General features: G+C 42.3%; 4 protein-coding genes across 6 annotated transcripts; 2 read left to right on the top strand and 2 right to left on the bottom strand.

Annotated features, from left to right (window-relative positions):
• The first annotated feature begins 7,464 nt into the window (after window positions 1-7,464).
• On the top strand, window positions 7,465-16,713 carry mmp23bb (matrix metallopeptidase 23bb). 2 transcript variants are annotated; one of them, XM_061719990.1, is made up of 8 exons: window positions 7,465-7,556; window positions 9,799-9,932; window positions 10,273-10,440; window positions 10,819-10,983; window positions 13,276-13,386; window positions 13,828-13,945; window positions 14,030-14,098; window positions 16,490-16,713. In XM_061719990.1, exons 1-8 carry the CDS (start codon window positions 7,495-7,497, stop codon window positions 16,677-16,679), a joined length of 1,017 nt encoding a protein of 338 aa, XP_061575974.1. In that variant the 5' UTR covers window positions 7,465-7,494; the 3' UTR covers window positions 16,680-16,713. The 2 variants fall into 2 exon arrangements, with proteins under 2 accessions (XP_061575974.1, XP_061575973.1); XM_061719989.1 differs by having other exon boundaries at window positions 13,828-14,098.
• A 13,153-nt stretch (window positions 16,714-29,866) lies between these two features.
• On the bottom strand, window positions 29,867-37,511 carry serp1 (stress-associated endoplasmic reticulum protein 1). Its single transcript, XM_061720004.1, has 3 exons — window positions 37,277-37,511; window positions 34,291-34,363; window positions 29,867-30,237 (listed from the first exon to the last, which is right to left on the bottom strand). The coding sequence occupies exons 1-3, from the start codon at window positions 37,358-37,360 to the stop codon at window positions 30,197-30,199; spliced, it is 198 nt and encodes a 65-aa protein (XP_061575988.1). The 5' UTR covers window positions 37,361-37,511; the 3' UTR covers window positions 29,867-30,196.
• A 1,997-nt stretch (window positions 37,512-39,508) lies between these two features.
• On the top strand, window positions 39,509-52,732 carry eif2a (eukaryotic translation initiation factor 2A). The gene is made up of 16 exons (XM_061719971.1): window positions 39,509-39,581; window positions 41,497-41,566; window positions 41,660-41,731; window positions 43,324-43,442; window positions 44,017-44,119; window positions 44,218-44,300; window positions 44,441-44,514; window positions 45,339-45,483; window positions 45,585-45,701; window positions 45,812-45,968; window positions 46,727-46,811; window positions 47,997-48,329; window positions 49,281-49,388; window positions 49,491-49,610; window positions 50,829-50,894; window positions 52,307-52,732. The coding sequence occupies exons 1-16, from the start codon at window positions 39,554-39,556 to the stop codon at window positions 52,370-52,372; spliced, it is 1,746 nt and encodes a 581-aa protein (XP_061575955.1). The 5' UTR covers window positions 39,509-39,553; the 3' UTR covers window positions 52,373-52,732.
• Window positions 52,733-55,747: 3,015 nt separating this feature from the next.
• LOC133442060 (coagulation factor VII) lies at window positions 55,748-68,586 on the bottom strand. 2 transcript variants are annotated; one of them, XM_061719963.1, is made up of 10 exons: window positions 68,501-68,586; window positions 67,803-67,960; window positions 66,982-67,006; window positions 64,736-64,849; window positions 62,931-63,065; window positions 58,900-59,516; window positions 57,408-57,522; window positions 57,058-57,254; window positions 56,596-56,721; window positions 55,748-56,024 (listed from the first exon to the last, which is right to left on the bottom strand). In XM_061719963.1, exons 1-10 carry the CDS (start codon window positions 68,580-68,582, stop codon window positions 55,782-55,784), a joined length of 1,812 nt encoding a protein of 603 aa, XP_061575947.1. In that variant the 5' UTR covers window positions 68,583-68,586; the 3' UTR covers window positions 55,748-55,781. The 2 variants fall into 2 exon arrangements, with proteins under 2 accessions (XP_061575947.1, XP_061575948.1); XM_061719964.1 differs by having other exon boundaries at window positions 68,485-68,584.
• Between the last annotated feature and the right edge of the window lie 2,523 nt (window positions 68,587-71,109).

Raw genomic sequence — 71,109 nt, 5'->3', positions numbered from 1 at the left:
GATCCCCAGCCCTAACGCAAAGGTTGGGTTTAAAAAAGAAAAAACTAACCGAAAAATGTGTGTATCTCTACGCCAACCCTGACCCTCCCGTAGGAACTTACTTAAGATATGGGGAACTGGCGACGCAGACGGTGAGGTGGTGAAATGAAGCCAGATTCATGTCATACTCTTAATGTCATCACCTATCAGACTTATAATAAAATAGCGCTGATCGTGTCCCTCTGTGTTTGAAGCACAGCGACCGTCAGGACTCTGGTGCTGCAGCCGCGGTGCAGGACACGCCGGGTACCTGCTCGTCACCCACCTCGACAACTGGAGAGTGACTGAGGACAGAACAAATGAGTGCCGGGCCACTCTACGGAGCCCCTAAAGGGACTCAGAATTTTTTTATATATATAATGAGTTTTACGCGCCTAAATTATGGTTCTGCGTTACACCAACGCAGAGCCTACGGCGTAGGGTACGCAGCGACGCGCACCTACGCCGTGCACGTAAAACTCATTATATATATATTAAAAAAATCTGTGTCCCTTTAGGGCTCCGTACCTCTCGGCCTCCACCTTCAGATCACACCACTTCTTTTTTTTCTGCACCATCTGTCCGGGGCACTCACCGCGTTTAGCGCAGCAACGACGTGCTGCCACTCACTCGCTTCATTTTATACTATCTATATACTATTTATACTTTTACTGTGACCACCAAATAATGTGGTTTTCCTGCCTCCACCTCATCCACAACATCTCCCTCTCAGTCGCCATGAAATTTAGTGTCACGGTTGCCCGGCACGTCTCATTCATCCTGACGCAGCAGAAACAGACTGCAGGTGGTAGGATCTATGCAAACCGCGTGCACGCACACTTGCACGCAATGTTCGCTTTATAAATCACACTCCAGCTGAAAGGTTGCGCAGCTGAATTCGCCTCATATCCCGCCCTCTACACGCCCACTTAATACCATAAATGGGCAATGCAAAGTAGTATTTGCATATGAATGAGCCTGCTGAGCATGTGCAGCGGCACCTGCAGCCTGTTTGGCGTCAGAATGAATGAGACGCATGATGAGACGTGTTGAGCCACCGTGCCACTACATTTCACGGAGACTGAGATCGAAATTTTGAGGATGAGGAGGAGGACAGGAAAACGAAATTATTTGGTGGTCACAGTAAAAATATAAATACCGGTAGTATAAAATAAAGCGAGTGAAAATAAAACGCCGTGAGGCGCAAGGGCGCAACTTCCAGTGGGAACAGGGGGGACATCCCACTTTTCAAACTCATGCTTTTGTCCCCCCCCCCCCCTTTTTTTTTACAGTTTAAGAACTAGCGGTAGGCTCAGCCTGTAATTGCAAATCATCAAGACACTGTTCGAAGACGGGACGGGAGCCCCGCTACCCCTCCTCCCCTCCCCTCTGTGCTGCTCAAGGCTGATTTATAGTTCTGCGTTAAATCGACGCAGAGCATATGGCTTAGGTTACGCGGCCACGCGCACCGTACAGGGCGCGTCGCTGCGTAACCTACGGCGTAGGCTCTGCGTCAATTTTCACGCGGAACCATTATTTAGGCATAATTAGGCTTAACTAGTGTGTGCGTGTGTGACAGACGTGCATGGGACGATTGTGAAATACGGAATTATCTGTTTTTATATAAATTTTAATTCCCAATTTTGTAACAATTCTGTATTTCAAGGGACGGGTGGCAAGCCCACTCACCGCGGCTGCAGCAGCAGCAGCAGCTGAGCGTCCTGACTGACGCTGAGCTTCAAACACAGAGGGACACGATCAGCGCTATTTTATTATAAGTCTGATATATGTTGTGATATGTGATGACATTATTAAGAGTATGACATGAATCTGGCTTCATTTCACCACCTCACCGCCTGCGTCGCCAGTTCCCAATGTCTTAAGTAAGTTCCTACGGGAGGGTCCGGGTTGCCGTAGGGATATGAGGATTTTTCGGTTAGTTTTTTCTTTTTAGATCCCAACCTTTGCGTAGAAGGTGGCTTGCGCATCTTTCAAGCCCTGTTTTCTGCGCAAGCGAGCTTTATAGATGAGGCCCCAGGACTGGTTGTTATTTGTGTCTCTGGTCCCGTTTCTGTTTGTTTGTTTTCTCTCCTGCAGATTCGAAAGGCATGTGGCCCGTTGTGTGTTTTCCTGTTTCTCTCATTTCAGACTTGCAGCCTGAGGGTGCAATGCATGCTTATGCACCCTCGTAGAACCGGGCCTGCGTGGAGGAAATGCTTTTATTTGCACCCAGACACACGTGAGCCATCACCTTCAGCAGCTCTGTCCTCCCTGTAGAGCCCCTTGCTGGAGCAGCGGCTCTTTAAGGAGCCAGGCAGGGTGGAGAGGTTGATTGGGCACAGGTGTGTCCAATCAGCTGAGTGGCTGCTCCTCCGCAGACCACACCCAATCCTCCACCCTGCCACACTGATCTTCATCATCACTTAGCCCAGGGGTCGGACACCCAAAATGTTGAAAGAGCCATATTGGACCAAAAACACAAAAAACAAATATGTCTGGAGCTGCAAAAAATGAAAAGTCTTGTATCATCCTTAGAATGAAGGCAAATGGGGAAAGGCGAAATGTTGAGAAAAAAGTCAAAATGTCGAGAAAAAAGTCGAAATGTTGAGAAAAAAGTCAAAATGTCGAGGAAATAGTCAAAATTTTGCGAAAAAGTCGAAATGTCGAGAAAAAAAGTCGAAATGTTGAGAAAAAAGTCGAAATGTTGAGATTAATGTTGAAGTACAATTTAGAGAGAAAAAGTCGAAATGTCGAGATTAAAAAGGAAAGGAAAAAGGAAGATCATTAGCAGGTGTGCAGACCTGAGGTGTGTGTTAACAGAATGCCAGCAGGGAAAGACATCAGCACTGGTTCTACAGAAGCATCTGCTGCTGTACATGTATGTGGAAGGTTTATAAACACACTCCAAACTGTCTGGAGTCCAAACTTCAGGACAGAAACCCAGGAGTTCCAGTCTTACAATTTAAGATTAAGATTCCCAGAATATTCTAATTTTTTGAGATAGGATATTTGAGTTTTCTTAAACTGTAAGCCATGATCAGCAATATAAAAGGCTTGCAATATTTCAGTTGATTTGTAATGAATCCAGAATGTATGACATGTTTGTTTTTTTAATTGCATTACAGAAAATAAAGAACTTTATCACAATATTCTAATTTTCTGAGACAGTCCTGTATAAGAATCAAGCATAGCACAGTTACAGACAAATGAATGAGTTAGAAAATAGATAAATAATTAAGTAGATTAAAAAAAAGTAAATAAAAATAAATAAATAAATTAATTAAATTAAAAATAAATAAATAAAAAACTACCGTTGTGAGTTTCTCCAAAATGCCAAGAAGGGGCGCCACAATCTGTAAAATTTCTTCTCTGATCCTCGGATAGTATGTCTAATCTTCTCCAGATTCATGCATAACATTATTTCTCTAAACCAATGAGAGACAGAAGGAGGTGCAGACTCCTTCCCTTTCAGTGTGTTATTTCATTGTTTTTTCATTTTTTGTTCAATTTGTCTTATATTGCTAAATAAATAAATAAACTAAACTAAACTAATCACTTTTTGGCAGGACACCGGGTGTGAAACAGTTAAATCGTTGGTAAACGGACCCGCTTGTCTCACCTGACCCGCCCCTGCGGGCCGCCCCGCTGCAGCAGCGAGCGGACACCCCGTCCCGAACTTTGTGAGAGGAACCGAACCAGCCTCGGTTCTGGTTCTGGTCCTGGTTCTGGTTCCGAACCTCGGTCTCAGATTCGGTTTCGGCGTCTCGGAGTCTCGTGCGTAAAAACCCGCGCGCCTGGAGACGCCTGGCCCCGCGGGCGCGCGCGCGGAGCGGATCTTTGATCCCACGTGACTCGGATCCCGGACCCGGGTCTGGTTCTGGTTCTGGTTCTGGTTCTGGTGATGATGGAGCCCTCCCGGGTCCTGATGCTGATGCTGATGATGATGGTGATGGTGAAGGAAGGGGGCGGAGCCTCCGCCAGGCTGCAGGTGAGTGGATTAAAGTGGGGAGAAGTGACGTCAGCACAGGTGAGAGTTTCCCGCCAGGAGGACGCGCGTCAAAAACTGGTTCTTCCATGGGATCTGGTAAAGCAGCTCCTCAATTCAAACGGCACTTTTTTTTTTTCCTTGTCTGCACACACATTAATGGTTGATACCATGCTGGTAAAAACCTAAGGCATATATATGTGCATTGTTAATATATTTAATATATATACATATATATATATGCATATATACGCATACACATACATAAATAACACATACAAACCCAGTGAGTTTTTCTTTTTTTTGGGGGGGGGGGGGGGGTGACATCTACTGCCAATCCAGGAAGCAGGAACACATGGAGGCCTCACGTCAATCACTGGAAATCTGCAACAAAAACCACAAACAAAGCCTAAAACCGACACGGAGTCGACCAAAACACGAGCAGCGGAGCTAAGCTACCACTAACTAACCCCAAAAACTACAGAGCAGCATGCAGGTGAACAAGCCAGTGTGTATGATCATATGTGTGTGTATGTGTGTGTGTGGCTATGTGTGTGTATGTGTGTGTGTATATGTATATGACTGAGTGGCTGTATTTGTGTGGCTATGTGTGTGTTTGTGTGTGTATGTGTGTGTATGTATATGTTTGTGTGGCTGTGTATGTGTGGGTGTGGCTATGTGTGTGTATGTGTGTGTATGTATATGTTTGTGTGGCTGTGTGTGTGGCTATGTGTGTGTATGTGTGTGTTTGTGTGTGTATGTGTGTGTATGTATATGTTTGTGTGGCTGTGTGTGTGTGGCTATGTGTGTGTATGTGTGTGTTTGTGTGTGTGTGTATGTGTGTGTGTGGCTATGTGTGTGTATGTGTGTGTATGTATATGTTTGTGTGGCTGTGTATGTGTACGTGTGTGTATGTGTGTGTATGTGTGTGTATGTATATGATCATGTGTGTGTGTATGTGTGTGTATGTGTGTGTATGTATATGATCATGCGTGTGTGTATGTGTGTGTGTGTGTGTGTGGCTATGTGTGTGTATGTGTGTGTTTGTGTGTGTGTGTATGTGTGTGTATGTATATGATCATGTGTGTGTGTGTGTGTGTGTGTGTGTGTGTGTGTGTGTGTGTGTGTATGTGTGTGTATGTATATGATCATGTGTGTGCGTGTGTGTATGTGTGTGTGTGGCTATGTGTGTGTGTGTGTATGTGTGTGTGTATGTTTGTGTGGCTGTGTGTGTGTGGCTATGTGTGTACTGTGTATGTGTGTGTTTGTGTGTGTATGTATGTGTATGTATATGTTTGTATTGGCATAAAGCAGCATATTTGCCCTTTCTCATGTTGTTAACATGAGAAAAAAAAATACCTTGAGGTAATTTAGAACAGCACAAAATGTGTGAATAAATTTGCAATTAATATGCGATTAATCGTAGGGTTAATTACAGAAATCATGGATTAAATAAAATTACAAATTTTAATCGTTGGCCAGCACTAGTAAAAATACTTATCTATTAACTAGTAAAAATAGTCCATTATTAACTAGTAAAAATACTTAACTATTAACTAGTAAAAATAGTCCATTATTAACTAGTAAAACTACTTAACTATTAACTAGTAAAAATAGTCTATTATTAACTAGTAAAAATACTTAACTATTAACTAGTAAAAATAGTCCATTATTAACTAGTAAAAATACTTAACTATTAACTAGTAAAAATACTTAACTATTAACTAGTAAAAATAGAGCCCCGCCTCCTGAGTCCAGGTCGATCTGGACGGATGAAGAGGATCAGAGGAGGATCTCACATGTGGATGACAGATGTGTGTGTGTGTGTGTGTGTGTGTGTGTGTGTGTGTGTGTGTGTGTGTGTGTGTGTGTGTGTGTGTGTGTGTGTGTGTGTGTGTGTGTGTGTGTGTGTGTGTGTGTGTGTGTTTCCCATCTGAGTGTGATCAGCTGCCACATCCACGAGTGAGGAAACGTTCCAACTGTTCAGTGAAGCTCCAGGATCAATTATACACAAGTATATACTAGTATATACTAATTATACACTATGTATACTAATTATATACTAGTATATACTTGTGTATACTAGTGTATACTAATTATATACTAGCATTAATTATACACTAGTGTATACTAATTATATACTAATTATATACTAGTGTATACTAATTATACACAAGTATATACTAGTGTATAATTAGTATACAATAGTATAGGTCAGGGGTCTGCAACCCGCGGCTCCAGAGCCGCACGCTGCTCTTTAGCGCTGCCCTAGTGGCTCCTGGAGCTTTTTCAGAAATGTTTGACCTTTTTTTTTTCCTTTTTTTCTTCTTTTTTTCTATTTTTCTTATTTTTTTCTTCCTTTTTCCTTTCCTTTTTAATCTCGACATTTCGACTTTTTTATTGAAATTTTGACTTTTTTCTCAACATCTTGAGTTTTTTCTCGACATTTTGACTATTTTCTTGAGATTGTACTTCAACATTAATCTCCACATTTCGTCTTTTTTATCAAAATTTTGACTTTTTTCTCGCCATTTCGACTTTTTTCTTGAAATTTTGATTTTTTTCACATTTTGACTTTTTTCTCAAATTTTTGACTTTTTTCTCGACATTTCGACTTTTTTTCTCAACATTTCGACTTTTTTCTCGAAATTTTGACTTTTTTCTTGACATTTCGACGTCTTCCTCAACATTTAGACTTTTTTCTCGACATTTTGCCTTTCGCCATTTGTCTTCATTCTAAGGCTTATACAAGACTTTATTTTTTGCGGCTCCAGACATATTTGTTTTTTGTGTTTTTGGTCCAATATGGCTCTTTCAACATTTTGGGTTGCCGACCGCTGGTATAGGTAGCTATATTTATGTATGAATGTTTACACGGCGGCAGTAGCTCAGGTGGTAGAGCGGGTCGTCCAATGATCGGAAGGTCGGCGGTTGGAATCCCGCTCCGTCCCAGTTGCTGTCGTAGTGTCCTTGGGCAAGACACCTTACCCACCTTGCCCCGTGTGAACGTATGAATGTTTGGTGGTCGGAGGGGCCGTTTGGTCAATATGGCAGCCACGCCATGTGGCTACAAACGCAGCAGCCGTGGCTACAAACGTAGCAGCCGTGGCTACAAACGTAGCAACGTAGCAGCTGTGGCTACAAACCTAGCAGCTGTGGCTACAAACGTAGCAACGTAGCAGCTGTGGCTACAAACCTAGCAGCTGTGGCTACAAACGTAGCAGCCGTGGCTACAAACGTAGCAGCTGTGGCTACAAACGTAGCAGCTGTGGCTACAAACGTAGCAGCCGTGGCTACAAACATCAGTTAGTGATCTTCTGATCAGTTATTGATCCTCTGATCAGTTATTGATCCTCTGATCAGTTATTGATCCTCTGATTAGTTATTGATCATCTGATCAGTTATTGATCCTCTGATCAGTTATTGATCCTCTGATCAGTTATTGATCCTCTGTCCTCCAGGCTGGCGGCAGCACAGAAACGGAGACCAGAATGAAGCGCTACGCCGTCAACCCTCTAGGACACAAGTGGATGCACCACAACCTGACCTACAGGTGAGTACTAGTACTACAACCTGACCTACAACCTGACCTACAGGTGAGTACTAGTACTACAACCTGACCTACAGGTGAGTACTAGTACTACAACCTGTACTACAACCTGACCTACAGGTGAGTACTAGTACTACAACCTGACCTACAGGTGAGTACTAGTACTACAACCTGTACTACAACCTGACCTACAGGTGAGTACTAGTACTACAACCTGTACCACAACCTGACCTACAGGTGAGTACTAGTACTACAACCTGTACCACAACCTGACCTACAGGTGAGTACTAGTACTACAACCTGACCTACAGGTGAGTACTAGTACTACAACCTGACCTACAGGTGAGTACTAGTACTACAACCTGACCTACAGGTGAGCTAACGGGTAGAGCTAACGGGTGGATGCTAACGGGTAGATGCTAACAGGTGGATGCTAATGGGTGGATGCTAACGGGTGGAGCTAATGGGTAGAGGCTAACAGGTGGATGCTAACGGGTGGAGCAGGTGACCAGGTTTACCGGGGAAGAGGCTAACCACTGGTAGTCCAGGTACACCAGTGTAACCACTGGTAGTCCAGGTACACTAGTGTAACCACTGGTAGTCCAGGTACACTAGTGTAACCACTGGTAGTCCAGGTACACCAGTGTAACCACTGGTAGTCCAGGTACACTAGTGTAACCACTGGTAGTCCAGGTACACCAGTGTAACCACTGGTAGTCCAGGTACACCAGTGTAACCACTGGTAGTCCAGGTACACCAGTGTAACCACTGGTAGTCCAGGTACACTAGTGTAACCACTGGTAGTCCAGGTACACCAGTGTAACCACTGGTAGTCCAGGTACACCAGTGTAACCACTGGTAGTCCAGGTACACTGGTGTAACCACTGGTAGCTTTGCTACAGATGAGGAAGTGATGACGGCCAGCCATTGGCTGAGCCAGCTGTCAATCAATCATATTAGAATTGAATTGGTCTCAAAAGATTGAGACTGTGGCTCAGAGCCACGATTGGTTACTGTGTTCCTGCAAAGAGCCACATCAACTACCCATGATCCCTCACTCCATCAACTACCCATGATCCTTCACTCCATCAACTACCCATGATCCCTCACTCCCTGGTCTCTCTGAGACATAAAAATACCATCAGAAAAAGGTGAAATCCTGCACTCTGATTGCTGATTGATATGATTGGTTGTTAACTGTGGTATAATGATCTGATTGGTTGTTAACTGTGGTATAATGATCTGATTGGTTGTTAACTGCTATAATGATCTGATTGGTTGTTAACTGTGGTATAATGATCTGATTGGTTGTTAACTGTGGTATAATGATCTGATTGGTTGTTAACTGTGGTATAATGATCTGATTGGTTGTTAACTGTGGTATAATGATCTGATTGGTTGTTAACTGTGGTATAATGATCTGATTGGTTGTTAACTGTGGTATAATGATCTGATTGGTTGTTAACTGTGGTATAATGATCTGATTGGTTGTTAACTGTGGTATAATGATCTGATTGGTTGTTAACTGTGGTATAATGATCTGATTGGTTGTTAACTGTGGTATAATGAGCTTATACCACGGCTTCTATTCTAAAGCCTCATCACAGCAGATCATTCCACGTCAGGGAAGCAACAATGTTTCCATGACAACAACCAACTGGTACAGATTTATGATGGTTACAGCAGGTAGCGAAAAGTAGCTGGTGTTAAAGTTTAGTTTTTATTTTCATTAACAATTAATGAGTCATGTTGACGGTAAACGTTGATCTCCGGGGAGGAGCTAACGTTAGCGGGGAGGAGCTAACGATGGATGGATGGATGGAGGAGTTCCTGTCTCCGACATGCGGAGCTACATCTGGAGAGATGGACTATTGTTTTCCACAGTAGGGCTATTTTTACTGGATAATATGTATTTCTGATTCATTAAAAACTACATAAATAGATTGATATTTACATTATTGGTAACTGTTTTACAAAAGCAACATATCACTTCAGGCCGGGGTATACGCTCATTATATCACTCAGTGGTATAATGAGCGTATGTAGTCGCGGTGTATTTGTCCTCCACTACCTACGTGACTGTCTTTCACTGCACCATCAGATAAATTCTCAAGAGCCGCAGGTTGGACACCCCTGAACTAGTCGGTATCGGACTTCTTCCTCTCCTCCCATTCTTCCTCCTCTTCCTCCAGGATAATCCGGTTTCCCTCCACCCTGAACCTTCTTCCTCCTCCTCTTCCTCCAGGATAATCCAGTTTCCCTCCACGCTGAACCGGGTCGACACCAGGAAGGCCATCAGCGTAGCTTTCACCAAGTGGAGCGACGTGTCTCCGCTGAGCTTCAGGGAGGTAACCGACGGCAACGTTGACATCACCATCGGTAAGTTCATCTATCTATCCATCCATCCAACATACAAAGTGGAACACAGCGATGCTCGGAGTAGGTCTTCTCTTGTTTTTGAAAGTGTACCGTCTTGAACACTTTCCTGCGTACGCTCATGGTGAAACAGCACAAGCATTAGTTATTAGCTATTAATAGCTCTCTAGCCGGCTGGAAGCACACGGACGTAGAACGGAAACGGACCAACGCTTGTATTTGGAATCAGTACGTCACAAATCCTAGTGTAAGTAGTCTATTCTTTCAGGTTTGGTTTGTCTGGTTTCCTGTGTAACGTCATCCCAACACACAGATAAATGAGTGTATATGTGTGTGTATCCAGGTTTCTACACCTTCAACCACTCTGACTGCTGGTTCTCAGCCCTCCATCCCTGCTTCGACGGTCTGAACGGAGAACTGGCTCACGCCTTCCTGCCCCCCCGGGGGGAAATCCACTTTGACAACCACGAGTTCTGGATCCTGGGGAAGTCCCGCTTCAGCTGGAAACAAGGTACCGAACCGCAGACCCAACCTACGGTGCTACATCCTGGTATTACATCCTGGTAGGTCCTGCTAGGTAACACCTATGTTACCTAGGTAACACCTGTGAGGTAACACCTGTGTTACCTAGGTAACACCTGTGAGGTAACACCTGTGTTACCTAGGTAACAACAATAAGGTAACACCTATGTTACCTAGGTAACAACAATGAGGTAACACCTATGTTGCTGACGGGTTTTAAACTCAGAACCAGCAAGAACTTTCCTCAACAGGAACCTGGACTTCCCTTTGGTTCCTGGAGAAGTTTCAGCTTCCATCCTGGACCCGTTCCTTCCTAACCTGTCTGGTCCTGGTCCTGGTTCTAACCTGGTTCTGGTTCTGGTTCTAGGGGTCTGGCTCAACGACCTGGTCCAGGTTGCGGCCCACGAGATCGGTCACGCTCTGGGACTCTGGCACTCCCGCGACCCGCGGGCCCTGATGCATCCCAACGCCACCTTCACGGGCCAGAGGGACCCGGGCCAGGACGACGTGTGGGGGATCCAGCGGCTGTACGGTGGGTCGGAACCACACAGAACCTCCTAGAGCCCTCCTAGAACGCACACACGAAAGAACGCATGATAGAACGCACGCACGAAAGAACGCATGATAGAACGCACGAAAGAACGCATGATAGAACGCACGAAAGAACGCATGATAGAACGCACGGAAAAACGCACGCACGAACAAACGCTCGAAAGAACGCACAAATGAACGCACGAAAGAACGCACGAAAAAACGCACGCACGCACAAAAGAATGCACAAAAGAACGCACAAATGAACGCACGAAAGAACGCACCAAAAAACGCACGCACGAAAGAACGCATGATAGAACGCACGAAAGAACGCATGCACGCACGGAAAAACGCTCGAAAGGACGCACAAATGAACGCACGAAAAAACGCAGGCACGCACAAAAGAACGCACGAAAGAACGCATGCACGCACGGAAAAACGCACGCACGAACAAATGCTCAAAAGAACGCACAAATGAACGCACCGAAAAAACGCACGAAAAAACGCACGCACGCACAAAAGAATGCACGAAAGAACGCACGCACGCACGGAAAAACGCACGCACGAACAAACGCTCGAAAGAACGCACAAATGAACGCACGAAAGAACGCACGCACGCACAAAAGAACGCACGAAAAAACGCACGCACAAAAGAACGCATGAAAGAACGCACGCACTCACGAAAAAACGCACACACGAAAGAACGCACGCTCGCATGAACAAACACACACGAAAGAACGAACGCACACACGAAAGAACGCACGAAAAAACGCACACACTCACGAAAAAACGCACACACGAAAGAACGCACGCTCGCATGAAAAAACGCACGAAAAAACGAACGCACACACGAAAGAACGCACGAAAAACGCACGCACGAAAGCACGCACGAAAGAACGCATGCACGCACGAAAAAACGCACGCACGAACAAACGCACAAATGAAGGCACGAAAGAACGCACGAAAAAACGCACGCACGGAAGAATGCATGATAGAACGCACGAAAGAACGCACAAATGAACGCAAGAAAGAACGCACGAAAGAACGCACGCTCGCATGAAAAAACGCACGCACAAAAAAACGCACGCCCAGGGTGTGTCAGGATAAGAAGAGAGTGTGTGTGTGTGTGTTAATGTCCCCAGGATGTCAGGATAAGAAGAGAGTGTGTGTGTGTGTGTTAATGTCCCCAGGATGTCAGGATAAGAAGAGAGTGTGTGTGTTAATGTCCCCAGGATGTCAGGATAAGAAGAGAGTGTGTGTGTTAATGTCCCCAGGATGTCAGGATAAGAAGAGAGAGTGTGTGTGTTAATGTCCCCAGGATGTCAGGATAAGAAGAGAGTGTGTGTGTTAATGTCCCCAGGATGTCAGGATAAGAAGAGAGTGTGTGTGTGTTAATGTCCCCAGGATGTCAGGATAAGAAGAGTGTGTGTGTGTGTGTGTGTGTGTGTGTGTGTGTTAATGTCCCCAGGATGTCAGGATAAGAAGAGAGTGTGTGTTAATGTCCCCAGGATGTCAGGATAAGAGAGTGTGTGTGTTAATGTCCCCAGGATGTCAGGATAAGAAGAGAGAGTGTGTATTAATGTCCCCAGGATGTCAGGATAAGAAGAGAGTGTGTATTAATGTCCCCAGGATGTCAGGATAAGAAGAGAGTGTGTGTATTAATGTCCCCAGGATGTCAGGATAAGAAGAGAGTGTGTTTTAATGTCCCCAGGATGTCAGGATAAGAAGAGAGTGTGTGTATTAATGTCCCCAGGATGTCAGGATAAGAAGAGAGTGTGTATTAATGTCCCCAGGATGTCAGGATAAGAAGAGAGTGTGTGTGTTAATGTCCCCAGGATGTCAGGATAAGAAGAGAGTGTGTGTGTTAATGTCCCCAGGATGTCAGGATAAGAAGAGAGTGTGTGTGTGTGTTAATGTCCCCAGGATGTCAGGATAAGAAGAGAGTGTGTGTGTGTGTGTTAATGTCCCCAGGATGTCAGGATAAGAAGAGAGTGTGTGTGTGTGTGTGTGTGTGTTAATGTCCCCAGGATGTCAGGATAAGAAGAGAGTGTGTGTGTTAATGTCCCCAGGATGTCAGGATAAGAAGAGAGTGTGTGTATTAATGTCCCCAGGATGTCAGGATAAGAAGAGAGTGTGTGTGTGTGTGTGTGTGTGTTAATGTCCCCAGGATGTCAGGATAAGAAGAGAGTGTGTGTGTTAATGTCCCCAGGATGTCAGGATAAGAAGAGAGTGTGTGTATTAATGTCCCCAGGATGTCAGGATAAGAAGAGAGTGTGTGTGTTAATGTCCCCAGGATGTCAGGATAAGAAGAGAGTGTGTGTTTCTTGGTCCAAGCTCGGATTCTGTCATCGCAGGAAGAACTTCATGAGGAAAAACTGCCCTCAACGCTGCGACTTCTGCTACGGTGAGTAGTACTGTAGTACTCTGTAGTACTCTGTAGTACTGTGTAGTACTGTGTACTCTGTAGTACTGTGTAGTACTCTGAAAGACTCTGTAGTACTGTAGTATTGTGTACTCTGTAGTACTGTTAAGTACTGTGTACTACTGTGTAGTACTGTATTACTGTAGTACTCTGTTGTACTGTAGTACTGTAGTACTCTGTTGTACTGTAGTACTGTAGTACTGTGTACTCTGTAGTACTGTAGCACTGTAGTACTCTGTGCAGTACTGTTTAGTACTCTGTATTACTTTGTAGTACTGTGTAGTACTCTGTAGTACTGTTTAGTACTCTGTAGTACTCTGAAGTACTCTGTAGTACTCTGTAATACTGTGTAGTACTCTGTATTACTAACCCTCCGTCTCCATAATAACCATGGTAACCCCACCTCCCCCCCTCCTCCCTCAGAGCCCCTGGAGACGGTTGCCACGGCGACGCCCCCTCCCCACCTGAAGGTGAAGATGGTTCCCAGAGGGAGAGTGGTGGGTTTCCGGTGCGGGACCCGGACCCCGCGGGCCCCGCCCACCGACCCGCGGGCCCCGCCCACCGACCCGCGGGCCCCGCCCACTTCCAGCCGGGCCCCGCCCACCGACCCGCGGGCCCCGCCCACTTCCAGCCGGGCCCCGCCCACCGACCCGCGGGCCCCGCCCACTTCCAGCCGGGCCCCGCCCACCGTCAGGTGATCAATAATAACCCTATAATCATAATAATTAATATATATTAATATAATATTAATATAATATAATAAATATATATAAATAAAAAATATATATAACACATTATAGTTATTGGTCAGAGTTATTGATCCCCAGTTATTGATCCTCAGTTATTGATCAGAGTTATTGATCCCCAGTTATTGATCAGAGTTATTGATCCCCAGTTATTGATCAGAGTTATTGATCCTCAGTTATTGATCCCCAGTTATTGATCAGAGTTATTGATCCCCAGTTATTGATCAGAGTTATTGATCCTCAGTTATTGATCCCCAGTTATTGATCAGAGTTATTGATCCCCAGTTATTGGTCAGAGTTATTGATCCTCAGTTATTGATCCCCAGTTATTGATCAGAGTTATTGATCCTCAGTTATTGATCCCCAGTTATTGATCAGAGTTATTGATCCCCAGTTATTGGTCAGAGTTATTGATCCCCAGTTATTGATCCCCAGTTATTGATCTTCAGTTATTGATCAGAGTTATTGATCCTCAGTTATTGATCCTCAGTTATTGATCCTCAGTTATTGATCAGAGTTATTGATCCCCAGTTATTGATCAGAGTTATTGATCCCCAGTTATTGATCAGAGTTATTGATCAAAATGATTGATCCTCAGTTATTGGTCAGAGTTATTGATCCCCAGTTATTGATCCTCAGTTATTGATCAGAGTTATTGATCCCCAGTTATTGATCCTCAGTTATTGATCCCCAGTTATTGATCCCCAGTTATTGATCCCCAGTTATTGATCTCAGTTATTGATCAGAGTTATTGATCCTCAGTTATTGATCAGAGTTATTGATCAAAATTATTGATCCTCAGTTATTGATCATAGTTATTGATCCCCAGTTATTGATCCCCAGTTAATGATCCCCAGTTATTGATCAGAGTTATTGATCCTCAGTTATTGATCAGAGTTATTGATCAAAATTATTGATCCTCAGTTATTGATCATAGTTATTGATCCCCAGTTATTGATCCCCAGTTAATGATCCCCAGTTATTGATCAGAGTTATTGATCCCCAGCTATTGATCCCCAGTTAATGATCCCCAGTTATTGATCAGAGTTATTGATCCCCAGCTATTGATCCTCAGTTATTGATCCCCAGTTATTGATCAGAGTTATTGATCTCAGTTATTGATCAGTTATTGATCCCCAGTTATTGATCAGTTATTGATCCTCAGTTATTGATCCCCAGTTATTGATCAGAGTTATTGATCAAAATTATTGATCCTCAGTTATTGATCATAGTTATTGATCAGAGTTATTGATCTCTGTTATTGATCAGTTATTGATCCTCAGTTATTGATCAGAGTTATTGATCTCAGTTATTGATCAAAATTATTGATCCTCAGTTATTGATCAGAGTTATTGATCAGAGTTATTTATCAGAGTTATTGATCCCCAGTTATTGATCAGAGTTATTGATCTCAGTTATTGATCAGTTATTGATCCCCAGTTATTGATCAGAGTTATTGATCAGAGTTATTGATCTCAGTTATTGATCAGTTATTGATCCTCAGTTATTGATCAGAGTTATTGATCAGAGTTATTGATCCTCAGTTATTGATCTTCAGGTATTGATCGGAGTTATTGATCCTCAGAGACTGATCAGAGTTATTGATCCCCAGTTATTGATCTTCAGGTATTGATCAGAGTTATTGATCCTCAGAGACTGATCAGAGTTATTGATCCCCAGTTATTGATCCTCAGTTATTGATCAGAGTTATTGATCTCAGTTATTGATCAGAGTTATTGATCTCAGTTTTTGATCCGCTATTGATCAGAGTTATTGATCTCAGTTATTGATCAGAGTCATTGATGAGCGTTATTGATCAGAGTTATTGATCTCAGTTATTGATCTCAGTTATTGATCAGAGTTATTGATCTCAGTTATTGATCAGAGTTATTGATCAGAGTTATTGATCTCAGTTATTGATCAGAGTTATTGATCCTCCGGTATTGATCCTCCGTTATTGATCAGAGTTATTGATCAGAGTTATTGATCCTCCGGTATTGATCCTCCGTTATTGATCAGAGTTATTGATCAGAGTTATTGATCCTCCGGTATTGATCCTCCGTTATTGATCAGAGTTATTGATCAGAGTCATTGATCCTCCGGTATTGATCCTCAGTTATTGATCAGTTATTGATCTCAGTTATTGATCAGAGTTATTGATCTCAGTTATTGATCAGAGTTATTGATCAGAGTTATTGATCTCAGTTATTGATCCTCAGTTATTGATCAGAGTTATTGATCTCAGTTATTGATCTCAGTTATTGATCAGAGTCATTGATCCTCCGGTATTGATCCTCAGTTATTGATCAGAGTTATTGATCTCGGTTATTGATCCCCAGCTGGTTCAAGGACGGAGAGCAGATCCTGAACTCGGTTCCCGGCTACATCGTGATGAAGGACCGGGATCTTCGCATCGTCGCTAACGAGTTCAACGAGGGCGTTTACACCTGCCGGGTCAGTCGCCACGGCGACGTGGTGTCGGCCAACGCCTGGGACATCCGGCTGAAACCGGACCCGTCCAACAGCTGAGAGAAACATCTGGAGGGAGGGACAGAAACATCTGGAGAGACAGAAACATCTGGAGGGAGGGACAGAAACATCTGGGAGAGACAGAAACATCTGGACAGAGAGAAACATCTGGGACAGAAACATCTGGGACAGAAACATCTGGGAGAGACAGAAACATCTGGGACAGAAACATCTGGGACAGAAACATCTGGGAGAGACAGAAACATCTGGACAGAAACATCTGGGAGAGACAGAAACATCTGGGAGAGACAGAAACATCTGGGAGAGACAGAAACATCTGGACAGAAACATCTGGGAGAGACAGAAACATCTGGAGAGACAGAAACATCTGGAGAGAAACATCTGGGAGAGACAGAAACATCTGGGACAGAAACATCTGGGAGAGAAACATCTGGGAGAGACAGAAACATCTGGGACAGAAACATCTGGGAGAGAAACATCTGGGAGAGACAGAAACATCTGGACAGAGAGAAACATCTGGGACAGAAACATCTGGGACAGAAACATCTGGGAGAGACAGAAACATCTGGGACAGAAACATCTGGGAGAGACAGAAACATCTGGAGAGACAGAAACATCTGGAGAGAAACATCTGGGAGAGACAGAAACATCTGGGACAGAAACATCTGGGAGAGAAACATCTGGGAGAGACAGAAACATCTGGGACAGAAACATCTGGGAGAGAAACATCTGGGAGAGACAGAAACATCTGGACAGAAACATCTGGGAGAGACAGAAACATCTGGGAGAGACAGAAACATCTGGAGAGACAGAAACATCTGGACAGAAACATCTGGGAGAGACAGAAACATCTGGGAGAGACAGAAACATCTGGACAGAAACATCTGGGAGAGACAGAAACATCTGGAGAGACAGAAACATCTGGAGAGAAACATCTGGGAGAGACAGAAACATCTGGGACAGAAACATCTGGGAGAGAAACATCTGGGAGAGACAGAAACATCTGGGACAGAAACATCTGGGAGAGAAACATCTGGGAGAGACAGAAACATCTGGGACAGAAACATCTGGAGAGACAGAAACATCTGGGACAGAAACATCTGGGAGAGACAGGGACATCTGGACAGAGAAACATCTGGAGAGACAGAAACATCTGGACAGACAGAAACATCTGGAGAGACAGAAACATCTGGGAGAGACAGAAACATCTGGAGGGACAGAAACATCTGGAGAGACAGAAACATCTGGGAGAGACAGAAACATCTGGGAGAGACAGAAACATCTGGAGAGACAGAAACATCTGGGAGAGAAACATCTGGGACAGAAACATCTGGAGAGACAGAAACATCTGGGAGAGACAGAAACATCTGGGACAGAAACATCTGGGAGAGACAGAAACATCTGGGAGAGACAGAAACATCTGGAGAGACAGAAACATCTGGAAGAGAAACATCTGGAGAGACAGAAACATCTGGGAGAGACAGAAACATCTGGAGAGACAGAAACATCTGGGAGAGACAGAAACATCTGGATAGACAGAAACATCTGGAGAGACAGAAACATCTGGGAGAGACAGAAACATCTGGAGAGACAGAAACATCTGGAGAGACAGAAACATCTGGGAGAGACAGAAACATCTGGAGAGACAGAAACATCTGGAGAGAAACATCTGGGAGAGACAGAAACATCTGGGACAGAAACATCTGGGAGAGAAACATCTGGGAGAGACAGAAACATCTGGGACAGAAACATCTGGGAGAGAAACATCTGGGAGAGACAGAAACATCTGGACAGAAACATCTGGGAGAGACAGAAACATCTGGGAGAGACAGAAACATCTGGGAGAGACAGAAACATCTGGACAGAAACATCTGGGAGAGACAGAAACATCTGGAGAGACAGAAACATCTGGAGAGAAACATCTGGGAGAGACAGAAACATCTGGGACAGAAACATCTGGGAGAGAAACATCTGGGAGAGACAGAAACATCTGGGACAGAAACATCTGGGAGAGAAACATCTGGGAGAGACAGAAACATCTGGGACAGAAACATCTGGAGAGACAGAAATATCTGGGACAGAAACATCTGGGAGAGACAGGGACATCTGGACAGAGAAACATCTGGAGAGACAGAAACATCTGGACAGACAGAAACATCTGGAGAGACAGAAACATCTGGGAGAGACAGAAACATCTGGAGGGACAGAAACATCTGGAGAGACAGAAACATCTGGGAGAGACAGAAACATCTGGGAGAGACAGAAACATCTGGAGAGACAGAAACATCTGGGAGAGAAACATCTGGGACAGAAACATCTGGAGAGACAGAAACATCTGGGAGAGACAGAAACATCTGGGACAGAAACATCTGGGAGAGACAGAAACATCTGGGAGAGACAGAAACATCTGGAGAGACAGAAACATCTGGAAGAGAAACATCTGGAGAGACAGAAACATCTGGGAGAGACAGAAACATCTGGAGAGACAGAAACATCTGGGAGAGACAGAAACATCTGGATAGACAGAAACATCTGGAGAGACAGAAACATCTGGGAGAGACAGAAACATCTGGAGAGACAGAAACATCTGGAGAGACAGAAACATCTGGGAGAGACAGAAACATCTGGATAAAGAAGAAAAACTTATAAAGAAAATAATAAAATATGTTTTTACAACAAAGTTATAAACCTTTTTCTCGTGACGTTTTATTTGTTCATTGTTCCAGAAAATATCACGTCCTCCAGAAAAGATACTTATTATTATTATTATTATTAGTAGTAGTAGTAGTAGTAGTATTATTACTACTACTATCATTATTCTTATGACTAGTATTGTTATTATTTTTTGTTAATAATAATTATTAATTATTATTATTATTGTTAACATTCATATTTTATTTTATTATTATATTATATGATGCTAATGCTAAAAGCTATCTTGCCCTGGCAACTGTTGGGTGTTCTAGCGAGTTATTAATTATTGTTTTATGATAGTTATTAATAATGAATAAAGAAGATGACTTATCAATCCAAACGGGGCTCCACCTGAATTATCAGGAAATAATAACTAATTAAGGTTTAATTAAAGTTATTCTTCAGAGCTTTAAACCAGCAGATAAATAAACACAAACAACTTCTGTGATTCAAGTTAATCAGGATTATTTATTTACACAAGTGGTAAAAGATGATGAAACACTTAGGATAAATTCTGATGCTAAAGTAAATACTACACAAACAACAACTAACTAAATATTAGAATAGAATAAACTTTATTGATCCACTTTGATTCACTTGTGCAGCAGCAAATATACAAATATACACATGCTCAACAATGTTTACTAAATATACACCAAAGTACGAAAAGGTATAAAAAAGTATATCCTAAAAAAAAGGTGCATATGTGTGTGTGTGTGTGTGTGTGTGTGTGTGTGAGAGAGAGAGAGAGAGAGAGTGTGTGTGTGTGTGTGTGTGTGTGTGTGTGTGTGTGTGTGTGTGTGTGTGTGTGTGTGTGTGTGTGTGTGTGTGTGTGTGTGAGAGAGAGAGTGTGTGTAGCGGACCCTCGGTTCCAATAAAAAGGAGGAGAGATTCGTACAGGTGCTCAAATTTTATTTCGTAACTGGCACCGTGAAAACTGACGGGAAAACACAGAAAAAAGGATTAATGTAAATTAACAAACATTCCACAATTAAACATCACACACTAAAATTCCATGATTCCATCCGTAAACATAGAAATATAAAAAGATACATTTATTAGAGCGCAGTCAGTGACCACTATTAAAATTCTAAATTTATTACTATTAAAAATAGCAAAAGCAGCATCATTTAACGAAATAGAACATCCCAAAGATTTAAAATAATACAAATTAAATACCTCGTTCTACTACATAGGGAGCTTGTTTGGAAAGTGTCAGTGATTGATGCCTTCAGTACGGTGGCCGAGACCCGCCATTGCTGAAAATGATAGAAACGCTGCAAATAAAAAGAAACGCCGCTGCAAATAAAAGAAACGCTGCAGATAAAAAGAAACGCCGCTGCAAATAAAAAGAAACGCCGCAGCAAATAAAAGAAACGCTGCAAATAAAAAGAAACGCCGCAGCAAATAAAAGAAACGCTGCAAATATAAAGAAACGCTGCTGCAAATAAAATAAACGCTGCTGCAAATTTTAAAAAAAACAACGCAAAAAAAAAGCCACAACGGAAGTGAATTACCGGGGACTATTTTTGCTGATGCACCGGTGTTTTTTACGTGAGAGGAGAAGAAGAAGACGAAGAGGACGTAAGTGAAAAGGAAGAAATAAGAAGAGCGAGGAATAAGAAGAACAACGAATGAGAAAATAAGTGAAAAGGTTAGTGTTCAACGTCGCTACGTGTAATTTTTGATGTGCAACACCGGTGCATCGGCAAAAATAGTCCCCGGTAATTCACTTCCGTTGTGGCTTTTTTATTTGCGTAATTTTTTATTTTATTTGCAGTGGGATTTATTTTATTTGCAGCGGGGTTTCTTTATATTTGAAGCGTTTCTTTTTGTTTGAAGCCTTTATTTTATTTGCAGCGCCGTTTGTTTCTGTTCGCAGCGTTACTTTTATTTTCAGCAATGGCGGGTCTCGGCCACCGTACTTCAGGGAACCGTCCCGACAATTAATCAAACTTGAAAATAAAACAACAACAACAACCCAAATTAATGTCAAAGGAAGAAAACACATTAAATAAGTACCATTATAAGGAAGACCCGTTGTCAGATTGAAATGTACTTAAATGCAGGTAATCAGGGGCGTCAATTGGGTATGAAGCTACGGCAGCCGCCACACCTCGGCTTCAAGGGTTAAATGTAAATGTTTGTTTTTTAAATACATTTATGGAATAACTACAAATGCAAATTAGAACAACATGATCGATTTCACTAGTTATTTTACACTGCAAAAACTCAAAATCTTAACAAGAATATTTGTCTTATTTCTAATTAAAATGTCTCATTTTTAGTTAAAAAAATCTCATTACACTTAAAACAAGACTCATCACTGGAAAAAACAACAATTTTCACCTGTTTCAAGTAGATTTTCACTTAAAATAAGTAGAAAAATCTGCCAGTGGAACAAGATTTCTTTGCTTGTAATGAGAAGATAAATCTTGTTCCACTGGCAGATTTTTCTACTTATTTCAAGTGAAAATGTACTTGAAACAGGTGAAAATGGTCAAATAACAAGTTATTTTTCTGGTAATGACTCTTATAATGACTTGTAATGACATTTTAACTAGAAATAAGACAAATATTCCTGGTAAGATTTTGAGTTTTTCAGTGAGCGAGACTGCATTTGAAAAAGTTCCAATTTTCTTGACCACACAGATCAGCTACATAAACTTGTGTGATGAGTATTTGCTGGACGTGTTGATTGATACTCTAAGTTCTGTGACTCGTAACCTTGCCGTACCTTAGTAAGACTGAATTGACGCCACTGCAGGTAATGAACAAACAAAAGAAACGGAGCACAACGCCGAGCCGACCCACGGGAGAAACAGCTGATGCAACAGAAGGAGATTAAACAGCAGAATCATCACCAACTTTCTACCTTTGCATCTCCGCTAAACCACACTGGGGAAAACTGACCACCAGGTGGCAGTAAAGACAATTTACTGTTATTTACAGTGTGTGAGTGAGTGTGGCAGGACAACGCCACGTCACATAAAACCTCAAAGAGTAAGGGGGGTTCCTCCCATGGATCTATTATATAATATTCCTCCTCCACCAGGGGTAACTGGAGTTACCGTCACCAACCAGAACCGGGGGCCGGATTCACAAAACGCTCTTAAGAAAAAAAAATCTTCTTGAGTGTCATTTTTTTCTTAAGTTCAGTCTTATGAAGAAAAAAAGAGAAGAATTCATATTCTCCAAAATAGTTCTTAAGTATTTTCTCAACTTTTTTTTTCTCAAGTTTCTTCTTAAGAAAAAATTCTTGAAATAAAAGTTCTCAAATTTGTTCTTGACTTTTTTCTTAACTTTAAGACAACCTTGACCTGTCTTAAAATGTCTTCTGTGAAAAGGTAATAATAATAATAATAATAATAATAATAATAATAATAATAAGCCTCTAATTTCACCTTTTTCAACACATTTTAGACAAGTTTAGACTAGTAGGTCATAGTTTGAGGATATACTTTGTAATTAATTACACAAAGCCTGTTAACTGTTTGTTAACATGTTAGTTAGCATGGTAGTTCATTATTATTAATTTTAGTATTTTTTTCACACATTAATCTCATCCACCAGAACCTTGAAAAGTTCCTGCATCTCTTTTTCTCCTTCTCCATGTTTAGTGAGTGACTGACGGTTAAACCAGGGGTTCTTAACCTTTCTGACCCAGAGCGGCCCAGGGCCCAAGCAAAAACCTTGTCAAATAAAATGATCATCACAGACTTTTATGAAACATGTCAATGTTAACATGCACACGTCAAGCTTGATTTATACTAGGACAAATCAATCAGTTCAGGCTTATTAATAAAAAAGATCAATAATTTGATTTTACTTAAATAAAAAAGGAAGGACTCAGAATAAAAAATATATAAATCAATCAATGGATGGCAGTAGAGCGGGTCGTCCAATGATCGGAAGGTCAGCAGTTCAAATCCCGCTCCGTCCCAGTGGCTGTCGTAGTGTCCTTGGGCAAGACACCTTACCCACCTGCCCCGTGTGAATGTGTTTGAATGTTTGGTGGTTGGAGGGGCCGACTGACGCTTCTGTCAGTCTGCAGGGCAGCTGTGGCTACAAACGTAGCAGCTGTGGCTACTAACGTAGCAGCTGTGGCTACAAACGTAGCAGCTGTGGCTACTAACGTAGCAGCTGTGGCTACAAACGTAGCAGCTGTGGCTACTAACGTAGCAGCTGTGGCTACAAACGTAGCAGCTGTGGCTACTAACGTAGCAGCTGTGGCTACAAACGTAGCAGCTGTGGCTACAAACGTAGCAGCTGTGGCTACAAACGTAGAAGCTGTGGCTACAAACGTAGCAGCTGTGGCTACAAACGTAGCAGCTGTGGCTACAAACGTAGCAGCTGTGGCTACAAACGTAGAAGCTGTGGCTACTAACGTAGCAGCTGTGGCTACAAACGTAGCAGCTGTGGCTACTAACGTAGCAGCTGTGGCTACAAACGTAGCAGCTGTGGCTACAAACGTAGCAGCTGTGGCTACTAACGTAGCAGCTGTGGCTACTAACGTAGCAGCTGTGGCTACTAACGTAGCAGCTGTGGCTACAAACGTAGCTACCACCACCGGTGAGGATGTGTATGAATGAATAATGATCTCTGTAAAAAGCGCTCTGGGTGCCTTGAAGGAGCTATATAAAACCAAGCCATTATTATTAATAAAAAGTAAAATAAATACATTCAAAATAATGTTTTTAAATTAAATAAACTGTAAATAAAATTGAAATAAAGTGCAAATGAAACTATATTTGTGCATAGCAGAACCAGAATAATCTTTATTTTCTTTCATATACATATTAACGAAAAAAATACAACTTCCTTTTTATCTTCACCTCTTAATGAGACACTTGGGCCTCTGAGTCACAATCAGTCCAGTCTGGGTGGAATGGGGGAAAGGCTCACTCTCAGAGTCGCCTCCAGCTTTGCTCTGAGTCTGTTTCCTCCAGCGTTGCTCTGAGTCTGTTTCCTCCAGCGTTGCTCTGAGTCTGTTTCCTCCAGCGTTGCTCTGAGTCTGTTTCCTCCAGCGTTGCTCTGAGTCTGTTTCCTCCAGCGTTGCTCTGAGTCTGTTTCCTCCAGCGTTGCTCTGAGTCTGTTTCCTCCAGCGTTGCTCTGAGTCTGTTTCGGGCTTTGGGCTTAGTTGTGGCCACGATGGAGAATCCTGACTCACACGGGTACGTAGTTGTAAACGGGAGTTGTTTCACAGCCCTCAGTGCAAGACATGGGTACTCCTTGGAGACAGCAATTTCCCCGGACTCCTAACGCCGGTTACCAGCAACGAACCAGAAACCGTATTTAAATACCAGCTCTCCCAACTACGGTTCGGAGATAGGACTGGACTGTCGCAGAACCCTGGGGTGTCGTCTGACTGCTTCAGAAAATTACCTATTCTGACATTTCATATATAGCCTAAATACGCGACCATACGGGCGCCGTGTGGAAAGGCACCCTCGGGTTTTGTGTCATTTCTGTATTTAAAACACGGCGCACCGACCGTAAAGGCGCCGTCTACACACACACACACACACACACACACACGTGTGTGTGTATGTGAGGCGTAGCCTCTGCGTCGATTTAACGCAGAACCATAAATCAGGCTTCACTTTTCCAGCCGGCGTGAAGCCGGCTGGAAAAGTCTCTTTAGGCAGTCTTTCTTTTAAAAATCACCATAGTTTCTGTCCATCAGCGTGGCAACCAAGCACAGCAGTGAACGATGACTTCTACTCTGGTGCAGTTATCGTGTTCAAGTTATTGATACAAAATAAACAGGATTTATGCATTTACAGTCAGAGCGATGCAGTGCGGTTTTTAATTATATTTTACTCTGGGGTGTCGTGAGATTTTATTCACTTTTGAAAGGTGTCAGGACTGAAAAAAAGGTTGAGAAATGCTGTTTTAGACAGATTATTAATAGGAAAGCAGTGAGAATGCACTTTTTTCCTTAAAATGCTCTCCTACACGGCTGATTTTGTGCCCGCCCTTAAGCCTCGTGCCCCCTCTGAATATTTGCTCTGGCGCCGACCCTGGGACTGGAAATTAAGAAAGGTAACAGTAGTCTTTCGAAAGTGACCTCTTTCTTTGGTCCAGCATCTGCACCGACTACAGCAGCGGCTGCCGCCCACTCTAATAACACCAACGCAGTAAACGCATCCATGCGTCACGTATGCGTTTACTGCGTTCTTTCAGCTTATAATGCGTCACGGACGCAGGACACATAGCTGGCAAATATAGTAATAAATAGGGCCCCATATTAAATATTGAAACGGGCCCCCTGATGCCAAAGGCCGCCACTGCTCAGGAAAGTAGTCTTCAAACTTCTCTGCCAGTTACAGTGAGAGGTGCTGAGAGACTGAGTCACTGATGTTCACATGGGGGAAGTCTTGTAAAATGACCGACAAAAGTGGAAACATGTCCATTCTCTTTTCCTGGGCCATCTTGGTCCACCTAGCAAGTTTCCTCTTGAACGCTTGAACTTGATGAAGTCCGGATTGTACTTGCGCATGAATTTACTTTTGGTGGGGTTGTCGTCTTCATTTTTCCGTTTTAGCTATTTCTCCATCGTGTTGGCGTATGTTGCACTGGAAAATAAAGGATAAATGATCAGGCCAGTGATACAGTGTTTCCTCAAACCAGAGCTTTTAGTTATCTTTTTAAAATCACATTTTACATCAACACTTCTTTGCAAACTGTTAAGTTTAAACCATATTTTAAATCATATTTGTAAACTGCACACTTAAGTTACTTTAGGTTTAACCTGCAGTACACAAATGGTAAAATACATTCAAACCAAAATCTTAATAAAGCTACACAATAATATAGCCTACAAGCAACAAACAATTTCTTATTAGCTCATTACCTTCAATAAGTCTTGTGGAAATTAACTTTATCTCAGGGAAATTCACCTTTTTAATACAAAAACTGCTACATACATAGTAACTTAACAATTAACATGAACAAATATGGTCTTTGCCTTAACGAAATGTAATAAAATACATTCACTCATGCACAACGCATGTCAGTATTGAGTAATTCCACAAGATGGCGGCAAAACGCACGTGTTTACTCTTGAACACAAAGAAAATATACTTTTTAACTTAATAAAACATCACAAAAATATTCTCCTCAAAGCTAAAACATATTAAGAAATTATTGAGCACCGTTCCACAGTTAAACTAATTTAAAACATACCTGGAAAATAAAGGATCACACTGCGCTCGCTCTCCCCCGTTGCTGCTGGGCGCAGACCAAGTAAACGATCCCTTACCCTGGCGGATTTAAAACTATTTTGTGCAAAATAAAGGATCTTAAAATAATAAAGGATAAAGCAGCTAGATGCGTGTCCGAGGTAAATAGAACGTGCTGCAGCATTTCTCCTGTTTTATAGAGCTCCCCCGTCTTCTTCCTCTGGGTTCCCTCCTCCACCGGCTGGCAGTCAGTAACAACTGACTAATGCATTAGCGCCACCACATGGTCGGGATGCAGTCCCGCGGCCCCCGCGGCCCAAACGTAGAAAACAGATTTTTTTTGGCGGCCCACTAGGGGGCGCTCGCGGCCCAAGTGTGGGCCGCGGCCCTATGGTTAAGAATCAAGGGGTTAAACTACCTGTATAAATGTTGTTTGTTGCCGCGTGCAATGCAAAGACATATTTTAAGAAGTTCTTAAGTAGGAAAAATAAGTATAAAATTAAGAAATTCGTTAGAAATGACAGTTCTTAAGACGGTTCTTAAGAAAATATTGAGGAATTGCACTTAAGAACTTTCTTATGAACTTCTTAATTTTAGATCTTAAGACATTTCTTAAGTTCGTTCTTAAGAACATATTGGTGAATCCGGCCCCAGGTCTGGACCAGAACCAGGTCTGGACCAGAACCAGGTCTGGACCAGAACCAGGTCTGGACCAGAACCAGGTCTGGACCAGAACCAGGTCTGGACCACAGGGGGCAGCAGATTCCAGAGAAACCCATATCCACGTCTCCTCCTCCTCCCATGGAGCTGCTGATACGTCACCGTCGTCGCCATATTGGATGTTCAAGACTGATGTAAACTAATACAAGTAAATGGACTTATTTTCATAAAGCGTCTTTCTACAAAGAAATGTACGTTTTACGTCTCATTTATTCATTCACACACGCACTAATATACTTGGGAAACAGTTACCACCAAATATAATATATTTAATTTTCTCAGATGGCAAAAATAAGAACTTTATTGATCCCACATAGGAGTAATTCATGTTATATCAGCTATAGAGAACAAGGTAGTGCCGAAAAACAATATATATCCCCCTCACAAAAATAAGAAAAATACAGAAACATATTTTCTCATCAACAAAACATATTTTAAATTTTTCAAGTAACAAAATAACATATTTGAACCATTTTTCCAGTTATTTTATTGTCTGAAAAATGGTTCAAATATGTTATTTTGTTATTTGAAAAATGTTTAATTTGTTTTGGGGGGACAGTTGGCCCAGGGCGCTACAGTAGCCAGGACCGGCCCTGCTGCTCTGGGGAAAGTCAATATTTGACCTGACTGGAGATCAGGTCGGACCTGGACCCGGTCCAGGGTCGGACCTGGATCTGGTCCAGGGTCGGACCTGGACCAGATCCAGGTCTGACCTGGACCTGATCCAGCCGGTTCTGCTGTTTAATCTTTAACCGGTTGCTAGGCAACAGAACCGTCAGCAGAATTCTGTGGGATCAGAACCAGCTGGACGGAGACGCTGCTGTCACTGACTGCGTTTCCAGCATCAATAACCCTTTTAAACCTGAATATTGGCAATAACCCCAATTTGCTCATATTCGGGTTTTTAAAAACCCCAATATTCCCCTGGGTTACTCCTTTTAAAACCTGAATATTCAGTCATGTAAACGGCAAACGGAATATCCCCATCAAACGGAACAGGAAGTTTTCTGCACATGCTCTGTTCACAAGGAATCCTGGTCTTTTGAGTCCAGGAAGTTCTTCTAAACACAGAGGTTTTTTTTCTCTTTTTTCATCTTTTTTTTCCTCTTTTTTCATATTTTCTCCAATTTTTTTCCTCTTTTTCTTCTCTTTTTTTCATTTTTTAAATCTTTTTTTCATTTTTTTCCCTTTTCTTCCTCTTTTTTCATCTCTTTTCTTTTTTCCCTTTTTTGTCTCTTTTTTCATCTTTCTTTTTTCTTCTCTTTTTTTCATTTTTTAAATCTTTTTTTCATTTTTTTCCCTTTTCTTCCTCTTTTTTCATCTCTTTTCTTTTTTATCTCTTCTCTTTTTTCATGTTTTTTCCTATTTTTTCCCTTTTTTTTGTCTCTTTTTTCATCTTTCTTTTTTCATCTCTTTTTTCCCTCTTTTTTTCCCTTTTTTCCAGGAAGTTCTTCTAAACACGGAGAAACCAAGACCAGGAGGAGACTAATCACTTCATAAATGTAATGAAGGATATGAACATTTCTGCATTTGTAGACGGTAGAAAGTACCGGGATAGAAGATTTACAAGAAGGTGAGAGAAAAGTTGAAGCAGCATTTGTTTTGGATTTGGATACAGGAAGAAGAAGCAGAAATGACGGGAATTGCATCATGATGTTCTCCGTGCGTCGCTGGTTTGATCCAGATATCCCGAATGATTAATTACCATGTAAACGGAATATTCCCAATGTTTCAGTAACCAGAATATTAGCAATAACCTGAATTTTGACTGCATGGAAACGTAGTCAGTGAGTCCCAAACACAGAACCAGGACTACAGTTATACTGTAATATTCTCTCATCCATTCATGTGCAATATTGGCCTAATCTCATTATATCATCATAATGACAATAAAGGCTTTCTATTCTATTCTTAGTTGCTGTGGAATTATGGAAGTAGATTTGTTTCTTAATTATTTAATCAAAAAAATATTGCTTCAATCAACAAATATATTTTCAATTAAAAAATGTTTTCACTTCAATAAAAAAAAAAAATGATTTCAATCAAAGAAAAAAAGTGTTTGAATGCAAAAAAATGCATTTGAACACGGTTTTTCTTTAATTGAAAATGTTTTCTTTGATAGAAGTTTTTTATGGTTTGAAGCAACTTTTTTGATTGAATTAGTGTTGTTTTGTGTTTGGGCCATATTATTATGGGATGGACATTTGTGTCTTTATCATTTAATCAAAAAAGAAGTTGCTTCAAAAAGAAAAACAATATTTTCAATTAAAAAAAAAAAAATCAAAAAAAAAAAAAATCACTTCAATAAAACAAACTTGCATTTGAACACTTTCTTTTGGATCGAAAATATACATTTTTTTTTCGATTTGAAAAAAGTTTTGAAATCTTTCTTTCTTTGATTGGAACAATCAAAGAAAAACTGTCATTTTTTTGATCGAAGTGATTTTTTTTTTTTAAATAAAAAATAAAAAATGTTATTGAATAATTAAGAAACAAAATCTACCTCCATATGGAACCTGATAGGAGCTTATTGATCCGGACAGCTGATCCGAACATAGAAGCCCCGCCCCTCCCCAGGAAGCCCCGCCCCTCCCCGGAAGCCCCGCCCCCACACAGACAGACACGTGGTTCTGCTGGAATCAAAGCTTTTATTGGTCAGGAATGTTCCGGCTGCACACGGTGCAGACAACCAACGAAGCCACGCCCCCTCCTGGCAGAGTCACTTCCTGTCAGGGAGGCCCCGCCCCCCGGAAGTGGGCGGGGCCTCGGCTCCGGCCAACAGAAAGGCACAGGTGAGATGATGGTGGTGGGCGGGGCCTGTGAGGGGGCGGAGTCCGTCAGGGCAGGATTGACAGCTGTCAGAGTTCAGGAATGTTATAGCAGGTGGGGGCGGAGCCTCCGTGGCCACGCCCCCTTGGCCCCGCCTCCTCCGAGACCCCGCCCCCTGGTGGGCGGGGCTTACATGCCCATCCGGATGGACTGGATGATCTGGAAGATCGCTGCAGGAGAGAGAGAGACGGGAGTCAGATACACACATATATATTTATGTAGCATCTATTAGAACAGAAGTTATCTCTAGGATCTTTCGTTTCGTGTTTACCGGGTCAACTGAGCGCGCTCAGTGTGAACATTGATCAGGAGAACAGATCAATCACACCGATCGGCAGCTGATTAATTGATTCTGTCCAACTTAATTTAGGAAAAATCTCAAATTTTTTTTACTGGAAATTTATTCAGTTTCAGTTCAGCCTTAAAGTTACTTTGCAAGAAAAAAAACTGAATTTAGATCCAAAAATTGAGGTTTTATATAGTATTTATATTTCTTCAAATTCATAAGTGGAACTATGGAGGTAGATTTGTTTCTTAATTAAAAAATGTTTTCACTTCAAAAAGATTTCAATCAAAGAAAAAAAAGTGTTTGAATGCAAAAAAATATTTGAGACTCAAAAAATGCATTTGAACACGTTTTTCTTTGATTGGAAATGTTTTCTTTGATAGACGTGAAGTTTTTTTGTTTGAAGCAACTTTTTTGATTGAAGTCGTGTTTTTTTGTGTTTGGACCGTATTATTATGGGATGGACATTTGTGTCTTTATTATTTAATCAAGAAGTTGCTTCAAAAATGAAAAACAATATTTTCAATAAAAAAAAAAAAAAAAATTATATATAACTCCCATGTACTTGTTTTTACGTGCTCACGTAAAACAACTTTTAGGCCGTCACTTATAAGTTTTGCAAGAGTGCGTGAAACTTTTTAGTGAGTGCATAAACGGTTTGAGTATGTGCATAAAACTCATTATATATATATTTTTTTAAAATCCGTGTCCCTTTAGGGGCTCCGTAAAAAAAAAATTTCAAAGAAAAAAAGTATTTGAATGCAAAAAATATTTGAGATCCCAAAAAAATTGAATTTGAACACTTTTTTCTGGATTGAAAATATTTTTTTTCGATTTGAAGTGATTTTTTATTTTTTTTTAATTGAATCATTTTGACACAAACATCCCGCAGTGGGCGGAGCTTCCCCATTGGTCAGACCAGAGTCAGACATGTTTGAGTGACAAAGTATTATGTTCCTGCTTTGGGTGACGTCATTGTGTCTTAATTAACCCGTTATATCTTCAAAACTAAAGTAGCACAAACGATTTTGTTTTTGCACAAAGTCAAAGTCAGGGGGCTGTAGACGTTAGTGTAGACACTTGTTTTACTTATTTATTTTCATTTTATTTATTTATTTTTTTATTAAAAAAAAATATTTTACATTTTTTAAATGTATTTATTTTTTGAATTAATTAATTTATTTTATACCATTTTTTTATTTTTTTCTGTGAGTGTATACATGATCGCGGAATTATTCTATTGGCTACTGTTTTTTTTCCTGTGAAATCTGTTTCGGTTTCTGTAAATCAGTGTCCTGCAATGACGAGTCCAACAGCGCCCTCTGCTGGTGGTCATGGGTAAGTTCAGGTCTCTGCTTTTATTACCGTTAATCAGAATCAGAATCATCTTCATTGGCCAAGTTTGAACATTATCCGACAAGGAATTTGACTCCGGTTATTTCGCTCTCTGTACCCAGATTTAAAAATCACCGATGACGGTAAACACCATCTTTTGGCTCTCCGCAAAAAGTTTATTAACGGCATTAAAACAAATGTAATAATTCTTGTAACACACAGTCATGTAACGGAAGTTGCTAGGCTATTTCAGTGTTTTTTTGTTTTGTTTTGTTTTATTTTATGATATTAAGTTACGTTTTCAGGCTAAATCACTGCCATTATCCATGTAGTCTGTTTTATCGGCTGGTTTAAGGCAATCTGGTTATTTATTGTGGTCGCAATTTTTTTGTAATTGTATTTTTCTATTTTCATAAATATGTAAAAAGGACTACCGGTATGTTGGTTAAATGAAGCTTAAAAATATGTCAAATTGAATTCATTGTAAAAGTTAAAACCACTATACGATCCCCTGTTAAAATGTTAAAATGATTGTAATGGTTGATCTTTAGAAATGCGCTTTATGTCAAATGTTTTAAAAAAAAAAAAGACTATTTGATTAGCAGTTTCCAACGTACTGTTAACGAAATGAATATTTGTAAACTTATGAATTTGAGGAAATATAAATATATAAAACCTCAATTCTTGGATCTAAATTCAGTTTTTTTCTTGTTTAAACTGAATAAATTTACAGTGAAAAATGTTGAGATTTTTCCTAAATTAAGTTGGACAGAATTAATCAATCAGATTAATCAGCTGCTGATCGGCCTGATTGATCAGCTGCTGATCGGCCTGATTGATCAGTTGCTGATCGGTGTGATTGATCAGCAGCCTGATTGATCAGTTGCTGATCGGTCTGATTGATCTGTTCTCCTGATCAATGTTCACACTGAGCGCGCTCAGTTGACCCGGTAAACACCTAAGCAGGTCGTAGTGACCAGAGCAGCCTGACCTGTACAAGGACAAGCCCCGCCCCCTGAACAAGCCCCGCCCCCACCGTGACGTCAGCAGGGGGCGGGGCTTGTCAACATTATTATTATTTTGATTTGACGATCAAAAACAGGAATAAAAACCACAAAATTATTTGTGAAAAACATTCAAACTGATCAAAGTTGATCAATGATCCAACAGGAAGTGATGGGGTGGGGTCTTTTACTGTGAAAGGAACAGGAAGTACGTCTTTTACTGTGAAAGGGACAGGAAGTGGGTCTTTTACTGTGAAATGAACAGGAAATGTGTCTTTTACTGTGAAATGAACAGGAAGAGGGTCTTTTACTGTGAAAGGAACAGGAAGTGGGTCTTTTACTGTGAAAGGAACAGGAAGTGGGTCTTTTACTGTGAAAGGAACAGGAAGTAGGTCTTTTACTGTGAAAGGGACAGGAAGTGGGTCTTTTACCGTGAAAGGGACAGGAAGTGGGTCTTTTACCGTGAAAGGGACAGGAAGTGGGTCTTTTACCGTGAAAGGGACAGGAAGTGGGTCTTTTACTGTGAAAGGAACAGGAAGTGGGTATTTTACTGTGAAAAGGACAGGAAGTAGGTCTTTTACTTTGAAAGGAACAGGATGTAGGTCTTTTACTGTGAAAGGAACAGGATGTATGTATTTTACTGTGAAAGGAAGAGGAAGTGGGTGTTTTACTGTGAAAGGAACAGGAAGTGGGTGTTTTACTGTGAAAGGGACAGGAAGTGGGTCTTTTACTGTGAAAGGGACAGGAAGTGGGTCTTTTACTGTGAAAGGGACAGGAAGTGGGTCTTTTACTGTGAAAGGGACAGGAAGTGGGTCTTTTACTGTGAAAGGGACAGGAAGTGGGTCTTTTACTGTGAAAGGAACAGGAAGTGGGTCTTTTACTGTGAAAGGAACAGGAAGTGGGTCTTTTACTGTGAAAGGGACAGGAAGTGGGTCTTTTACTGTGAAAGGGACAGGAAGTGGGTCTTTTACTGTGAAATGAACAGGAAGTGGGTCTTTTACTGTGAAAGGAACAGGAAGTGGGTATTTTACTGTGAAAGGGACAGGAAGTGGGTCTTTTACTGTGAAAGGGACAGGAAGTGGGTCTTTTACTGTGAAAGGAACAGGAAGTAGGTATTTTACTGTGAAAGGAACAGGAAGTAGGTATTTTACTGTGAAAGGAACAGGAAGTGGGTCTTTTACTGTGAAAGGGACAGGAAGTGGGTCTTTTACTGTGAAAGGGACAGGAAGTGGGTCTTTTACTGTGAAAGGAACGGGAAGTGGGTCTTTTACTGTGAAAGGGACAGGAAGTGGGTCTTTTACTGTGAAAGGAACAGGAAGTGGGTCTTTTACTGTGAAAGGGACAGGAAGTAGGTCTTTTACTGTGAAAGGAACAGGAAGTGGGTCTTTTACTGTGAAAGGGACAGGAAGTGGGTCTTTTACTGTGAAAGGAACAGGAAGTAAGTCTTTTACTGTGAAAGGAACAGGAAGTGGGTCTTTTACTGTGAAAGGAACAGGAAGTGGGTCTTTTACTGTGAAAGGAACAGGAAGTGGGTATTTTACTGTGAAATGAACAGGAAGTGGGTCTTTTACTGTGAAAGGAACAGGAAGTGGACTCACCGGATCCACACACGACGAAGATGAAGAGCGCCAGCAGCCAAGGCCCCACCCCCTTCTCCTCCACCAGGTTCCTCTGAAACATATTGATCATTGATCGATCAGATTCTGTTCACTCCTTCAGTGCGTTTACATGGGAAGTTTAATTCAGAATAAAAATTAAATCCGATTTAAAATGAGTAAAAATTACCATGTAAACATCTAATTCCAAATGAAAATGGCCATTCTGAATTAAACTTAATTCTGAAGTGGCTGGTTTATTCCCATTTTAAATCCGAATAGAATAATTCCTCGATCATGTTTACACTCATTTAAAAAAAAGAAAATTCATTAATATAAATTTTTAAAATACATTTAAAAAATAAATTTAAAAAGTTTTAATTTAAAAAAAGAAAAGAAAACTAAACAAAAAACAAACAAAAATAAAAAATAAAATGAATTAAATTAAAAAAATAAAATAAAACAATCAGAACCTTCCCAACCCCCAGACCTGTAGAGGAACGTGTTTTCCATGTAAACCTCAATTCAGAATTAATATTTCCATGTAAACTCCAAGGAAAGTAGTTTAATTCTGAATTATCAATTTCAATTCAGAGTCTGACTCTGTTTGCTCTGATTGATCCGCTTTTAATTTGAAAATCTTTGTGATGGGGATCAAAACCACACCGATGATCAATCAGATCGATCAGTTTCTGTCTCTAACCAGACCTGGACCCGCAGAAACCTGGACCTGCAGAAACCTGGACCTGCAGAACCGGGACCTGCAGAACCGGGACCTGCAGAACCGGGACCTGCAGAACCGGGACCTGCAGAACCGGGACCTGCAGAAACCTGGACCTGCAGAAACCTGGACCTGCAGAACCGGGACCCCCAGAACCCGACCTGGGACGGAATTATTTAATCCAGAATTAAAAAACAATCATGTAACCGTGGCCACTATTGATCAGTCTGATTCTGTTCACTCTCATTGATCTGCTTTTAATTTGACAATATTTTTTCTATCAATTAGAAACCTGTCAATGTTATTGATCAGCGATCGAACCCCGATCAGGACCAGGTCTGGACCAGACCTGGACCAGGAGCCGGATTCACCAAAATGTTCTTAAGAACGATCTTAAGAAATGTCTTAAGATCTAAAATTAAGAAGTTCATAAGAAAGTTCTTAAGTGCAATTCCTCAATATTTTCTTAAGAACCGTCTTAAGAAGTAATTTCTTACGCATTTCTTATTTTTCCTACTTAAGAACTTCTTAATATGTCATTGCACGCGCCAACAAACAACATTTATAGGTAGTTTGGTCTGAACCGTCAGTCACTCACTAAACATGGAGAAGGAGAAAAAGAGATGCAGGAACTTTTCAAGGTTATGGTGGATGAGATTAATGTGAGAAAAAAAATACTATTGGGGAAAATTAATAATAATTAACTACCACGCTAACTAACATGCTAACTAACAGTTAACAGGCTCTTTGTGTAATTAATTACAAAGTATATCCTCAAACTATGACCTACTAGTCTAAACTTGTCTAAAATGTGTTGAAAAAGGTGATTTTAAAGGCTTATTATTATTATTATTATTATTATTATTACATTTTCACAGAAGAAATGTTAAGACAGGTCAAGGTTGTCTCAAAGTTAAGAAAAAAGTCAAGAACAAATTTGAGAACTTTTATTTCAAGAATAACATTTATTCTTACGTTTTTTTCTTAAGAAGAAACTTAAGTTGAGAAAATACTTAAGAACTTTTTTGAAGAATATAACTTCTTCTCTTTTTTCTTCATAAGACTGAACCAAAGAAAAAAATGACACTTAAGAAGATTTTTTTTCTTAAGAATGTTTTGTGAATCCGGCCCCAGCACTGAGAAAATTCAAAATCTTAACAAGAATATTTGTCTTATTTCTAGTTAAAATGTCTCATTTTTAGTAAAAAAAAAAAAAAATCTCATTACACTTAAAACAAGACTCATCACTGGAAAAAACAACAATTTTCACCTGTTTCAAGTAGATTTTCACTTGAAATAAGTAGAAAAATCTGCCAGTGGAACAAGATTTTTTTGCTTGTAATGAGAAGATAAATCTTGTTCCACTGGCAGATTTTTCTACTTATTTCAAGTGAAAATTTACTTGAAACAGGTGAAAATTGTCAAATAACAAGTTATGTTTCTGGTAATGACCTTTCTTTTAAGTGTAATGAGATTTTTTGACTAAAAATGAGACATTTTAACGTTTTTTCTTAAGAAGAAAGTTGAGAAACTACTTAGAACTTTTTTGGAGAATATGACTTCTTCTCTTTTTTCTTCTTAAGAAAAAAATGACACTTAAGAAGATTTTTTTCTTAAGAATGTTTTGTGAATCCGGCCCCTGGTCTTTGCTGGTCTGGACCAAGACCAGGTCTGGACCAGGACCAGGACCAGTTCTAGTCTAGAACTGGTCCTGGTTAATTCCGATTTTAAATTTGAATCGAATAATTCCGCGATCATGTATACACTCATTCAAAAAATTAAATAAATAAGAAAAATGTAATAAATAAAAATAAATAAGAACAAAAAAAGACAAAAAAGAACAAAAAAAAAAGTTAAAAAAATGCATTAATTAATTAATATAAATTAAAAAAATATTAAAAAAAAGGAAAAGAAAATAACTAAACAAAAACCAAACAAAAAATAAGAAAAAAAAATAAGAAAAATTTAATAAATTACAAGAATAAATAAATTAAAAAATTAAATAAAAGAAACCTGGACCTGCAGAACCGGGACCCCCAAAACAGGATAGTTTAATTCGGAGTTATTTAATTCAGAATTAAAAAACAATCACGTAACCGTGGCCACTATTGATCAGTCTGATTCCGTTCACTCTCATTGATCCGCTTTTAATTTGAAAATCTTTTTTCTATCAATTTTCTATCAGGACCAGGTCTGGTCCAGGTCTGGTCCAGGTCTGGTCCCGGGTCCAGGACCAGGACCAGGACCAGGACCAGTTCTTGGACTCACCGTGGACTTGGCCACGTTCCCCCTCTGCGTGATGTTCTTGCTGTGTTTCTCGTTGGCCATGCGGATCCTCTGTTTGGCCACCATGGTTCTGGTTCTGGTTCCTGCTGGTCCTGGTTCTGGTTCAGGTTCTAGTCCTGGTTCGGGTCTACTTGGTCCTGGACGGGGTCCTGGTTCCTGCTGGTTCTGGACTGGGAAGACTCCTGTTTGTCTACGTCCTCAAAAAGCCGAGGCCCCGCCCCCTTCCCGCTGGCCACGCCCCCCGGAGCCAACAAAGGGATCCGTCAAGACGCCGCGTCACGCTCACGCACTTCCGGTAGACTCCTACAAAATAAAATCATTGTATTTTGATGTGTCGGACACAGACACGAGGTGTTGTGTTTTTCTTTTTAAACAATATTTTTTGTTATTTTTTCAATTTTACAAGTAAAGAATCGATACAAAGTCAATAGCAATCCTGTATAAGTCCAGAAATATATTCAATCATAAAGCACTACATTTAATGTATATAATAATAATAATAATAATAATAATAATAATAATAATAATAATAATAATAATAATAATAATAGTAATATTAATAATAATAATACAAAATAATATATAATAATAATAGATATTAATAATAATAATTATAATAATTATAATAATAATTATTATAATAACAATAATAATAATAATTTGCGTGCAACGGTTTTTCTCAATACATGAGTCAAAATATAATTTGCGTGATGTTTGTAAATATCTGTTGTGGGAGTTAAACTATGGATTGACGCTAACCTAGATCTACGAATGTGCAGCTCATTTTCAGTTTACAAAAAAAAGATGCCCTGGGGGGGCGCCAGAGATCTCTGGGGGGGGACGCGAAACTTTGTCTGCTTGGAAATTATGCAGTTGTAAAAATTATATTTGCGAATGAGTCATTCATAAGACATTGTTAGGAATAATTTATGATTGTCTTTGAATATTTTTTGTGTTTTTTATACACTGGTGACAAACACAGGTTGATTTCATTGCTTATTATTATATCATGACTCAATATTTAATCTACCCCAACAGGTTGTTAAAGAAAAATGTTAAAAGATTTTGCTCTCATATTAAAAGAAACATTTTTCAGAAATATTTTTATGTCCTTTTATGTTCTTTTGTGCGTATTTTATACATTGGTGACACAAAATGAAGGTGAGAAAAACAAAGTACAGGGTAAACCAAAGAGAAATGTATCGAAAAAAACATAATTAATGTTCATTTTTTCAATTAAGGACTCTTTTGGTGCTAGTACGTTTGGGTCGGGGGGGGCCTGGCTGGTCATAGACACAAGTAGGAGGAAACAAGGAAAAAAGGTTGGGAACCACTGATCTAATGGCACCAGATCAAACACCAGCCTTTAACAGTTGGTACTTTTTCATTGATCCACTGTAGTAAAATATTCTTCCTCGCTGCATAAGTCAGAATATTATGTTTTGGTGTCAGATATTAGACCAATACATTTGCAGTTTACAACATGTCTACGGTTGGGGGAGAGGTGCATAGGATGTCCCTATCCATCCTTCCATTCTTCATCAATTATGATGTTTAGCTCCTTCTCCCATGAGCCTTTAAGCTTGTCCAACCCAACCGGGGGGTGAAACACAGAGCTTTATAAAATAGGATTACAGATCCTATCCTATTATCTCTTTTCAAGTTAAGTAGAGCTGGTATTGACGTCCCGGATTGGGAATAAATATCAAAACGTCATTTGCATATAGACTTATCTTGTGTTCATAAGAGGCAGCCTTTCCTCGTTCCTCTATACAATGGAAAACTGTCTGATTTAAAGTAAATTAATGTCATTCACCATTCATATATATGCATTTTTAATATAAAATATGTATCATATATATTTATTTTATTAATATATATTTAGATATACATACATATATATATATTTTTTTTTTTCCTCAGTCAATCATTAAACATGTTGTACAAAGAAAAGAAAAAATAACTGTTTTATTTTGAAAGCGGAAATGACCTAACTTTTCCTCCTGTAGACTCAGCTTGACCGGCTCTTCCGCTCTAACGTAATTTAAGGTTCCAGAAAAGGGTCTTTTTTTCTTATATACCGTAAGTATTTCGTGTTAAACGTGTCCAGGTTTACGTTATAAACTTTATCTATCGGCTCCGTTTCGTTTAGTTTGATCATAACTGTCGTTTGACGCTGACGTGGCACTCACTCCCCCCCGCCTCCCTGCGGAGTGACGTATTTCCGGCGGGGATCTTCCTACTTCCGCCTCCTCCAACATGGCGCCGCCCGTTCCGCTGCTGGCAGGTGGGAGCTTTTACTTCATAAACGTGTTTTATCTCTTTATTCTCCACGTTGTTGTTCACAGCGAGACTTTAATACTTACTAATACTTACATACTTTAACGACCCGACCGGGAAAACCCACGACTCTTTCGAGGGGAGAAGTTTAAACCGAACTCCGGTCACAATCTGCTTCATTCTGCATTCAGCACGTTGAACTTTTATTGAATTTTTCTTTAAATATTTTGAAAATAAATTTTAGAATGACGGCGGGCGTGCGTCTGTCTGTCTGTCTGTCTGTCTGTCTGTATCTGCATGCATTTATCTATTTAAATAAAATATAAATAAATATAATGATACAGTAAATAATAAATATAAATAATATAATAAAAAATAATAATATAAATAATAAAATAAATAAAAAATAAAACGAAACAAAAAATAAATATACTAATATAATTATAATCTACACAATATAATCTATATATAATATAAATATACTTTACAATATATATTATATTTATACAATACAATAGAAAACAAGACATAGCTTGACCTGACTTACAAACAACGAATTTGTATCTTTTATGAGAATAATTGACATTTATTTAGATATTATGCAAACTAGTAAACTTTTTGTTAAATCTATCTATCTGCATGCATTTATCTATCTAAATAAGATATAAATAATATAATATGATACAGTAAAGAATAAATATAAATAATATAATAAAAAATAATATAAATAAAAAAATAAAACAAAAAATAAATATACTAATATATATAATTTATAATCTACAGAATATAATCTATATATATATATATATATATATATATATATATATATATATATATATATATATATATATATATATATATAGATTATATTGTGTAGATTATAAATTATATATATTGTATTAGTATATTTATTTTATTATATATATATATATATATATATATATATATATATATATATATAATATAAATATATATATATATAATATAAATATACTCTACAATATATATTATATTTGTACAATACAATAGAAAACAAGACAGATGACTTGATTACAAACAACCAATTTGTTTCTTTTATGAGAATAATTGACCTTTATTTAGATATTATGCAAACTAGTAAACTGTTTGTTAATGTTTGTAGCGACGAATTCTGACTAAATGAAGGTCTTTTTCCCCCCTAAACGTGTCCCAAAAGTCACCAAATTTTGCACCAAGCCAGGCCTGGTGAAAAATTTGATATTTAATGGTTTGCATTAATGGGCGTGGCCTAACGGCTCAACAGCTTGTGCCTCAAGCCCCACAATACGGTTTGACGTACATGCACGAAAATCGGTACACACCAGTATCATGTCGCAACTTAAAGAAAAGTCTCTTGGAGCCATGGCCGAAACCAAACAGGAAGTCGGCCATTTTGAATTAATCGTGTCATTTTGGCGAAATTTATGCCATTTCTTCGGCCGTTTCTCTGCCCGAACCGTAACGTGCACCCAGGTGTGTTATACATCAAAATGTGCGTCTCCATCCTGCGACGACGCACATTACTTTTCTCAGTCAAAAGTGTTACCGTGACGACGCTAGATGCCAAAAAGTGCACACCCCCTTCATCTGATTGGTCCATATTTGATAGTTCCTACTTTCTGCCATAACTTTTGAATGGTTTGACATAAAGAGTCATGGGTGGTGTCATCGGACTTAGTTTTGAGTACTTGACCTTTATTTTTGAAAATTGCACGTGCGAGGGCCCGTTCATCGCTGCTTGCAGCTTTAATTATTATTATTATTATTGCACAGTGATTTAGTTCCAGGCTGGTTCTGGTTCTGGGCCAACTCTTTGCTGGGCCACAAGAACCGGTTCCAAGGTAGCACCAACTCTTTAACTGACGTTAGCATGCTGACGTGTCCCCGTGTCCCTGCGTCTCCAGTCCGAGGGTCCGACGGGACGTCCCTGCTCCGCGGCCCCCCCCACTGTGAGCAGCATGAGGCCTTCCAGAGGTGAGGAAGCTCCCTTTTATTTTGAAAATCCCCCAGATTCTGTGATATTTTGGTTGTAGCAGGAAGTCCAGACCGAGACGTTGTGTGTTTCAGGGACGGCCGGTCCAGCCGCTGCGTCACCTTCAGCAGAGACGGGTCGCTGTTCGGCTGGTGCAACGGACACAGGTAGGTCCCCCCTAAAACTAAATTATATAATCCAGTAGGTTCATGGCTGTGCATTTAAAAACCCTGAACTTACACCAGTCGACCAAATTCACTGCCTTCACTCAAAAAACTAAGGATCTTACCAAGAAATGTTCTTATTTCTAACCTAAAAATGCCATTACACCTGATATCAGACATAACTTAAAATGTTAGGTGTTTTCCCACGGGTTTCAATCGAAGAAAAAAGTTGAAATGTTGAGGAAAAAAGTCGCAAAGTCGAGAAAAAAGTTGAAATTTCGCGAAAAAAAGTTGAAATATCGAGAATAAAGTTGAAATACATTTCGACTTTTTTCTCGACATTTCCACTCTTGAAAAAGAAGGGGTCGTAAGCAGATTTTTAAGTTGTAGTTGAGTTTTAAGTTAGTCTTGATAAGATTTTGAGTTTAGGCAGTGTTCAAAATAAAATTCTGAGACCTGCTGTATTGGAGCACATTAGCCACCAGCGCTACTTGATGTTGCTAAAACTGACAACTACCCAGTTAGCTTTATTACGTTTTTATTTTTCACCCTCATCTCTCTCCAGCTCTGTGTTTTTACAGATTAGATGCGTTAGCCGCATCAACAGTCGTCATAATTAACAGAAACCCAGCCCTCCACAGGGCTAACGTTATGTTAGCAAGGTACCGTAACGTTAATCTCATTAATTAGCGCTACGCTGCAGCATTGAGGACGTGCTGTTGTGTCTCAGCTCTGTCTTACAGTGAAACAGCTAACAGTGTTGCCTTGCTGTCCAGCTGGAAATGCTGCCACACTTTTGACATTTTCTGCCTTTTGTTTTTAGTTAAAACCAAACATATCCGCCTCTTTCTTCTTCCTTTACGTGCGTGGCGTCAGTGCATTGTGGCGCATTAAACGTAGTCCGGGAGAAATATTTCATTTCATTTCATTTATTCCATTCATGGTATATCTTCTTAATAATGTTGTACAAAATTCCATGAAGTACACATTATCACCATGAAAGAAAAGGAGCAGGAAAAAGAAAACTTATGATACCTGCCCCTCTCTGTTAATACAATTACGTTGACTTACTGTTACTGAACACCAATCTATCTATACACATATTTATAACAAGAAAACAAACAAAAATACCACTCTTCTATCTATTTTTTTATCTTTCTCCTTTTTTGTAGACACTTATCTTTTCTTTTTTAAACATCTTCTTAAGCTGCTACAAACTTGTGCAACTTTTCAGTTCCTTGCTTTGTCCATGCCATAATTTTACACCTGTAACAGAAATACACCTTTGTTTTATGTTTAGCCTTGCAAAAGTATGTTTGAAATCAAATTTAAGTCTGTTGTCCTCATCCTCCAATCTGAACAAATTTTGTAACTGTTCTGGTAACGATCTATTTTTTGCTTTAAACATTATTTTTAAAGTTTGAAGTTCAACTATATCCGCCATTTTCAACAAACCTGCCGATACCTGCTTTGAGCTGCAAAATTAAACGATTCCTGGAGGCAGAGAAAATTCCTTCATCATTTTTTTTATGGCATTATTGGAGGAATCGTTTGAGCCCTAGACCACACCTCTAACTCCACCTGGTGTCCCTCAGCGTCTCCGTGGTCCGATCCTCCGACGGGTCCCTGGTCTCCTCCCTGGAACTCCCCAAGACCAGCCTGATAGAGTTCTCCCCCCTCAACAAGGTCCTGGTCACCTGGCAGCCGTACTCTAGTAAGAACCAGAACCAGACACTAGGAATGGGCGATATTTTACCGTTCACGATAAACCGTCCAAAGAATTTGTATCTCACGGTAAAAATGATAAATTCCTGTTGATGATGTTTTTGTGGAAGGAAGGAAGGAAGGAAGGAAGGAAGGAAGGAAGGAAGGAAGGAAGGAAGGAAGGAAGGAAGGAAGGAAGGAAGGAAGGAAGGAAGGAAGGAAGGAAGGAAGGAAGGAAGGAAGGAAGGAAGGAAGGAAGGGAAAAAGGAAGGAAGGAAGGAAGGAAGGAAGGAAGGGAAAAAGGAAGGAAGGAAGGAAGGAAGGGAAAAAGGAAGGAAATGAGCGAGCGAGCAAGAAAGAGAAATTCCCGTTGATGACGTTTTTGTATTGGTATTTGTATTTTTTTTATTGTTATCGGGATAAATGACAGAAATTATCGTGATACATTTTTTAGTCCATACCGCCCATCCCTACCAGACACACACCTGGCAGCTCTACTCCAGTAAGAACCTGAGACCAGAACTATGGACTCTGAGACACCTGGACCCTGACCCCAGTTCTGACCCTGGTTCTGGATCTTGCAGAGACCCAGGACGATGCCCAGGGGGACGCCAACCTGCAGCTGTGGGACTTAACCGGAGGAGGAGTGCTGATGAAGGCCCTGTTCCAGAAGAAGGTCCAGTCCTGGTGGGTCCCCCATCGCCCCACTAGCAGGACCAGGACCTGGTCCAGGACCTGGTCCTGGTCCTGACCCGGTCCTGACCCGGGTCTCCTCTGGTCCACAGGTGCCCCGTCTGGTCCGATGACGAGGAACTCTGCGTGAGGAGCGTCAACAACGAGCTGCACTTCTACGAGAAGAACGACTTTAGTACGTGAGGGGGTCCAGGTCCAGCATAGACCTGGACCTGGTCCTGGACCTGGTCCTGGACCTGGACCTGGACCTGGTCCTGGACCTGGTCCTGGACCTGGTCCTGGACCAGGTCCTGGACTAACGTTTCTGTCTTTCAGGTTCAATCGCCAACAAGCTGCACCTGCAGAAAGTCTCGGACTTCGCCTTGAGCCCCGGAAACGCACCTAGCAAGGTGAGACTAGCCTAGCTTAGCTTAGCCTAGCCTAGCAAGGTGAGACCAGCCCCCAGTCTCGCACTCAGAAGGCACGCTGGTTTCCCCCAGTGTCCAGCCGCGGTACTGCAACAAAAAATCCCATGTGGCCCAGAACGCTTTTTTCCCATAGACCGCAATAGTAAAAGAGAAGCCTCTAAAACTGTTCACAGGAACCTCCAGCTGTAATCACCGGCAATTACTAATCTTTGTATTCTATATTTTTAAGTCATGGACTTTATATCCGTCAAAAATGTTTTATAACGGCCAGAAAAGTCAAAGAAAAGTCTCTTTCTGTGCGTGACGTCACGGCTGACGTCACAGCCGTGTCCGTGCATTCCACGGATGTTTATATTAATATATATTATGTAATTATATTATATTAATACATTAATCATATATGTGATGCTATACATGTAATAATATACATGAATTAATATATTATATTAATACATATTATATTAATACTCGCGTCATTGCCCCGGGGCATGATGGGAGGCCCCAGAGCATCATGGGAGGTGACTCAACTGCGCATGCTCTATGGGCCCGTGTACGCGGAAGTAAACCCGGAAGTCAGGAACTTTTTCAGCGCATGCGCTGGCTGAGCAGAATGCATTGAAATGAACGGGCGGCCATTTTCGATGTCCCATCCAGTTTTTATTAATAGATCCATGGGTGAGTCTATTCTAGCAAGGTGAGACGTAGCCTAGCAGGGTGAGACGTAGCCTAGCTTTTTAGCTGTTAATATTTTCCCTAGTCTATTAGCTAGTTGTGATTAGCCTAGCTTGTTATCCCTGTCCCCCCAGGTCTGCGTCTACGTCCCCGGGACTAAAGGGGCCCCGTCCTTCGTGCGGTTGTACCAGTACCCAGTCCTGGGCGGCCCCGCGGCGGCGCGAGCTAACAAGAGCTTCTTCAAGGCCGACAGAGTCGTCATGCAGTGGAACCAGAAAGGTGGGTCTGCTAACTACTGTTATATTTGCTTACCGCTGCTAAATGTTGCTAAACAGATGCTAACGTCTACCCCCTGCTAACGTCTACCCCCTCCCCCCTAGCGACGGCGGTGCTGGTAACAGCTAGCACGGAGGTGGATAAGAGCGGGGCGTCGTACTACGGAGAGCAGACGCTGCACTACCTGGCAGTGAACGGGGAGACGGCGCAGGTGCAGCTGGGTGAGTTCTGGTTCCTCCGGACCTCGTTACACCCCCAGACCTGGTCCTGGACCCGGACCTGGTTCTGGATCAGGACCCGGGTCTAACGCTGGTCTCTGGCCCCCCCCCAGCTAAGAACGGTCCGATCTACGACGTGTCCTGGAGTCCCAACTCGTCAGAGTTCTGCGTGGTCTACGGCTTCATGCCGGCCAAGGCCACGGTTTACAACCAGCGCTGTGACCCGGTGTTCGACTTCGGGACGGGCCCGCGCAACGCCGCCTTCTACAGGTGAGAGGTCAAAGATCCTCTATACAGAAGATAGCGCATCACCGTTACTGCCAATGGTATGAAATGGTATCCACTTCCTGTCTCCTAAGTGGGCGTGGCCGCCCCTCTCCCCACATCGTTTTGGAACATACAACACTAGATACAGTACAACTTTCTTCCAAAAAGACTTAAATAATAAAAATAACAGTATTATTAAGCAAAGAAGCAAGTTTTATTTTAGTTTTAAACTTCATTTTATCCGATGGGAAAACGATGAGATCCAAATCTCACGAGAGTGTGTTGCTCAGACAGAGACAGGTCTCAAACAAAGTTCATTTTCTCCTAATTTGTTGGTCTGAAAATTGCCATTTTGGTGTCAGAATGTTCAGAAGGTTTGTGGCTTTTGAAAAATGGGTCCCATATTTACTTAGGTTACTATGGGGCGAAGGAATTGGTAATAATCTGTGCTCACGTTCACTTTTCCCATAGGACTCAATAGACTCAGGACCTACTTCCGGTCTCCTAAAGGGGCGTGGCAGTCACGTGACACAGAAACAGGAAACACAACCGTAGTGGGCTGTAGAGTTTATTGAACGTCTCTGTCAGGGGTCAACGCCGCCTTCTACAGGTCAGGGGTCACCTATAGGCGCTTTCTACTGCTAGCAGCAGCTTAGTTAGCAGCTGCTAGCAGCACTTTAGCTAGCACCTGCTCTGATTTATAAACACATGAAAGCTTGACTTGACTGCAGCTTGTTCTAACCGGTTCCTGCTGGTTTCAGTCCTCAGGGCCACATCCTGGTTCTGGCCGGGTTCGGGAACCTGCGGGGCCAGATGGAGGTTTGGGACGTGAAGAAGTACAAGCAGGTGAGCAACATCTGCTAACTCTGCTAACTAGCAGGTGAGGAGGAACATCTGCTGGTTCCAGATATCTGGGTCTTAATCCAGGCCTGGAACCACTTACTAGCAGTAACTAGTAGTTACCAAGAGTTAAGGCTGAATTATGCTTCTGCGTCAAAACGACGCCGTGTCTACGGCGTGTGGTTTTTGTACACGCAGAGGACACGCCGTCAGTGACGTGCACCTCCCGAAAATTGTAACTACGCGTCGAGGAGACGCAGACCACACGCAGACCGAGAGGGCTGTGATTGGTTCGTTTGAAAGCGAAGCATTTCCGGTTTCCAGTTTGAATCAGTAGTGAACTTCCAGGGCTTTTTTCTTCGTTTATGTGTGATTTTTTTTGTTTTTGTTTTTTGCACAATAGTTGTCCTTATTTCTTTGATTTACTGTGACCGGAAAAAGTCGGATAAACCATTCAGAAAAAGATCGCTAACTAGTGGCCGCGGGGGGTACTGCACCGCAACCAAATGGAGAGACGGAGAAGTCTGAACGGTTCGTGACGGCGTCACGACTGCGCCGTGTGCTCTGCGTGTGTGTGACGCAGAAGCATATTTCAGCCTTTAGCACATGTTAGCACCACTTACTAGCAGTTACCATGGGTTATAATTTTATTTTATTTTTTTATTTTATTTTAGTTTTTTTATTCACTTAGTTGTTGTTTTTTATTATTAGTATTTTTAATTTGTTATTTGTGAAGTTATTTCTTGGAAAAAGGGGCAGATTAGATAAGATTCTTTTTCTTTCTGCTCCCTTTTCATTCACAATTTAAGAACATTTGTATTTGTATTTGTATTGAATTATTTTTTTTAATGTAATAAAGAATAAAATTAAATAACATGTTAGCACCACTTACTAGCAGTTACCACGGGTTAGCATGTTAGCACCACTTAATAGCAGTTAGAACGTGTTAGCACGACTTATATTAGCACACTGAGTTATATATTGAAAGCAGTGAACTCATCAGCCGTTTTTCAGGAATGTTAGCACATCTTAGCTCATATTAGAAACATTTTAGCTCAAACACTTGTAAGAATATTTTAGCACCAGTGAGCACCTTTTTAGCACTTGTTATCTTAGCACACGTTAGCACCAGCAGCTACCACGGGTTAGCTCATTAGCACCAGCAGCTACCACCTGTCTCCTCTTCTTCAGGTTTCCAAACCTCAGGCTCCGGACACGACGTGTTTCTTCTGGTGTCCGGACGGTGAGCACGTCGTCACGGCGACCTGCTCTCCTCGTCTCCGCGTCTGCAACGGCTACAAGATCTGGCACTACACGGGTTCGGTCCTGCACAAGCAGGACGCGGCTCCGGGGACGGAGCTGTGGCAGGTTCTGTGGCAGCCATTCCCCGCCGCTACCTTCCCCGAGCGGCCCGTCCGCTACCAGGCCGTGGCTAGCGAGCTAGGAACCACGCAGGCCCCGCCCGCCCAGGCCTACCGGCCGCCGGCGCTGAGACACCTGCCAGCGACGGCCGGGTCCAAACTGGTGAGCAGCTAGCTGGAGCTAGAGGACTAGCTAGAGGACTAGCTAGAGTCGGACATCGGCTAACTATATAATTATTTTAAACTTAACTACTTTTAACCCCAATGAGACGGAGCTAGTAATCATATTTAGAATATAGTAGCATGTTAGCACATGTTGGCTTTGTGAAAATGCTGAAAGCCTGTGATAAACAGCTAGCACACATTAGCATCTGTGGCGGGCACACGTTAGCATCTGTTTTAGCAACATTTAGCAGTGTTAAGTAAATGCTAACAGTAGTTAGCAGACTTTGGCATCTGTTAGCAGCAGCTAGCACACTTTAGCATGTGTTAGCAACTGTTAGCAACATTTAGCAGCGGTAAGAAAATGTTAACAGTAGTTAGCAAATACTAGCATCTATTAGCAGTAGCTATGTTCAGAGGTAGGAACCTAGCTTTCAGAGGTAGGAACCTAGCTTTCAGAGGTAGGAACCTAGCTTTCAGAGGTAGGAACCTAGCTTTCAGAGGTAGGAACCTTGCGTCCAGAGGCAGGAACCTTGCGTCCAGAGGTAGGAACCTTGCGTCCAGAGGTAGGAACCTTGCGTCCAGAGGTAGGAACCTTGCGTCCAGAGGTAGGAACCTTGCGTCCAGAGGTAGGAACCTTGCGTCCAGAGGTAGGAACCTTGTTTTCAGAGGTAGGAACCTTGTTTTCAGAGGTAGGAACCTTGAGTCCGGAGGTAGGAACCTTGCGTCCGGAGGTAGGAACCTTGCGTCCGGAGGTAGGAACCTTGCGTCCGGAGGTAGGAACCTTGCGTCCGGAGGTAGGAACCTTGCGTCCGGAGGTAGGAACCTTGCGTCCGGAGGTAGGAACCTTTTGTCCAGAGGTAGGAACCTTGTTTTCAGAGGTAGGAACCTTGAGTCCAGAGGTAGGAACCTTGCGTCCAGAGGTTCCTGCTCACCTGTGTCTCTCCTGCAGCACGAGGAAGAAGCTCCTCAGGATCTTCGGGCTCCGGCTGATAAAAGCGTCTCCAAGGCGGCGCTGAAGAACCAGAAGAAGCGGGAAGCTAAGAAGGCGGCCAGACAGGTGAGTCCCCGACCTTTGACCTCTGATCTCTAACCCCTGATCCCCGACCTGCCGGGTCACCAGGACGTTCCCGGGATAAACAGCTTCTCTGTTTGTGAGCAGGAAGCCAAACCGGAGGCGGAGCCTGAAGCTCCGTCTGGCCCCGCCCCCAACGCCAACAGCCAATCAGAGCCCAGCAGCGGAGACCCGGAGACGGACAAGAAGGTGAAGAACCTGAAGAAGGTAAATGTTCAGACTCAATTCAATTCAATTTTATTTATATAGCGTCTAATACAACAAAAGTTGTCTCTAGACGCTTTCCAGAGACCCAGAACATGAACATAAACATAAACATAAACATAAACCCCCTGAGCAATTATTATATAAACAATGGCAGGTAAAAACTCCCCTAGTGGGAGAAAAGCCTTAAGCCAAACAGTGGCAAGGAAAAACTCCTTTAAGAGGGAAGAAACCTTGACCAGGACCAGGCTCATAAGGGGGGACCCTCCTGCCGAGGGCCAGACTGGTGGGTCAGGGACGGCAACAGCACAGCAGGCAGGTGGAAGCAGCAACGGGATGACCGGGGGTGGGGACAGCAGGCCAGCATGCAGCTCCCGAAGCTCCGGCCCAATCAGCAAGTCCCAGGTTAGGTGCAGGGTCGGGGAAAGGTTGAGAAGGGGCAGGGCCAGGGAGAGGAGTCTTGACGGACAAACCTCTCCCCCGCCTGACCGGGCCGTTACCCTGCCCCTCTCACTCCCACACTGCGGGTTCCGGTGTTTTGCATTCAGAGACGCTCTTCCCCACCGGCAGAGGATGCTGCAACATGTACAAAAGAGAAAAAAGAGAAGAAAAGGGGGGGCCAGCACAAGAAACTACAGGAGCGACTCTAACACACTAGAGTTTACATTACCTAGAGATTTACCAACACCAGCTAGAGGTTTACTAAACACTAACTATAGGCTTTACTAAACAGAAAGGTTTTAAGTTTAGTTTTAAAGGTGGAGGTGGTGTCAGCCTCCTTAACCCAGATTGGAAGTTGGTTCCATAGTAATGGTGCCTGATAGCAGAACGCCCGCTCTCCAAATCTACATTTGGATACTCTAGGAACTACGAGTAAACCTGCACTCTGAGAGCGGAGAGCTCTGCCAGGAACATAAGGCACTATCAGGTCTTGCAAATAATGCAGAGCTAAGCCGTTTTGGGCTTTATATGCAAGTAATAAAATTTTAAATTGGATTCTGAATTTTACTGGTAACCAATGGAGCGACGCTAACACTGGAGAGACGTGGTCTCTCCTGCTAATTTCTCCCGTATTAGCGTTTAGAGCAGTAAACCCGACCCGGGCCTGTCTAGGGGATCCAGACCCGGGTCTAGCTGGGCTGTGATTGGTCCGTTCTGGTCATGTGGTTGTTAACTGGGCTGTGATTGGTCCGTTCTGGTCTTGTGGTTCTTGTGTTTCAGAAACTGAAAGCCATCGAGGAACTGAAGGAGCAGCAGGCGTCGGGGAAGGTTCTGCAGAAAAACCAGGTACCAGGTGGATTAGTTTGGTCCTGGATTAGTTTAATCCCGGATTATCGTAGTCCTGGATTAGTTTAGTCCTGGATTATCTCAGTCCTGGATTATTTTAGTCCTGGATTATCTCAGTCCTGGATTCTTTCAGTCCTGGATTATCGTAGTCCCGGATTATCGTAGTCCTGGATTATCGTAGTCCTGGATTATTTTAGTCCTGGATTATTTTAGTCCTGGATTATTTTAGTCCTGGATTATCTCAGTCCTGGATTATCGTAGTCCCGGATTATCGTAGTCCCGGATTATCGTAGTCCTGGATTAGTTTAGTCCTGGATTAGTTTAGTCCTGGATTAGTTTAGTCCTGGATTAGTTTAGTCCTGGATTAGTTTAGTCCTGGATTATCTTAATCCTGCATTAGCTTTATCCTGGATTAGCTTAATCCTGGATTAGTTTAGTCCTGGATTATCTCAGTCCTGTATTAGTTTAGTCCTGGATTATCTTAATCCTGCATTAGCTTTATCCTGGATTAGCTTAATCCTGGATTAGTTTAGTCCTGGATTATCTCAGTCCTGGATTAGCTTAATCCTGGATTATCTCAGTCCTGGATTAGCTTAATCCTGGATTAGTTTAGTCCTGGATTATCTCAGTCCCGGATTATCGTAGTCCCGGATTATCGTAGTCCCGGATTATCGTAGTCCTGGATTAGTTTAGTCCTGGATTATTTTAGTCCTGGATTATTTTAGTCCTGGATTATCTCAGTCCTGGATTAGTTTAATCCTGGATTATTTTAGTCCTGGATTAGTTTAGTCCTGGATTATCTTAATCCTGCATTAGCTTTATCCTGGATTAGCTTAATCTTGGATTAGTTTAGTCCTGGATTATCTCAGTCCTGTATTAGTTTAGTCCTGGATTATCTTAATCCTGCATTAGCTTTATCCTGGATTAGCTTAATCCTGGATTAGTTTAGTCCTGGATTATCTCAGTCCTGGATTAGTTTAATCCTGGATTATCTCAGTCCTGGATTAGTTTAGTCCTGGATTATTTTAGTCCTGGATTATTTTAGTCCTGGATTATCTCAGTCCTGGATTATCTCAGTCCTGGAAGTTCTGACGTTTCAAGCCAGAGTTCTGACGCGTCAGACCCGGGTGCTAACGGCTAACCGTGTGCTAACAGCTAACCGGGTGCTAACGGCTAACCGGGTGCTAACGGCTAACCGTGTGCTAACAGCTAACCGGGTGCTAACGGCTAACCGGGTGCTAACGGCTAACCTTTTCGTTGAACCCGGGTGCTAACGGCTAACCATCTCGTCAGTCCCGGGTGCTAACGGCTAACCGTCTCGTCAGACCCGGGTGCTAACAGCTAACCTTGTGCTAACGGCTAACCGGGTGCTAACGGCTAACCGGTGCTAACGGCTAACCTCTCATCTCCAGATGGACAAAGTCCTGAAGGAGCAGCAGCTGCTGCAGGAGCTGGAGCAGCTGCTGATCAGCCAATAGGAGCCGCCGCTGGACCCACAATGCAACACTCCGGCGCAGGACCCACAATGCACTGCTCCTACCGGAGGAAGGGCGGAGAGACTTGAGGGGGCGGGGCTTGTTGGTGCCGCAGGATTGGCTGTTTACCTTTTACTTCTCTGAAGCCGTTTCCCTGAGTTCACCCAAAGGCATCATGGGAAACAGGAAGCAGCTGTTCCAGGAAGTGTTTTTTTTCAAAGACCACAGAGGAAGAAAAAGGGCCGTCTTTAGGTTACTGTCCCTTTAAGACTGAGAAGATAATGGAGGGATTATGTTCAGCATGTGTTGTTGTTGCTATGCAACCTCAGTAAGTTCTTACACAATAAAAGCTTCTCTCCACTGCAGGTGGTCTTTTATTTTGAAAATGCAAACTTTTCTCTGATTGGTTCTGTGTGTCCAATGGCAGGGGCGGTTCTACCGCCGTTGGTCCCGCCCCCTGGAGTCTGACTCCGCCCCCTAGTGCCTGACTCCGCCCCAAATGGGCGTGGTCCTCTCCTAGGGCTGGGCGATTTTGGACAAAAATAAAATCCCGATTCTTTTTCTCTGAAAACCCGATTTTCGATTTCGATTTTTTTGGTAAAACTACAAAAGACAATGGAATAAATTGTTTCAAATATTTTATCTTTATGTTTAAAGAAAAATAGCAAACAAATGTCCCTATTGAGAATGAAGTGCAATTGAAAGATACTGTAAATCCTCCCTGAGTTTAGTAAAGTGACAACATTTACAATTTTCTTGACCAAACAAAGATGGCTAGACGCATGCAGCCAGCTGCAAAAAAAGAAAATCGATTTTCCGATTTTCCTTTTTTTAACATCGTCTTGATTAATAAATCCGATTTAGATTTAAAATCGATTAATCGCACAGCCCTATCCTCTCCGTTCTACTGATGGTGATTTTATTGTATTTAAAATACTTAAAGGTTGTTAAACCTCTGATGTCGTCACAAATGAATCTAGGCTAAGTGCTAATGGATAACAAGCTAGGCTAGCCACCAGTGCTAGCTGCTGGTCGGTACCTTTGGACTCGTTAGTGAGTTTCATACGAGGGTTTTTATGTTTGTGTCTAACATGTTTGGCTAGTGGCTAAAAGGCTAGCTTAGCCGCTAACGGCTACACAGATTCTGATGAACAAGAACAAGCTGCTTTCAGAGAACCAAGATTTATTTAAGAAACAAAACGGAGAATACTAACAATCCAAAGTAACTCGTACTGATCACCATCATTGATGAACTGATCACCATCATTGATGAACTGATCATGATCAATAACAGGACAACAGGAACATCAGGTCAGGCAGGTTTATTTTTGGAGCATAATTCATACACAAGGCATTTCAAAATGCTTTACAGCTACATAAAATCACAAGCAGCCAAAAAAAATAATTTCTATTAAACACAAAATTAATCATTAATTAGATTTAAAAGTGCAGGTAAAATAATTTCGGTTGTCGCGTTCACAGTTGAATAGAACTGTTTTCATCCTGGAGTCCCGGAGGTCGTCAGAGACATGTAGATCTGAGTGTCATCTGCATAGAGGTGGTAGGACACACTATAGCTGCGTATTAGCTATTGGCTGCGTATTAGCTATTAGCTGCGTATTAGCTATTAGCTGCGTATTAGCTGGTCTAATGGAAGCATGTGCAGATTGAACGATAGTGGTCCTAGGATTGACCCCTGGGGAACCCCACAGGAAACAGGACCTGAACCGGTTCAAAGCAGTTCCCGTGATTCCCATCTACCGTATCGGCCCGAATATGAGTCGGTGTTTTCTGCTTTGAAATCAGACTGAAAAAGTGGACGTGGTCTTCCATTCGGGGTCTAGACCAGTGGCGTCAATTCAGTGGAAGCTAAGGTACGGCAAGGTTACGACTCACAGAACTTAACTAGAGTATCAATCACAGAAGTTTGCTATGCTAAGCTGATCTGTGTGGTCAAGAAAATTGGAACTTTTTCAAATGCAGTCTCGCTCACTGCAAAAACTCAAAATCTTACCAGGAATATTTGTCTTATTTCTAGTTAAAATGTCTCATTTTTAGTCAAAAAATCTCATTACACTTAAAACAAGAGTCATCACCAGAAAAATAACTTATTTGACAATTTTCACCTGTTTCAAGTAAATTTTAACTTGAAATAAGTAGGAAAATCTGCCAGTGGGACAAGATTTATCTTCTCATTACAAGCAAAAAAATCTTGTTCCACTGGCAGATTTTTCCACTTATTTTAAGTGAAAATCTACTTGAAACAGGTGAAAATGGTTGTTTTTGAGTCTTGTCTTAAAAGTAATGAGATTTTTTTTAACTAAAAATTAGACATTTTAACTAGAAATAAGACAAATATTCTTGTTAAGATTTTGAGTTTTTGCAGTGTATAATAACTAGTGAAATCGATCATGTTGTTCTGATTTGCATTTGTAGTTATTCTATATGTATTAAGTAATAGAATAATCAATACAAATAGACACAGAGTAATTCCATAAATGTATTTAAAAAACAAACATTTACATTTTCCCTTGAAGCCGAGGTGTGGCGGCTGCCGTACCTTCATACCCAATTGAAGCCCCTGGTCTAGACGTTATACCATCACACCACTAGGTGGAGCCAGATATCTTTAAATGCTGAACTGAACACCCCAGGACAAAGCCAACCCCTGTCACCAAGAATAAAAATAAAAATAGCGGAATAGCGAAAGAAAAGAGGAGAAAATAAGAGAGGAGATAACAGAAAATGGAGAAACGTAGCGACGATCTGGAGAAAAGTGGATGGAAGATCGGCAGGTGAACCGGCAGCTGAGGAGAAGTTACGATGCAAACTTCAACATGATGATTTGAATGAGTCAAAAAGGACAGGGACGACTTTGATTCAACAGGTAACTTTACATCGGAATCAGCGAGGTTCCCCAAGGTTCTGTCCTCGGACCCCTGACTCTGACAGTAAAAAACAAGATAAGTTACCGTCGCTACGCTGACGACACACAACTTTACATTATTATGTGACAATGAGCCCAAACAAGTGTTGAGTAGATTGAGAGAACAGATCAGTGAGTGGACATCCCATAATGTTTATCAGAGTTATGATGGAACCTGGTTCCAGCTGGTTCCAGCTGGTTCCTGCTGGTTCCAACTGGTTCCTGCTGGTTCCAACTGGTTCCACCTGGTTCCAACTGGTTCCTGCTGGTTCCATCTGGTTCCAGCTGGTTCCAGCTGGTTCCAACTGGTTCCTGCTGGTTCCAACTGGTTCCACCTGGTTCCAACTGGTTCCTGCTGGTTCCATCTGGTTCCAGCTGGTTCCAGCTGGTTCCAACTGGTTCCTGCTGGTTCCAACTGGTTCCACCTGGTTCCAACTGGTTCCAGCTGGTTCCATCTGGTTCCTGCTGGTTCCAGCTGGTTCCAGCTCAGCTCCTGGTGACGTCCTGCTCGGTTGTCTCCATGGTTTCCCTGATCCAGGACAGGAAGTTGCCCAGCCGGGTGTAGACGCCGTACTTGCCCCGGGCGGCGCACCGCTCGCCCCAGCTGACCACGCCCGTCAGGAACCAGGTTCCGCGGTAGTTCACCACGAACGGGCCGCCGCTGTCGCCGCTGCAGGCGTCTATGCTGGTCTCCAGGTAGCCGGCGCAGAACATGTTGTCTGTGATCACCTGCAGGGCAATAAACACCCGACAAACACCCAATAAACACCCAATAAACACCCCATAAACAAACACCCGATAAACACCCAATAAACACCCGACAAACACCCAAAAAACACCCGATAAACACCCGATAAACACCCGATAAACACCAGATAAACACCCAATAAACACCCAAGAAACACCCAATAAACACCCGATAAACACCCGATAAACACCCGATAAACACCCGATAAACACCAGAAAAACACCCAATAAACACCCAATAAACACCCCATAAACACCCGACAAACACCCAAAAAACACCCCATTAATACCTGATAAACACCCGATAAACACTCGATGAACACCCGACGAACAGTAAACCTCTAGTTAGTGTTTAGTAAACCTCTAGTTAGTGTTAGTAAACCTCTAGTTAGTGTTAGTAAACCTCTAGTTAGTGTTAGTAAACCTCTAGTTAGTGTTAGTAAACCTCTAGTAACTAGAGGTTTACTAACACTAACTAGAGTGTAGTTAGTGCTAGTTAACCTCTAGTTAGTGCTAGTTAACCTCTAGTTAGTGCTAGTTAACCTCTAGTTACCTGTTCGGTCGTGGCCTCGCAGGCCTGGTTATTCACCACCGGCAGCGACACCTTCCTCAGGAACCGGGAGGATTTTCCCAGGTACTGGGTGGCCCCCCAGCCGGAGACCACGCCTACATTCTTGTCCTGGAGATGGAGTTAGCCGTTAGCCGTTAGCACCAGGGAGACACCCCCCCAGGTAAACTAATATATAAATAATAATAATGTCATAATCCGTGTACATATCACGACAACGGATCCCATTGACTTTGCATGGTACAATATCCGTGGTGCTCACACGGAATTATACCATTTTCCGTGTATATACCACAGAAAATAGTGGTGAGAGGTCGTGGGCATTTCACAGATTTTTGTGAGATCAGGTTGCCTGAACATGTAGCCGCTAGCTGTTAGCTGTTAGCTGTTAGCAGCATGTAGACTCACCCCCAGGTAAACAGGTAAACCCCCCCCAGGTAGACTCACCCTGAGCAGGTACTTGGACAGGTGCGGGTCCGGAAGGCAGGCCGGGACTGCCGTAGCTCCTCTGAGCACCGGCTGTGCGAGGAAGAGGAGGGCGACGTCGCTGTCGAAGGTGAAGGAGTGGAAGTGAGGATGAAGGAAGATCTGCTGGATCTTTATTAGCTGCTCTGCTGCATCCGGACGCTGCTTATCGTAGTCACCTGGAGACCAGAAACCAGACCAGATACAAGACCTGATCCACCTGTAACTGTGGTGATCATCCCTCACGTGTGGTGATCATCCCTCACCTGTACCTGTGGTGATCATCCCTCACCTGTGGTGATCATCCCTCACCTGTGGTGATCATCCCTCACCTGTGGTGATGTAATCAGCCTTGTCCTCGAAGCAGTGAGCAGCAGAAACGACCCAACGATCCGCCACCAAAGTTCCTCCACAGAAGCCGAAACCGTCAGACCTGTGGATCAGAACCTGGACACAACCATCCCTCAGAACAATTAACACATTCATTAACACATTAATTCATTCATTCATTAATCCTCGATTAATTAATTCTGATTTCAGCCCCCAGGGAACTATGGGACTGTATTTACATCACTATTATATGAACAATAAACAACAACAAACAAAGTTTTAAAGTACACGTTAGAGGACGATGACAAAGTCTGGAGGTCCAGGACCCTGAACTAGTCCAGACCAGAACCAGACCAGAACCAGAACCAGAACCAGACCAGACTAGGCTAGAGCCAGAACCAGACTAGACTAGAACCAGGATTTGAGGTCAGAAAGATCGTTAATATCTGAGATTTTAGTTTATTTCTAGTTTGAACTGAACACGTCGGTTCAGCTTCAGGACGGCTCGTCTGTGTGGAACCGTCAACCTGGACCGTGTTGGTTGATATCAACATTCAAACCAGTAAAAAGTAAAATAAAGACTCAAATGGAGCTGAGATTGCCCTAATTTCCTGTTGGGGGCTGATGAAAGCTGGAACCAATTAGAGAAGCTCCTGATCTCTGCAGCATTCGACACCGTTGACCATAAATAGATAGATAAAACCTGACTAGAGCGACTGGAGAACCGCATCGGACTTTCTGGACCAAAACTTGACTGGTTTGGGTCTTACTTAAAGGACAGGGACGACTTTGTGTCAATAGGTAACTTATCATCGGAATCAACGAGGTTCCCCAAGGTTCTGTCCTCGGACCCGTGACTGGCAGTAATAAACAACAAGTTTATTACTGTTACTATTTACACTCCGTCTGGGGGCTCCGGCAGCGCAGGGGCGCTGTGGAGGTACAGTGGAGCCCTGGCCCGGCTCGGAGGGCCGGCCCCCGTCAACTGGATGGCCGGTGGGGGAGCGTGGGCGTCTTTCCAGGGCCGGCTTTGCTGGTCCTGCCTCATGGCTTTCGGCCTCTGGTCCCCCTCCTTCCCCCCCTTACACGATTCATACGCACATAGGCGAAGGGGCGGGGGGGGGCATTGTCCCGCGTGGCCCGGCACTCCCCGCCTTACGGTTTTAACAGCACTGTAGGCACTGCACATTCAACACTTAATAAATACCATTGACCCCTGACTCTGACAGTAATAAACAACAAGTTACCGTCGCTACGCAGACGACACACAACTTTACATTATAATGTCACCAGGAGACAACGAGCCCAAACAAGTGTTGAGTAGATTCAGAGAACAGATCAGTGGGTGGATTTCAACATCAACCTGGACCCGTGTTGGTTCTGGTTCTGGTTCTGGTTCTGGTTCTGGTTCTGGTTCTGTATGGGGGCTGATCGTTGAGACCTCACCTGTCAATCATGTTTAAAACAACAAGAGGAAGAACGGTGATGACTCACCTGCCAGGGACTCCCTCCTCGCTTCACCAGGTTTCCTCCCACGATCCGAAGGTCGTCCTCCGACTCCGCCTCCTCCTCTGGCTCCGCCCCCAGCCCCACCCCCAGCTCGGTCCGGTTTCCTTCCAGCGGTCCAGACGTGGTGTTAGCCTCCACTGGCTCGGTGGCGTTAGCCTCCACTGGCTCGGTGGCGTTAGCCTCCACCGGCTCGGTGGCGTTAGCCTCCACCGGCTCGGTGGCGTTAGCCTCCACCGGTCCAGACGTAGCGTTAGCCTCCACCAGTCCAGACGTAGCGTTAGCTTCCACCGGCTCGGTGGCGTTAGCCTGCACGGGTCCAGACGTAGCATTAGCCTCCACTGGTCCAGACGTAGTGTTAGCTTCCAGTGGCTCGGTGGCGTTGAGGTTCCAGCGGTGCGTTACGTTGACGTCCGCCGCGGCGTTCGTCTCCATGGTTACGTTGACGTCCGCCACATCGTCCGTCTCCATGGTAACGTTGCTGTCCGTCTCCACGATGACGTTGCTGTCCGTCTCCATGGTGACTTTAGGGTCCGTCTCCATGGTAACGTCGTCCAACAGGGAGCGACCGCCGTACAACGCCTCATGGCCGCAGGGGAACCTTTCTGGACCAGGAGAGAAACGTGGAACCTCAGAACCCAGAACAGAATCTGGAGGCGGACTGGGACTTAGCTCAGTTACGGAAGTTAGCCGTTTGAGCTCGGCTGGCACTGCTGCTAACGCTACCTGACATTCAAACTTCTAAAATTTGTTCTCCCACCAAAGTATAAAGAAATTCAAAACTCTACATCAGGGGTGTCCAACTGAAAGACGGACACGTAGGAAGTTGAGGACAAATATGCCGCGACTGGTATGGAACCTGCGTCGTTGTACAGGGGAAGGTACTCTCATGTACACTCATGTTTGTGACGGAAAATAAATTGGAGGGAAAAAAAATCCACTCTCAAAATGGCAGGGAAAAAATACAAGTGATTCCGACAGGCCGTGGTATACGCTCATTATACCACAGCTAAGCGGCGTCTCCGGCCCGATGCAAACTGATGTATTGCTTTTATAAAACGGTTTCCAATAATGTAAAGATGAAAGAGGAACACACAATCGATTTGATGTTGTTTTTAATTAATCAGAAATACATATTATCCAGTAAAAATAGCTCCACTGTGGAAAACAATAATCCCATCTCTCCAGATGTAGCTCGGCATGTCGTCTTTTGCTCGTTTTTTTTTTTCCAGAGACAGGAACTCCTCAATCCATCCATCCATCGTTAGCTCCTCCCCGGAGATCAAAGTTTACCGTCAACATGCCTCATTAATTAACAAAAATAAAAAATAAACTTTAACACCAGCTACTTTTTGCTACCTGCTGTAACCGTCAACAAATCTGTACCAGTTGGTTGTTGTCATGGAAACATTGTTGCTCCCCTGACGTGGAATGATCTGCTGTAATGAGGCTTTAGAATAGAAGCCGTGGTATAAGCTCATTATACCACAGTTAACAACCAATCAGATCATTATACCACAGTTAACAACCAATCAGATCATTATACCACAGTTATCAACCAATCAGATCATTATACCACAGTTAACAACCAATCAGATCATTATACCACAGTTAACAACCAATCAGATCATTATACCGCAGTTAACAACCAATCAGATCATAATACCACAGTTAACAACCAATCAGATCATTATACCACAGTTAACAACCAATCAGATCATTATACCACAGTTAACAACCAATCAGATCATTATACCACAGTTAACAAACAATCAGATCATTATACCACAGTTAACAACCAATCAGATTGCAGGATTTCACCGTTTTCTAATGGTATTTTTATGTCTCAGAGAGAGCAGGGAGTGAAGGATCATGGGTAGTTGATGTGGATCTATGCAGTAACACAGTAACCAGCTCTCAGCCTCTGATTGGTTGGACACCCCGGGACTACATGATCTATCCATCGAGTGAGTTTAAAAGGCATAGATTTAAAATTGATCGTAATAACTTGTTTATGTAACGAATGTGAAACATTTACTTTATCTTTGTCAATCTGTCAAGACGTTATGGGAATCTCTGCGTAACCTCCCGTTAAATCCATCAATATAGACGTGTTTTCATGTAAAACTGTTTTATATGGACATGTGTCTGAAATAAAAGATTAGAATATTTAATTAGTTATGGTCATGCCAAGTATTGGCATGAACAAGCTAACGTCGCAAAAGTTCCACTGCGCACCAGCGGGTGAACAGCATGACCCGCTCTGATGTGGAATGAAAAAATCCCCAAAAAATAAAACACGCCCGAAAAAACGAGGAAAAACATGAAAATGTTATTATTAAATGTGATATATTAGTATACAGGAAAGGTTCCCTTTTCTTATCCTGCACGTTTTTTCGTCCGTTAATGCGGCCCCGAACCGCAATGTGCACCCATGCATGCCATACATGGTTAGATGCGTCTCCATTGATGCCTCGATGGGCATTACTTTTCTGTCAAAAGTGTTACCGTGGCAACGCTAGATGGAAAAAAGCAAAAAAAAAGGCGAAAATTCGGACGCTTATTGCTCAGCCAAACTTTATGGTAGAGACATCGTTCAAATTTACAAACACTAGGCCGGATTGGCACTAAAGGACCGTACAACCTCATCATGCTACTTATTACGGTTTTTGCGATATTTAACTTTCAATTAAAAAAAAAAATCAATTTTATTTTGGACGCTTGTTGCTAGGCAACGGTTTATCGTACAGACAACGTTACAACATTGACAACCCCGGGACGAGTTGTACTACAACAGATTTTAGTCTTATCATGCTAGCTGTTACGCTTTTTGAGATATTTAACTATTCTAATATTCAAGCTAACAGAAATTTGGATAGTTGTTGCTCGGCAACACGATATCGCAGAGACATCGATCCAACGTTAAAAGGCTCGGACGATGTGGACTACAACATACTGAGGTTTCATTAGGCTGTTGTTTACAACTTTTGAGATATTGCAGCCAAATTGTCCCATTCTATTCTATGGCACTATCTATGTATATATCTATAAATCTATGCATTTTTATGGAAGAGAATATGAATAAATCATCCGTAAATGTGGCACGAACTGCAACGTGAATTCAGGCCTTGGTTTGGTTTATTGGCCATTATTAATAACCCCAAACATGGCAAGAACCACCAACTTCTACATACATAAATGCAGGTTTGGGAAGTCTAAACCACTACGGACTCCAGGAATCTCTTTCCCTGGATATAGTTGAAAAACCACAAGCAGAATATCTCAGTTAATTAAAATGCTAAGATAGCATAAGACATGAAGAGATCTAAATGCACCTAAAAGCTTACTACTCTTAATACTGAGGCGGTCAAAGGATTATTTGACGGATATGGAGGAGTATAATAATAATAATAATAATAATAATAATAATAATATGGAGGAGTCAACAACTGAACGGGGAGCACTTAATGTTTTTTTTTTTTAATTATTATTATCTTTTTATCTTTGGAGGTATTGTCATGTACTTGTTTGTTTACTTTCTCTCATGGTGCGTCTCTCTCCCTCTAGTTGTATTGTGTTTATGAAATAAGAATGGAAATAAGGATTTGTGAAAATAGAAATTTTGGCTAATACATAAAATATAGTGAAGTGTAAGGGATGTATAGGGGAGGGAGGTAACAGGGGGGTTAGAAGGTATTTAAAGGCATGTTAGGCCTCTCTTTGCTTTGTTTGTGTTTGTTGTTTAGATATGTCCTTTTAATTTATTTTTTTTCTTCGTGTATATGTTGAGGTTGGTGTCTGTCTTATGTCTATATATGTATATTAGTTGTTGTTTTTTTTTGTTGTTATACTGAACGTCACTATGGTGTGACATAGAAAAATAAAGTATAAAAAAAAAGAATATCTCAGTTAATTCAGATGATCTTTGTGTCTTTTACGTAAGTTAAATTGTTTTCTTTTTCCTTTCTGTTGATTCCTACCTGATTGTTAATGAGTATAATTGTGATTATATATTTTACCTGTCGGGGAGCAGCGTTTCCCGTCAGAATCCAGCGTGAATCCATCAGCGCAGCCGCACTGAACTCCGGCGCCCCCTGGCAGATCCCTGCAGTACTGCAGGCAGCCGCCGTTCCTGTAGCTGCACTCCGTCACCACTAGGGGGAGGAAGAGAGGGGAGGTCTGGTCATGGGTGGTGGAACACCTGAGAATACCTGAAAATACCTGAGAATACCTGAGAATACCTGAAAATACCTGAGAACACCTGAGAATACCTGAGAATACCTAAGAATATCTGAGAACACCTGAGAACACCTGAGAATACCTGAAAATACCTGAGAACACCTGAGAATACCTGAAAATACCTGAGAATACCTGAAAATACCTGAGAATACCTAAGAATATCTGAGAACACCTGAGAACACCTGAGAATACCTGAAAATACCTGAGAACACCTGAGAATACCTGAGAATACCTGAGAATACCTGAAAATATCTGAGAACACCTGAAAATACCTGAAAATACCTGAAAATACCTGAAAATATCTGAGAATACCTGAAAATACCTGAGAACACCTGAGAATACCTGAGAATACCTGAAAATACCTGAAAATATCTGAGAACACCTGAAAATACCTGAAAATACATGAGAAAACCTGAAAATACCTGAGGACACCTGAAAATACCTGAGAATACCTGAAAATACCTGAGAATACCTGAGAATACCTGAGAATACCTGAGAATACCTGAAAATACCTGAGAACACCTGAGAATACCTGAAAATACCTGAGAATACCTGAGAATACCTGAGAATACCTGAGAATACCTGAGAATACCTGAGAACACCTGAGAATACCTGGAAATACCTGAGAATACCTGAGAATACCTGAGAATACCTGAAAATACCTGAGAACACCTGAGAATACCTGGAAATACCTGAGAATACCTGAGAATACCTGAAAATACCTGAAAATACCTGAGAATACCTGAAAATACCTGAAAATATCTGAGAACACCTGAAAATACCTGAAAATACATGAGAAAACCTGAAAATACCTGAGAATACCTGAGAATACCTGAGAATACCTGAAAATACCTGAAAATACCTGAGAACACCTGAGAACACCTGAAAATACCTGAAAATACCTGAGAATACCTGAGAATACCTGAGAATACCTGAAAATACCTGAGAATACCTGAGAATACCTGAAAATACCTGAAAATACCTGAAAATACCTGAGAATACCTGAAAATACCTGAGAATACCTGAGAATACCTGAGAATACCTGAGAATACCTGAGAATACCTGAGAATACCTGAGAATACCTGAGAATACCTGAAAATACCTGAAAATACCTGAGAATACCTGAAAATACCTGAGAATACCTGAGAATACCTGAGAATACATGAGAATACCTGAGAATACCTGAGAACACCTGAGAATACCTGAGAATACCTGAGAATACCTGAGAATACCTGAGAAAACCTGAAAATACCTGAAAATACCTGAAAATACCTGAGAATACCTGAGAATCAGGTGGTGTTTAGGGTTGTGTTTACCTGTTTTAGGTGGAGTTTGGGTGGTGTTACCTGTGTCGCAGGTGTTGTTTACCTGTGTCGCAGGTGTTGTTTACCTGTGTCGCAGGTGGTGTTACCTGTGTCGCAGGTGTTGTTTACCTGTGTCGCAGGTGTTGTTACCTGTGTCGCAGGTGTTGTTTACCTGTGTCGCAGGTGTTGTTTACCTGTGTCGCAGGTGTTGTTTACCTGTGTCGCAGGTGTTGTTACCTGTGTCGCAGGTGTTGTTTACCTGTGTCGCAGGTGTTGTTTACCTGTGTCGCAGGTGCGGCCGCGGTGCTGGGGTGGACACAGACACAGGAAGTCGCCTCCGTCCATCGTGCAGATTCCTCCGTTCAGACAAGGGTTGGTGCCGCAGACGTTCAGATCTAAAACACACCAGAGTCACTGGCCACGGTTACATGATGTTTTTTAATTCGGAATTAATGATTCTGAATTAAATAATTCAGAATTAAACTATTTTCCTTGGAATTTACATGGAAATAGTAATTCTGAATTGAGGTTTCCATGGAAAACACGTTTGATGGTCTTTATCCAATTCCTCTCCAGGTCTGGGGGTTGGGAAGGTTCTGATTGGATAGCGGGTTAGGGTTAGGGTTAAGCGTCATGGAGACAGACGGGCGAGGGAACGAGCAGCGCAGAAAGACCAGAATTAATTTAAAGCAGAATGAGTGAATACATTATCGTGGAATTATTCTATTCGGATATAAAATGGGAATAAACCAGCCAATTACTTTGAAATTAAGTTTAATTCAGAATGGCCATTTTCATTCGGAATTAGGTGTTTACATGGTAATTTTTACTCATTTTAAATCAGATTTAATTTTAATTCTGAATTAAAGAGGAATTAAACTTCCCATGTAAACGCAGCTACTGACACCTTCACCAGGAAGTGATGTCATCAGCTGCTGATCAAGGTGTGTTTGATATGGCAGAACCTTCTGGAAAGGTCACCTGAGTCTCCAGGTGTTGTGAAGGTGTTAGTCTGGGGTGAACTTTGATCCCTGAGGAAGTTCTGGACTTCAGTTTTATGTCCATTCTCATGTTGAAAGGGAACATGTTTTGGGAAAATCCCTTTTTTAAGGTGTTTGCATAACGTTTTGGTACCTGGGGACCAAACCCTAACCCTAATCCTAACCCTAACCCTGTCTAACCCCAACACCTAATCCTGCCTGACCCTAATCCTAACCTCTGAAGCTTGAGTTATGGTTCTTGGTCAAAACGACACCGTGCCTACGGCGTGTGGTAAGCGTTGTTGCGTCGTCACTGACGCCGTCACTGACGCCGTCACTGACCTGCACCTCCCAAAAATTGTAACTACACGTCGAGGCGACGCAGACCACACGCAGACGAGAGGGCTGTGATTGGTTCGCTTGATAGCAACGCATTTCCGGTTTCCAGTTTGAAGCAGTCGTGAACTTACAGCGCTCTTTTCTTCATGTGTGTGTGATTTTTTTTGTTTTGGTTTTTTTGCACAATAGTTGTCCTTATGTCTTTCATTCACTGTGACCGGCAAAAGTCGGATAAACCATTCAGAAAAAAATCGCTAACTAGCGGTCACAGGGGGAACCTCTACCGCGGCGAAATGGAGTGACAGAGAAGCCTGAAGGTTCACGACGGCGATTTGACGCAGAACCATAATTCAAGCTTAACCCCTAACCCTACCAGACCATGAAACATCTGATTAAACTCCTCAGTGAGTGTCGAGTTTGTTGCCTCAGTTGCCTCAATTTCGTGGCACGATATATTGTTACACCCCTACCTAACCCCAACCCTAACCTCTAACCCCTAACCTATAACCCCAACCCTAACCTCTAACCTCAACCCTAACCTCTAACCCCTGACCTTAACCCCTAACCCTAACCTCTAACCCCTGACCTATAACCCCAACCCTAACCCCTGACCTATAACCCCAACCCTAACCCCTGACCCTAACCCCAACCCTGACCTTAACCTCTAACCCTATAGTTTACTGTTTTTTTTTTCTCTTGTTTACATTTAGAGTTTTAGTTGAATCTCAGCAGCACCTTAATTAGAAAAAGATAAATCTAAATGAAAAGAAAGTAAACTTAAATGAGAATCTAAACCTAAAGGGAGGACAAACTAAAGTCATAAAAAGTTAATCTCATGTACTTTTGTTATTTATTTTTAAATGTTTTTCGTTTTTTAGAGTTACCTGGATTAAAGATTTAGTTTTTTAACACACACACACTCATGGTGTCCTGATTCTTACTCAGCTTAAATGGTTTGTTTACGTCTGGCGGAAGTGGGCGGGTCTTTACTGAGAAGAGGGGGCGGAGCCAGAAATAGGCTCATTTGCATTTAAAGCAACACACACATGAAACCTGCTGGTCTGAAATGATCAAATTGTTAAAAAGAAACAGTGAACATGAACCCTGGAGAGATTTGAACAGTATTAGTCACGGACACATCATTTAGAATGTCCTGAATTGTGTTACGTTTTTTTGAAAAAAGGTATAATATTTCATGTTTAACTTACTTTTGTATCTGTACCAGAACTCCAGCTGTGGACGAGAAACTCAGGGTTAAAACTGTCAACAGAACAGCAAGAAAACAGCAGAACCTCGTGGTTCTGGTACCATATTCTCCTTCCTGACTCTGGTCCGGGTACCTGAAGGCCCCAGGTCTCTGGAAAGATCCTAGAGACAATATCTGTCGTAATAGACGCTATATAAATAACATTGAATTGAATTGAATTGGATGGGTGGACGGTCAAGTCCAGGTCAGGGGTTAGCGGTTAGCGGTTAGCGGTTAGCGGTCAGGGGTCAGAGGTCGTACCGTCTTCTTGCGGGTCAGGAAGATCTGGCTAGCCTCCTCCAGGGAGCAGCGCCAGAGACGTTCAATACGAGACAGCCCACTACGGTTGTGTTTCCTGTATCTGTGTCACGTGACTGCCCCGCCCCTTTAGGAGACTAACAGCAGCTCTATTGAGTCCTATGGGAAAAGTGAACGTGAGCACAGATTATTACCAATGCCTTCGCCCCATAGTAACCTAAGTAAATATGGGACCCATTTTTCAAAAGCCACAAACCTTCTGAACATTCTGACATTCTGACACCAAAATGGAAATTTTCAGACCGACAGATTAGGAGAAAATGAACTTTGTTTGCCCACTTAGGAGACAGGAAGTGGATACCATTTCATACCATTGGCAGTAACGGTAATGTGCTATCTTCTGTATAGAGGATCTTTGGCAGCGCTCCTCGTAACATTCCCTCTGCAGGTTGTTGGTCGTAGGTCAGGGGTTAGCGGTTAGCGGTCAGGGGTTAGCGGTTAGCGGTCAGGGGTCAGAGGTCGTACCGTCTTCTCGCGGGTCAGGAAGATCTCGCTAGCCTCCTCCGGGGAGCAGCGCTCCTCGTAACATTCCCTCTGCAGGTCGGCCGGCAGCATCTCCTCCAGGAAGGAGTTGGCGCGGCGAGAACGCAAGAGCTGGGAGGAGGTGGGGCCGTCCTGGAACACTAACAAACAAACAAACAAACAAACAAACATCTGTAAACATCAGCAGCTACCGGCCACTCGTCCCTTAAATACGGAATTGTTACGTAATTCAGAATTAAACGTTACGTATTGAACCAATACAGACATTTATTATTATGCTCGTGTTTATTGATGTCATGAATTGGTTTGGCTTAATTTAGTTTTGTTTGTTTGCTTGTTTGTTTGTTCGTTAGTGGTTGTTGTTTTGTATTTGTTGTTTCTTTTTTAGTGTAAGTTTGTTTGTTTTTTATATCGAAAGAATTTTGGATAGCTTATTTTGGTATGTAGGACGGGCGTTAATATCAGCACTAGATTCTGCCTTAAACTCACTATTGTGTTGAGAATGTTTGTAGTGTGATGTGACTGAATAAAGAATTTCAAACAAACAAACATAACCTGAAGAACCTGAACGCAACACATCAACATAAGGACCTGAACACAACACAAAATAACTGCCTAAAGAACCTGAATGCAACACATCAACTTAACCTGAACCGGGTCTCACCTGAACCAGGTCTCACCTGAACACCGGACCAGAGAGCAGAAGGTCACCAGAGCCAGGGCGCTCAGCGCCGCGGCGGCTAACGGCGGCATGGCGGCCATCAGGACATCAGGACATCAGGACCAGGTTCTAGAGGGGACACGGGTCCAGCTGATCGATGGTTAACCACTCAGCTAATATTGACTCTGACGTCACCATCTAAAAAACCCGGTATTGGTCTGAAGGGTCACATGACCTGCTAGGATCAGTTGATCATCCAGGTTACGGCTGGTCCTGACAGACCTGCCGCAGGGAAAAACCCACAACTGATTAGAGACTTTACTTTACTTTACTTTACTTTACTTTTTACTGAACACTAACTAGAGGTTTACTAAACACTAACTAGAGGTTTACTAACACTAGAGTGCCCTTCCTGGCAGAGGGGGGGCAGCCTTGTGATGTCACAAACCCTCCTGTGCTGGAATTCAGCAGTGAGTATGCCCTTTTCACTAAACTCTGGAAAAATTTACCTTAACTTTAAATGAAAATCTTAACCAACCGACTATAATAAATATAAGAAGAATAATTATAATAATAATATTGTAGCGACCCGCTACACGGCCCCTTTAAGAGTGACTGAAGGCGGGACTTCCGGGAGCCGTTAGGTTGCTAAGAGACACAGGTTGAACCAGTAGTTTAACTTAACAGGTTAACTGGTGAGTTGGGACGGTTAGGTCTTGAGGAGGAGTGCTTTTGACTTGTGTCTGGCTGAAGCTGTCTAATAAACCTGGATCTTGGAAATACCTGACCTTTTTCCTCTGCTGATGTTTCCGGGAACATTACAATAATAATAATAATAATAATAATAATAATAATAATAATAATAATAATAATAATAATAATAATAATAATAATAATAATAATAATAATAATATGTGGAAAAAATCAGATCTATTAAAGATTTCTATACCTTAGATTGCAATAACCAGTTTAATAATATTTCAACTATTCTAGCCTTCCTACCGTAATTATAATAACTCTAACTCTGTAATGCTAACTCATAAAATTAGAATTTAACTTATCTTTATATTAAAATGGACACACCCTGGGACTTGATCGATCCCGGCGGGGCCGCTCTTGGGTGAGGGTGTCTAGTGGTAAATGGCCGAAACACCCAATGATCCCGGGGTACACTACTGATGATGTGTCCTTTAAATAACCTAACCCTAACCTAACCCATCCTAACCCTAACCCTTCTCCCCATCCTAACCCTTCCCCCCATCCTAACCCTAACCCTTCTCCCCATCCTAACCCTTCCCCCCATCCTAACCCCTTTCCCTGACCCTAACCCTAACCCTTCCCCCCATCCTAACCCTTCCCCACATCCTAACCCCTTTCCCTGACCCTAACCCTAACCCTTCCCCCATCCTAATCCCTTTCCCTGACCCTAACCCTAACCCTTCCCCCCATCCTAACCCTAACCCTTCCCCCATCCTAACTCTAACCCTTCCCCCCATCCTAACCCTAACCCTTCCCCCATCCTAACTCTAACCCTTCCCCCCATCCTAACTCTAACCCTTCCCGCCATCCTAACCCTAACCCTTCCCCCCATCCTAACCCTAACCCTTCCCCCCATCCTAACCCTAACCCTTCCCCCCATCCTAACCCCTTTCCCTGACCCTAACCCTAACCCTTCCCCCATCCTAACCCCTTTCCCTGACCCTAACCCTAACCCTTCCCCCCATCCTAACTCTAACCCTTCCCCCCATCCTAACCCTCACCCTTCCCCCCATCCTAACCCCTTTCCCTGACCCTAAACCTAACCCTTCCCCCATCCTAACTCTAACCCTTCCCCCCATCCTAACCCTCACCCTTCCCCCCATCCTAACCCTCACCCTTCCCCCCATCCTAACCCTCACCCTTCCCCCCATCCTAACTCTAACCCTTCCCCCCATCCTAATCCTAACCCTTCCCCCCATCCTAACCCTCACCCTTCCCCCCATCCTAACCCTCACCCTTCCCCCCATCCTAACCCTAACCCTTCCCCCCATCCTAACCCTCACCCTTCCCCCCATCCTAACCCTAACCCTTCCCCCCATCCTAACCCTCACCCTTCCCCCCATCCTAACCCTAACCCTTCCCCCATCCTAACTCTAACCCTTCCCCCCATCCTAACCCTCACCCTTCCCCCCATCCTAACCCCTTTCCCTGACCCTAACCCTAACCCTTCCCCCCATCCTAACTCTAACCCTTCCCCCATCCTAACCCTCACCCTTCCCCCCATCCTAACCCTAACCCTTCCCCCCATCCTAACCCTCACCCTTCCCCCCATCCTAACCCTAACCCTTCCCCCATCCTAACCCTAACCCTTCCCCCCATCCTAACCCTCACCCTTCCCCTCATCCTAACCCTAACCCTTCCCCCCATCCTAACTCTAACCCTTCCCCCCATCCTAACCCTCACCCTTCCCCCCATCCTAACCCTAACCCTTCCCCCCATCCTAACCCTCACCCTTCCCCCCATCCTAACCCTAACCCTTCCCCCCATCCTAACCCTAACCCTTCCCCCCATCCTAACCCTTTCCCTGACCCTAACCCTTCCCCCCATCCTAACCCTTTCCTTGACCCTAACCCTTCCCCCATCCTAACC

The sequence above is a fragment of the Cololabis saira genome, chromosome 4, assembly GCF_033807715.1.
Source record: "Cololabis saira isolate AMF1-May2022 chromosome 4, fColSai1.1, whole genome shotgun sequence".
NCBI lineage: Eukaryota > Metazoa > Chordata > Actinopteri > Beloniformes > Belonidae > Cololabis > Cololabis saira.
Note: the sequence above shows the minus strand (reverse complement) of the source record. Positions and strands in the feature narration are given on the sequence as shown.

Bases quoted from the DNA above. Each gene is read 5' to 3' on its own strand.
- mmp23bb (XM_061719989.1), top strand. From the start codon at position 7,495: ATGAAGCGCTACGCCGTCAACCCTCTAGGACACAAGTGGATGCACCAC. The intron at 10,441-10,818 runs GTACCGAACCGC...TTCTGGTTCTAG, and splicing joins CCGCTTCAGCTGGAAACAAG to GGGTCTGGCTCAACGACCTG. The intron at 13,387-13,827 runs GTGAGTAGTACT...CTCCTCCCTCAG, and splicing joins ACGCTGCGACTTCTGCTACG to AGCCCCTGGAGACGGTTGCC.
- serp1 (XM_061720004.1), bottom strand. From the start codon at position 37,360: ATGGTGGCCAAACAGAGGATCCGCATGGCCAACGAGAAACACAGCAAG. The intron at 34,364-37,276 runs GTGAGTCCAAGA...AATATGTTTCAG, and splicing joins GGAACGTGGCCAAGTCCACG to AGGAACCTGGTGGAGGAGAA. The intron at 30,238-34,290 runs GTGAGTCCACTT...TCTCTCCTGCAG, and splicing joins CTTCGTCGTGTGTGGATCCG to CGATCTTCCAGATCATCCAG.
- eif2a (XM_061719971.1), top strand. From the start codon at position 39,554: ATGGCGCCGCCCGTTCCGCTGCTGGCAG. The intron at 39,582-41,496 runs GTGGGAGCTTTT...CTGCGTCTCCAG, and splicing joins GCCCGTTCCGCTGCTGGCAG to TCCGAGGGTCCGACGGGACG. The intron at 50,895-52,306 runs GTACCAGGTGGA...TCTCATCTCCAG, and splicing joins AGGTTCTGCAGAAAAACCAG to ATGGACAAAGTCCTGAAGGA.
- LOC133442060 (XM_061719963.1), bottom strand. From the start codon at position 68,582: ATGGCCGCCATGCCGCCGTTAGCCGCCGCGGCGCTGAGCGCCCTGGCT. The intron at 59,517-62,930 runs GTAAAATATATA...CTCCTGGTCCAG, and splicing joins GAAACGCTGCTCCCCGACAG to AAAGGTTCCCCTGCGGCCAT. The intron at 56,025-56,595 runs GTAACTAGAGGT...ATTGCCCTGCAG, and splicing joins GCGAGGCCACGACCGAACAG to GTGATCACAGACAACATGTT.